The 71,397-nt window shown below is 43.1% G+C and overlaps 6 protein-coding genes and 1 pseudogene across 6 annotated transcripts; all 7 read left to right on the plus strand.

Annotated features, from left to right (window-relative positions):
- Positions 1-7,130: 7,130 nt before the first annotated feature.
- LOC115642261 (olfactory receptor 49-like) lies at positions 7,131-8,093 on the plus strand. The gene has a single exon (XM_030545715.1). It carries the CDS (start codon positions 7,131-7,133, stop codon positions 8,091-8,093), a length of 963 nt encoding a protein of 320 aa, XP_030401575.1.
- Positions 8,094-12,786: 4,693 nt separating this feature from the next.
- Positions 12,787-13,755, plus strand: LOC115642262 (olfactory receptor 6M1-like). The gene has a single exon (XM_030545716.1). The coding sequence runs from the start codon at positions 12,787-12,789 to the stop codon at positions 13,753-13,755; it is 969 nt and encodes a 322-aa protein (XP_030401576.1).
- A 6,756-nt stretch (positions 13,756-20,511) lies between these two features.
- LOC115642264 (olfactory receptor 6M1-like) lies at positions 20,512-21,465 on the plus strand. The gene has a single exon (XM_030545717.1). It carries the CDS (start codon positions 20,512-20,514, stop codon positions 21,463-21,465), a length of 954 nt encoding a protein of 317 aa, XP_030401577.1.
- Positions 21,466-28,603: 7,138 nt separating this feature from the next.
- LOC115642265 (olfactory receptor 49-like) lies at positions 28,604-29,557 on the plus strand. The gene has a single exon (XM_030545718.1). It carries the CDS (start codon positions 28,604-28,606, stop codon positions 29,555-29,557), a length of 954 nt encoding a protein of 317 aa, XP_030401578.1.
- Positions 29,558-37,077: 7,520 nt separating this feature from the next.
- On the plus strand, positions 37,078-38,031 carry LOC115642266 (olfactory receptor 49-like). The gene has a single exon (XM_030545719.1). The coding sequence runs from the start codon at positions 37,078-37,080 to the stop codon at positions 38,029-38,031; it is 954 nt and encodes a 317-aa protein (XP_030401579.1).
- Positions 38,032-41,533: 3,502 nt separating this feature from the next.
- Positions 41,534-45,758, plus strand: LOC115642267 (olfactory receptor 49-like). The gene is made up of 2 exons (XM_030545721.1): positions 41,534-41,557; positions 44,763-45,758. Exons 1-2 carry the CDS (start codon positions 41,534-41,536, stop codon positions 45,756-45,758), a joined length of 1,020 nt encoding a protein of 339 aa, XP_030401581.1.
- Positions 45,759-52,418: 6,660 nt separating this feature from the next.
- On the plus strand, positions 52,419-53,449 carry LOC115642268 (annotated as a pseudogene).
- Positions 53,450-71,397: the final 17,948 nt, after the last annotated feature.

Raw genomic sequence — 71,397 nt, forward strand, 5'->3', positions numbered from 1 at the left:
GGCCAAGGGAGAGACCCGGCTCCAAACATTGGTGGGGCTTGAATCTTCCTGGAGCCTGGGCACCCCAAGAGAATATAACTTGCTGCCCCTGTGGGGCCTAATCTGGTAGCCATTCTCAAAGGCACCGAACAGATAGCTGGGGGAAAATAGATTGGGAACCTTCTGGGCTAGGAAGTGTGTGCCCCATAATTCCCAATGCCTCAGTGTTTAGGGCTATTTACATCCCTTCTCCAAATTAGGCAGCATGGCAATTTGAAAACAGGTCTTTTACACCCCAGATGTGTGCCCTAACCACTGGGCTTTTGGGTAGAGTAGAGTAGGATCTAATGGTTAGTGTAATTTTTTCATGAGAAAGACCTGATCTGCCTTAGTTGCTTATCTCCAGGAGAGGGTTCATGGCTGTGAGTCCTGAGTGGAAATAGGTTTATCCTTCTAGTCCAATCCCCTGCACTGATGCAACACTATGTATTATCTAGACCATCCCTGACAGGTGTTTGTCCATCTTATTCTTAAAAATTTCCCGTGATGGAGATTCCACAACCTCCCTAGGTAAATCGTTCCAGTGCTTAACTAGCCTGACGGTTAGGAAGTATTTTGTAATATCTAATCTAAAATGTCCTTGCTAATAATTGACCCCATTACTTCTTGTCCAGTCCTCACTGGTAGAGGAGAGCAATTTATCACTCTCCTCTTTGTAACCTTTTATGTATTTGAAGACTATTGTCACGTCTACTCTTCTCCAGACTAAACATACCCAGTTTCTTGAACTCTTTCCTTGCAGGTCAGGTCTTCTAGACCTTTAATCATATTTGCTGCTCTTCTCTGGACTTTCTACAGTTTGTGCAGATCTTTTCTGAAACGTGTTGCCCAGCACTGGAGACAGCACTCGAGCTGAGACTTTTTCAGTGCTAAGCAGAGTTTGTCTCTTGTCTTAAACTTGGTTTGAAAGTTCTTAGGGCAGATCCCATCCTGTTGTTGGGCTTTTTAGAGTACCTAATGCAGTGTTCACCTGATTTATGATTGGGGTCGCTAGGCACTACCAAATATAAGTTCTTCTTCTGATCATTTCTTTATTAACATTGATAACCTAAGTGTTGCTTCTGTATTCATTCTGCCAAGCAGTAGTGGGTGTAATTGACTTAACATTGTAGCTCTCACCGAGCAAGGATGGTCCAGTAGTTAGGGTGGAAACCTGAGAGTCCTGGCTTTACATTTTTCCCACACCACTGGCCTCCTGCCTGAGTTTGGGCAAGTCCCTCCCGGCCAGATTTTTAAAGATATTTAGGATCCTAAAAATGGAGATCAGAACCTGGTGAGATTTTCAAAACTGGAAAGATTCCTAGCTCCTTAGGAAGGGACAACCCCGTCATCTAGCCTGGCCTCCTGTGTATCACAGACCATGACATTAAAGAAGGACGGAAGGGAGGGCTATCACAGGACAATTGAATGCAGCATGTGAGGTAGGTGTAGAGTGAGGGTTCAAGTGATTAAGGCACCAAATTCCCACAGACTCTTAGGATCAAGTTTTCAAAGGTATTTAGGTACCTAAAGATGCAGCTGGGCACCTACTGGGCTTACACAAAGCACTGCAATGGGGCAGGTGGCCCACTACGTGCACGTGGGAACAGCTGTCCTGTTGAGAGGGCTGGGCAGCACCTAGGCGGCAAAAAAGGTCAGATAGAAGGATAGCAGATGATTGCTGCCAGAGATGGGCAGACCCCGGCCACAGAGCCAGGGTCAGAGGGCTAAAGAGTGCTGAAAAAAGGGTAGCCACTGATGGGGTGACCCACTGATGTCTCCTGGCCAGACAGCTTAACCTCCAGGAACAATGAGAGGGCCAGGGAGAATGAGGGATACTCCTCTGGCAAAGATTGGCTGAGCCTTACTCAGTGAGTGGGGCTATCAACAAGGCCAGGGCTTTATAAAGCAGTGAGCAAGTGACCAGGAAGCTTTGTGACCAGGGGCTGCTAGCAGGGAGTTTTGCAAGGCAATTTGGAAGGGGAGTGGGAAGGGGGAAGGTTCACTTGCTGTTCTTTAAAACCTGTAAGCTAATCTATATTCAAAACTTCTTGATTTAAACAAAACCCTTCATTAACCTAGGTAGCTGCAGGAGACCATGCAGGCAGAAGCCCAGCAGCAGAGTGGAGGCTATCCAGTTTATTGTGCTGAGTGCAGCATGTATGATTCCCTTCCCTGTGGTTGGGTGGCGTATGTGTGCAGTCGATGCAAGGAGCTCCTGGCCCTCAAACCGCGTACGGGCTTTGGAGGCCAGGGTGGCAGAACTGGAGGAGCTAAGTGAGGCAGAGAGGTATGTTGATGAGGCTTTCCAGGACACTGTAGAATTGTCCCACCTCCGGTCAGACAGTCCCTGCGCTGTTGAGGAGGGATAAAGGCCCAGGGAAACAGAACAGTCAACGGGAGCAGACGGAAACCTTCCCATAGTTGGGACCCTCCTTCCAGATGGTGCTGGGGTTGCCTCTCGCACTGAGGTTACCTCTCCGGGGGAGGGAACTCCAGTTGCTAGGAAAAGGCAGGTGTTAGTAATGGGAGATTCGGTCTTTAGAAACATAGATAGCTGGGTTTGTGATGATCAGGAGAACCGTATGGTGACTTGCCTGCCTGGTGCGAAGGTTGCGGATCTCTCGAGGCATCTGGACAGACTTACATGTAGTGCTAGGGAGGAGCCGGTGGTCGTGGTACATGTAGGTACCAATGACATAGGAAAGAGTAGGAGAGATGTCCTGGAAGCCAAATTTAGGCTGCTAGGGAAGAGACTGAAATCCAGGACCTCTATGGTGGCAGTCTCAGAAATGCTCCCAGTTCCATGTGCAGGGCCAGGTACGCAGGCAGAGCGGACGATAGAGGGCAGACAACTTATGAATTTACCCTGTATAAGCTTTATACAGATAAAAATGGATTCATTTGGGGTTTGGATCCCACTGGGAGCTGGGTATCTGGGTGCTAGAGACAGAGGCACTTGCTAAGTCATTTTCAGTTAAGTCTGCAGCTTTGGGGTGTGAGTCAGACCCTGGGTCTGTGTTGCAGCATGTCTGGCTCAACGAGACAGAGTTCTGAAGGCCGAGACTGAACCCGAACATGTCACATTGGGGATGAGGGGCTTGGGGTGCAGGAGGGGACTAAGCGCTATGGCAGGGTGTTGGGGAATGCAGGGTGTGGACTTTGGGAGGAATTTTGGATGTGGAAGGGGACTCCAGGTTGGGATAGGGGCTTGGGGTGAGGGAGGGGTGTAGGAGGGGGTGCAGGGTCCCGGCAATGCTTACCACGGTGTGCCTTAGCCCTGGGACCCTCCTGTGCTGCCGACCAGACTTTTAACAGCCTGGTCACTGGTGCCAAAGGGAGCTGCCAGGGCCTCCTTTTGACCAGGTGTTCTGGTTAAAACCAGATATCTGGCAACACTACTGGAAGTGTTAGCTGCCTTTCAACTCTGTGTGGGCAGGAAGGGACAAGCTGCTTCCAGCCACACATGTGGGATGGGGAGAAAGAGATGAAATCTGCAATGATACGGGCCAGGTCATCTCTTCCCCTCCCGCTCCTCCCCTGTGGCTGGAAGCAGCTCCTGTCCCTTCCCTCCTGCACAGTGACAGAAGGCTGCTGCTGGCCACATTCTGGTATGAACCCTGGAAGAAATCGGGGGGCGGGGGGGTAATGTGACCCTGTATGCCCCCTCCCCTGTGTGATGCCTCAGGAAGACATGGTGCCAGGTACCGGGAGAGGCGGTTCTGTCCCGGGGGCCCAGCCTGGCATGCAGGGTGGAGAGTACTGGGCAGGGAGGGTTGGGTAGGCCGGTCACCACCCCCACTCCATGTGAGAGAGGTGTACAGAAGTGTGTGCACATCACCTCTCCCTGTGTGTGTGTGTGTGTGTGTGTGTTGGGTAGGGGTGTGTGTGTCATCCCTCCACATGTGAACCTTAAAGCCTTAAAGATAAGAAGGTAAGTACAAAGAAGTCAATTATGCAGTATTTCTTTTTAACAGGGTCTCAGGCAACTTGATGTTAATGTGAATATTTGTACTGCATAGTTCTGACTGATTGCCATTGAACTCACTTGAAGACAAGTAATTTTACCAGGTGTTCCATATTCAGCATAGGGAAATGGTCACTCTTGTCAGTGTCGACACTGCATTGCTTACGGCAACTGTTATTGGCTTTCAGGAGCCATCCCACAATGCCCCACAGTGACACAACAATGAATACAAGCACTCCTGATGATGACGTGCACCGCTGACACAAGAAGCAAAGTGTAGACATGCATAAGCGTTGTAATCGCTGTGGCAGCTGTATGTCAATGTAAATTAGGAAGTCTTAATTTTGTAGAGTGGACATGGCCTAGTTCTCCGTAACATCACTCTTGGCAAATTGTTTATAGTAATCTTGTGATCTACTGGCATAGGGTTATTCCTAGGTCACCCACTCACGTCAAGTGTTCTTAAACCTATGGCAGGGTTTCTCAAACAGGGGTCACCGCTTGTGCAGGGAAAGCCCAGTCTGCAGGTCCGGCCGATTGTGGGTCCCACTGGCCGCGGGTCACTGCTCCAGGCCAATGGGAGCTACTGGAAGCGGTGGCCAGTAAGTCACTCGGCCTGCGCCGTTTCCAGCAGCTCCCATTGGCCCGGAGCAGCGATCCACAACCAGTGGGAGCCGCGATCAGCCGGACCTGTGGACAGGGCAGATAAACACACCAGCCCAGCCCACCAGGGGCTTTCCCTACCCTGCTCTATTTCATTGTATATGGCACCTCTAAACACCAGGTAAGTGTTCAGAGGAACCATATACACTCTCTCACAGACACCCCTACGCACACCCCTCAGGGCTGAATTCCCATTCATTGATCTGGCAGGGTAAAGTGTTAATAAGAATTAATCCCGTTTTCCAAGCCATGTGACAAATTAGAAGCTGCCCATTTCTTTAAAGGTGACAAACTTCTGTATGTTCAGTTTGCACCAATTTGCACATATGAAACCCTCTGAGATTTCTTAGACATTCTTATTTCCCTTAGGTGGTGCCAGTGAAATGATAGCACTTCTCCGACATTGTTTATGAAATGAGTGAAGACAAGACATGTTTCTCCCTAAACAGAACAGAGAAGGAGACATGTGTGTTGTTTGTTTTCTTTTGTTGTAAGATCACGGCATTGAAGATTCAGCTGAATGAGAGAGGTAAATCTTTCAGGTGTAAATCATTAGACTTAATGTAGCAAACCATGACATTTCATTTTCTTTTGATTTATATTTTGATTACATTTTCTATGCTGGAAAAACATTCTATTAGGAAGAAAAATCTAGTAGGAAATATTACCGTTTCTTATCTGAAAGAAGGTAATTAAACCTATGTTACAACAATCTTATGTGCCTAATTCAGTGTGGAGGAATTGATTAAACCATGATAGATTCATGGTATGATTGCTCAGTGTTCTGATTTGGTGGCTAATTTATCTTTAATTTATGTATTTGGATGCCTCATTCCCATCCCATCCTCTAGGCAGCATTGGAAACTGTCACACTACGTGAGAAAGGGTCTTTTTCCTATGAGCTCTGTGAACTCATCCTCAAGTTCTTCTTACTCTCTTCACATTTAAATGACTTTGGAAGACCAATATGTGTCATTCCACCTACAGGGAATCTTGCCGATCTTAATTTCCTTTTGCCTTGCTGTTGCATGCAATGGCTGAAAAATGCAAAGCCACCTAGATGATACAGATGTCCTTTAAAATTCGTAGGAGTTAGGCAACAAGATCCCTTAGCTGAGCATGAAAATGCAGCACATTAGCTCTTCCATAATAGGGATCTTAATTTTTTTTAATGCTAGTTCTCCCTTCTCCATCCTGGAATCCTTCTCCCCTCTAGCTGGGATGTAGCCAGGAACCCTTCCTGTTTAGCAATATGGGAATGGCAGAGACGGGGGGAGTCTTAGTCCAGGGATAGGAAAGGTTGCTCAATAGATAAGAGTGTATCTTATGATTTGGGAGATGTGGAATTCAGCGCCTCCCTCAGACACAAACTCCCTGTGTGATCTTGGGACAGTCACTTCGTCTAAGCTGATCCCATCTGTAAAAGTCAGATAATACCTCACACGGGTGCTGAGAGAATCCACCAATATTCGCGAGGTTCTCCAATACGAGAGTGATAATGGTCCCATGTATCAGAGGGGGAGCCATGTTAGTCTGGATCTATAAAAAGCAACAAAGAGCCCTGTGGCACCTCATAGACTAACAGATGTATTGGAGCATGAGCTTTCATGGGTGAATACCGACATGTGTCTGATGAAGTGGGTATTCGTCCATGAAAGTTTATGCTCCAATGCATCTGTTAGTCTATACGGTGCCACAGAACTCTTTGTTGCTTTTTAAAGGCCCCATGTAGTTTGTGAGTACTTTGTAGAAACGGAGTAAGATCTCTTTAAAAAGTCGGTGAGCTCTCTCTGGTTGTGCTCACTGTGATCTAAGGCACCAGAAAGCACTGAGAGGGACTGTATGTGTATATCCAGGTGTTGCTTGTTTGTGAATATCAAGTAAAGACAATTATTTGGAAACCAGCTCTTTCCTCAAGTTTAATTTGTTATATAAAATACAATAGACATATCAACCTAGTTACCCTGGGAACCCATGTTCTCTGTCAAGCTCACTAATTCTCTGTCTCCTTCCTTAGTGTGTGATGTTGAGTGTACAGCTTTTCTGTCTCACAACCCTCCAGAACAGGGATCAGCAACCTTTGGCATGTGGCCCGCCAGGATCAGGCTGGTTTGTTTATCTGCCACATCGGCAAGTTCAGCCGATCGTGGCTCCCACTGGCCACAGTTCCCCACTCCAGGCCAATGGGGGCTGCAGGAAGTGGCGCGGGCCGAGGGATGTGCTGTCCGCCGCTTCCCTCATCCCTCATTGACCTGAAGCAGTGAACTGTGACCTGTGAGAGCTCCGATCGGCTGAACCTGCAGACACGACAGGTAAACAAACTGGCCCAGCCCACCAGCGTGCTTACTCTGCTGAGCTGCATGCCAAAGGTTGCTGATCCCTGCTCCAAAACATTGTGGTTGAATCCATAAATGTGATAGATAAAGGTTCATGCTCTTGTTTTGTATTGTTGCTCTTTCTACAGGGAAAACTGAAATTGGAAATGGAGGAAGCAAATGAAACCACAGTGGCTGAATTCATGCTCTTGGGATTTTCTGGAGTTTGTGACAAATTCCAGATGTTTCTTTTCTTTGTTCTTTTACTGACCTACTTGGTCACACTAACCGGGAACTCATTAATCATTCTGATAGTGTGGGTGGATCACCGACTCCACACCCCCATGTACTTTTTCATCAGCAATCTGTCCTTCTTGGAGATCTGGTTCACCTCGGTCACAAGCCCAAAGATGTTGAACTTTCTCTCAGACAACAAAACCATCTCATTCCTTGCCTGCATGGCCCAGTCCTACTTCTATTTTGCCCTGGGAGCTGCGGAGTTCATCCTTCTCGTGGTCATGTCCTTTGACCGCTATGTTGCTATCTGCCACCCATTGCGATATGCTGCCATCATGAAACAGAGACTCTGCATTCAACTAGTTTTTGTTTCTTGGGTGGGAGGTTTCCTGGTTATAGGTTTACGGATGGTCCTGGTGTGCAAGCTGAGATTCTGTGGACCGAATGTGATCAACCATTTCTTTTGTGACAGCATTCCGCTTTTCCAACTCTCCTGCACTGATACCCAAGTAATTAAGAGGGTGGATTCCATTTTGCTGTCAGCCATAGTGTTAACTTCATTATGTTTAACCATGATGTCGTACGCTTGCATCTTCTACTCTATACTGAGAATCCCATCTGCCACGGGGAGGCAGAAAGCCTTTGCCACCTGCGCTTCCCATCTTACTGTTGTAACGATGGCCTATGGAAGCTGCTTTGCTTTGTATGGCAGTCCCTCAGGATACTTATCTCTGGAAATCAACAAAGGGGTGGCTCTGCTGAACACCGTAGTGTACCCATTCCTCAACCCCTTCATCTACAGCCTCAGAAACAAGAGTGTTAAACTTGCCCTGAGCATTGCTTTCAGTCATGACAGGACAAAGTTGTTCCTCAAGTTGTGTTATGCTTCTTGATGGAGGCAAGATGTGTAATAATAATAATAATAATAATTAAAAAAGCATAGTTCAGTGTTGCAACATGTAGCCAAATTCTGTGCAATAGCCTCTTCTGCATCTGATTTATTTATTTATTTATTTCATTTTTTTTTTTAAATAAAGTTTCGTCAAGTCTATTGTCTGGGGGAATTAATTCAAATTCTTTATTTCATTCTTTTGAAAAGTGCTGGACTAGGAAACACTGGATGTCCATGTGTATTGCTCCACAGAACAGACACAACATTGAGAGAAGCAAGTTACACTTTGTTTATAACCACTAAGTGCCTCATAATCATTGATGGGTTTTACCTTCACAATCTCACCCCCCAGCTTCTATAGATGGGAAAGCAAGACACAGCCTAGACTAAGTGCCTTGCCCACATTTACATATGAAGTAGTTAATTTGGTCTGGAATTTTCAAACGAGTTTTTTTATTTTGGATTCATTGGAAGTGTGGTGCCTTCCTCAGGCTTCTTTGAAAATCTCAGCCTAGTTTCTTATCTCTCCATCTTACTTCTAGTTGGAAAGTTTTTAATTAAGGCCCAGATCCTTCTCAACAATTCTAACACTTACTGCTATGTTGTCCATTTTGTAGTTGTGCAATTGTTTTTTTCCCCTTCCTAAGTGTACTGACTTGTAATTGTCTTTCTTTAATTTCATCTTGTTGATTTCAGACCAATCCCCTAATTTGTCAAGGTTATTTTGAATTCTAATACTGTCCTCCAAAGTATTTGCAACCCCTCACAGCTTGGTGTCATCCATAAATTGTATAAGTACTCTGTTAATTATCCAAGTCATTAATTAAAATATTGAGTAGTACTGGACCAAGGACTGATGCCTGTGGGACCCCCACTAGATATGAACCATTCATATCTATTCTCTGCGTACGGTCTTTAAACGAATTTTGTACCCATCTGATAGTAATTTCATCTAGACCACATTTCCCTAGCTTGCATATGAGAGTGCTATTTGGGATTGTGTCAAGGGCATTACAATCTAGATACATCACCTCTAGAGCCTCCCCACATTCGTTAAGCCAGTAACCCTCTCAAAGAAGGCAATTAGGTTGGTTTGGCGCAATTTGTTCTTGACAATCCATGCTGGCCTCTGAGTGCGACCTGCCCACCCCCTTATACATTAAAAACACTTTTAAATATATTTAGCACCTTTATAAATGCTGGATGCAAAGCAGGGTTTGGGATGGAGGCTGACAGCTTGTGACCCCCCGTGTAATAAATTTTGACCCCCTGAGGGATCTCGACCCCCAGTTTGAGAACCTATGATATAAACCTTAATTACTACTGCAATAATACCAGTTGTCTTGACTTGGTGTTGCTTATCTTTGGATAGAAGTCTGTTCTCTCTTCTTCTTTAGTAGCGGCCTCCAAGATAATACTATTCGCAATCTTCTATTGGAACAATAGGACAAGCTTTCCATTTGATGTGGTAAAGAGAATGTCATTCCGACCCATCTCAATATCAAGAAATTCACACAAAACCACGGTATAACGCACATACAGATCCTCAATTCTTTCAATCTAAAACACTGATTTAGCAACACTGAAAGGTTTTGGAAATTTCATGTTGGTTTCACTGAATTGGGTCAACCACATTAAAAAAAAATCAAAATATTTCATTGCAGCATTTTCCGCATGAAATGTTTCAGGTTTTTTGAGCAAAACAATGTTGCCTTAAAATGTTCTCACTTTTATTTTTAAAAAATAGAAATATTTTTAAAGAGTCAAAATGGAAACAGTGCATTTTGGTTGTGTCATTTGACACAAAAGAAATTTTTTTTTTACTTTGGCATTCGCAAAAAAATATTAATTTTTGGTTCAATCTCAAACCATTTTTTTTCAATTGCAAGCTAACTGAAAGTCATTTTTCACTCAGCTACACTCACAAGCACACACTAATTTTCTATTCCACCTATAATCTGTTTGTTTAAGAATATAACCAATAGAAGTGCTTTCAAACTGGGTAAAAAAATTGTGAATATTTAAGAGAAATATGTTTCAGTTTGTTTTAATAGCAACATTCCAAATGTTGATGGAAAAAATCATAAAAAAAATCTAAATTTGGGAAATTCAAAAAACCTGAATTAATCACCCAGTTCTACTTTAAAATTTTATAGTAGGATTTTCAAAGATTCCTGAGGGAGTTAAGCACCTGAATCCCATGGGCACTCTGCACCTAACTTCCTTAAGCTTTTTTGAAAATTTGAGCCATAAAAAGATGACCATTTTTGTATTCAATTTGGGCACATATCTCATGATGTCCTTTGAGATTTCTTGCATCTGGTAATTTCCCACTGGTAATGCTGGAGCTCAGATGACATTGTAGCACTTTGAAACCCCTTATTTATAGAGTGGCTGAAGGCAAAGTTTATTTCCCAGATGGACAGAGGCAACATGCTGAGAAGAGCAACAGAGAGAGAGAACAATTCAGTGAAAGAGAGAGAGGTGTTTCTTCATTTCTAAATGGCAGCATCCATTCCTCAGCCAGTCTGAAAAGGTAAAGGTCTGTAACTGAGGTGCACTTATTCTTATTTTCTGATGTTCCACAGTTTAGAAATTCATAGATTAGTAGGGACCAGTTTGATCATCTTGTCTGAAATCCTGTGTAACACAGGCCAAGAACTTCACAGGAAAAACTCCTAGAGCAGATCTTTTGTAGGAAAAAAAAATCAATCTTGATTTAGAAAATGTCAGTTATGAAGAATCCACCACAACCTTTGGCAAATTTTTACATGGTTAATTATCCTCACTGTTAAAATTTATACCTTATTTCCAGTTTGAATTTGTCGTATTTCAACTTCCATCCAATGGCTCATGTTATGTGCTTCTCTGCTGCATAGACGAGTCCATTTGCTCCTCATGTCAGTACTTTGGACTCCAACCAAGTCACCAGGATGTTAAACTTCTCTTTGCTAAACTGAATAGATTGAGTTCCTTGAATTTATCACTAGAAGGCATATAGAAGTGGACCTTTAGGTACTGCATTCATGTCACTGCTCTACAAAAGGGGTGGTAAAGATTTGAGCAAGGAATGCAGAATGGTGGAGCAACAGAATATAGTAGTGAAATTCAGTCGATTTTTAGATTATTGAAGAAAAGCATCAGAGATGACTTTGTGGTGTACAAGTGCCTACATGGGGAAAAGATAGTAGAAGATTCCTTCATTTAGCAGAAAAAAATATCCCATGGTTGGAAGCTGAACTTAGACTTATTCAAACAAGAAGTAAGGTGCACATTTTTAAGGGTGAGAGCTATTAAGTATTGGGGCAATTTACCTAGAGATGTGGTGGATATTCCATCACACAAAGTCTTTAAATTGAGTTTGGATGTCTTCCTAGAAGATATCCTCTACTTCAACCACAAGTGGGCTAAATGGCAAAATTACTAGATACGATTGTATGTTTTGTGGGATGCTGAGGGCAGATTAGATCTTTCTTTGGCAACTGATGAGTTGTGTGCTCTGGGGTAGTGACATAAATGGCAATTGAGGGTAAATGTTAGGCACTGAGTTTTTATTATAATTCTGATGCAAAAAAAAATAAAATTTCCCAAGTAAATAAGGGGTAATTAAAAGCTTAAGTTTCTGAGCTCAAATGCAGCAGTTATATTGAATAGGCTTATCATTGTTATCATTGATAAATATTTTACTCTCTATAGTCAATATAATGGGGTTTATAATAAATATAATGGTGTTGTGAACATTTTTTATTTTAAGTGTTCAACTATGAAACATTGAAAAATATGACTCCAGAACAAGCATAAGTGCGGAGATGGGACTATATTAACTTGAAATTGCATTGTTTGAGATGTTATAGAGCAGGGCTTCTCAAACAGGAGTTGCCACTTGTGTAGGGAAAGCCCCTGGCTGGCCGGGCTGGTGTGTTTACCTGCCCAGTCCTCAGGTCCGGCCAGTCGTGGCTCCCACTGGCCGCAGATCGCTGCTCCGGGCCAATGGGAGCTGCTGGAAGTGGCAGTCAGTAAGTGCCTCTGTCTCCGCCACTTTCCGCAGCTCCCATTGGCCATTTTCTTCGGCAGCGACCGCGGCGGCCGGATCTTCGGCCACCTCAGTTGCTGCTGGCATTTAGGCGGAGGGAGCTGGGGCAGGGGAGTGTGGGGAGGCCTGCCTGCAGCAAGTAAGGGGGGGGAGCAGCACGCAGGGGAACTGCTTCACTTCTCCCGCCTGCCAGGCTTGCGGCACCAATCAGCTTAGGCAGCACAAGCCTGGGAGGCGGGAGAAGTGAAGTGACAGCGTGCTCGGGGTCCTTGTGCTCGTGTGCGGAGCACGGGTGAGCTGGGGCAGGGGGTGTGCCTCAGGGCAGAGAGTGAGGAGCTGCCGCAAGGAGGGACGCCTCAGGATGGAGGTGGGCAGCTGCCACAGGGAGGGCGCCTCAGAGCGGAGGGGGGGAGCTGCCGCGGGGGGGCACCTTAGGGCAGGGGCGGAGGGCGCAAGGTGGAAGTTTCGCCTAGGGCGCGAAACATCCTTGCACCGGCCCTGAGTAACAGAGTTACTAGGTAAAATCCCGTGTCATATGTTTTGTATAAAGTGGAGCTAGAAGATCGAAAGGGTTCATCTGGCTTAACATGTATGAATCTGTGAAAATGCCATTACCTTATTTTCACTGTTACTCTTTCTACAGCCCAGGCTGATGTCGGCCATGGAAGAAAGGAATGAAACGGCTGTGTCTGAGTTCATCCTTCTGGGATTTTCCAGTCTTGGTGAGAAACTGAAGATTTTCCTCTTCCTGATTCTTCTCCTTATCTACCTGATCACAGTGACGAGCAATGTGGTCATCATTTTCATAGTGTGGGTGGACCACCGACTCCACTCTCCCATGTACTTTTTCATCGTCAATTTGTCCTTCTTGGAAATCTGGTTCACCTCAGTCACAAGCCCTAAGCTGATGCTGAACTTTGTGTCAGTCAGCAGAACCATTTCATTCCGTGGCTGCATGGCCCAGTCCTTCTTCTATTTTGCCTTAGGTGCAACAGAGTTAGCTCTCCTAGTGGTCATGTCCTTTGATCGTTATGTTGCCATCTGCCACCCTTTGCAATACGCCACCATCATGAAGCAGAGACTCTGCATCCAGCTGGTCCTTGGTTCGTGGGTGGGAAGTTTCACAGTTATGAGTTTACAGATGCTCCTGATTTCAAAGCTGAGAGTCTGTGGGCCGAATGTGATCGACCATTTCTTCTGTGACAATTCTCCCCTCTTCCAACTCTCCTGCACTGACACCAGTGGGGTTAAGAGGGTGGACTCCATTTTGATCTCAGCTTTAGTACTGACTTCATTATGTTTAACAATGTTGTCTTACATGAGCATCTTTTTCTCTATTCTCCAAATGCCAACAGCCACAGGCAGACAGAAAACTTTTGCTACCTGTGGGTCCCATCTCACAGCTTTGACAATTGCTTATGGAAGCTGCATTGTTTTATATGCCAGGCCTTTGGGAAATTCCTCCTTGGACTTCAACAAAGGGGTGGTTCTGCTGAACACCATAGTGTACCCTTTCCTCAACCCCTTCATCTACAGCCTCAGAAACAAGACTGTGAAACTCGCCCTGAGAGAAACGTTTGGTCGTAGTACTGTAATGTTATTCCCCAATCTGTGCCATGCTTCTGGATAGATATAAGATAAGCAAAACAAACAAACTGACTCTTTCATTATGGTGAATCTGTTATGATTAGAAAATTATCTCTAATAGTCTTTTCCCAATCTGCATTTTTTAAAAATTAAAGTTTAGTCAATTCTACTCTTCAAGGAAATAATTAGATTTATTCAGTCTCTCTTGAAAATGCTGTTTTATCACATGCTTGATAATTATCCACTGATCAAACACTTCACAGATCGTAGCAAGGCAAGCTTCCTTTGGGCTGCACAAAAGATATAAGCTAGGCACACTTTTATTCTTTCTGTCTGTAGTTTGTGAGCAATCACAGCACCCTAGTGGAATAGGAAAGCGTTGTCCTGTTTTTCAGCAAATAGAGAACTGAGGCAAAGGATATAATAAATGAATTGCCCAACGTCTGACAAAAGGTCTGTGGACATGCTTGGATTCGGAGTCTGGCTCCTGAGTAAAGGTCTTACCCTTTCAGTGGACCAATAGCCCAGTCTGTACAGGCAAATACTCAGTACCCAAATACAGCTGAGGTCCGATTTCAGACTTTTGTGATTTTTATCAGTACATGTGGACTGTTAGTTGCATTATGGAGATTTCTAAAATACAGAATGAATTGGTAGAGAGAGGTTCTCCAATTATTGAGCCTGGTGGTTAGGCTATGTGTATGGGATATGGAAGACACCAGTTCAACTCCCAGCTTCAAATCAGACCATATAGTGATTGGAACCTGCATCTCCCATGTACCAGCCATGATCCAAGCCATGGGGCCGTAGGGACAGAGATGAGCTCTCCAGCGTGACCAGTAATACCTCCCTGGAAGAGAGGAACTGTTTCACACAAACTGTCACAAGGACTTGGTTTCATTCTGATGCAGGAGGAAATAGGGTGACCAGACAGCAGGTATGAAAAATCAGGACAGGGGGAGGAGGGTAATAGGAGCCTTTATAAGAAAAAGACCCCAAAATTGGGACTGTCCCTATAAAATCGGGACATCTAGTCACCCTAGAAGGAAAGTGCGCTTTGAAATCATAAAACTGAATTCAAGATTTCCGACTAGAATCTCTCTCTCCTTCCTCCTCCCTTTCATTGCCATAGTACAAGCTCAACGAAGATCAGACACACTAATTTTTACAGTGCTTTTCCATTTCACCTCTCATTATAAGTGTTGAAAAAAAATCACTGTGAAAGATGGAACACAAATAATTAACCTCAAGAAAGAATGTGCCAAAATAACATCAAGTGAGGCACAGATTTTGCTTTTACTATTTAAAATTAAATATTCCCTCAACCTCCCACTCCCACTGTGTATCAGAAAACAATTTAACCAATTAATCTTCCTGAAAACATTTTCTCTGGTGTGGCGAAAAGGCCGCTGCAGGCAGCCCACCACTTCCTAGCACTGCACCGGGGCAATGGCCTCAACCTTGACTCAAAGACAACAGCAGCCTATATTGAGTCAAGCACACGGCTGCCTGATGCACATTGTCCCATAGTGATGTTCGTGGGATCAGTGCTGACTCTGAGAGGAAATCCGCCCACCATTTCTTGCAGCACAGTGCAGCCCAGCACTTTGCCCTAACTTTCCTAGTATCCTAGAAAGGTAGGGCTGTTTAGCCTTTATTACCTTCAGCTGTAATGCACGGAGCCTACAGGCTTGTATGCTGTAAGACATTAGATTAAGTAGGTTAGCATAAGTATAGTGAAATATAATAGGCCTGTAACCTTTGGCATAGATAAGTGGTCTGAAAGTTACCCTCAGATCTGGGGGATTTGGGCTAGCTTGTTCAATGGCAGGAGCTGGAACTTAACGGTACACAGAAACGGCAGGAACATGGCAAGAACATGCAAGTAATAACCATAAATGGGCTTAAACAAGAAGTGACAGGTATCATAGTGAGCTGCAATGGCTTTAATATGTATTGCTGTGTTAACCTGTAGAATAAGTACATCTCCGTATGTGGCGGAGGAAGTTAGCTGAGCATTAGCATAAATATTCACAGTGGTGCACAGGCCTTATAATAGGGCAGACCACCATGCCGAGAGTTCATTTTCTGGGCTTAGCTACCTTTTGACCCTTTAGCTCTGTTGTTATCTGCCATCCGTCTTCGGCATTGAGGAACTTGGGACATTGGACTCATTGGGCAGACCAGGGCTGGTCTTCCGTCTCTCATCACCAGGTCCTCAACAAAGGCTGTAAGTAGGCAGGTTTAAGAGCTCATGTCAAGAATGATACCCCAATACTGTGCTACTCCTATCTTTTCTGTGGCTCAGAGTTTTTCTGGCTTTGTTCATTATTCTAATAAAGATCTATCATCTTTACCATACACCCCAAGGCTCCCAATAAGATATTGAACTCACTGGGTTTAATTCTCTATAGCCTGATTCTTGAGACAAGAGCCTTATGACCTTCTGATCAACCGCCAAATAGGATTAATCTTTAAAAGAGTCAAGCAACAGCTGCAAGGGGCCTAGAGAGCTCATTTAATTCAGCGCCCTGCACCGAGGCAGGCCGAAATAAACAGAGCCCAGCCCTCACAGGTGTTTGTCCAACCAGTTCTTAAAATCTCCAGTGAGGGGAGGGTTTCCACATCCTACCTTGGAAACTATTCTAGTTCTTAACTGTCCTTGCAGTTAGATTTGAAACTAGGGAAATCGTTCTCAATCTCCCTTGCTGCAGATGGAACCCATTACTTCTTGTCCTACCTTCCATGTACTGGAGAATGGGTCTTTATTCTCTTTATACCAGCCCTTAACACATGTGCAGACGTTAACAGGTGCCCCTTGGTCGTCTGTTCTTGAGACTAAACATGTCCCAATTTTAACCTTTTCTTATAGGTCAGGTTTTCTAAACTTATTTGTTTATTTTTGTTGCTTTCCTCTGGCCTCTATCCAATTTGTGCCCATCTTTTCTAAAGTGTGGCACCCAAAACTGGACGCAATACTCCAGCTGAGGCCTCACCAGTGCGAAAGAGAGCGGGACAATTACCTCCTGTGTCTTGTGTGCAACACTCCTGTTGTTCCTCCCCACCCCCTGCTGAATGATATTAAGCTTTTTAGCAACAGCCTCACACTGTTGGCTCTCCTTCAGATTGTGATCCACTCTAGCCCCCAGATTCCTTTCAGCAGTATTTTCACCTAGCCTGATAGTCCCCATTTTGTGGTTGTGCATTTGATTTGTCCTTCCTAAGTGTAGTACCTTGTAATTGTATTTCTTGAGTTTCATCTTGTCAGTTTCAGACCAATTCTCTCATTTGTCAAGGCTGTTCTGATTACTAATTCCATCCTCTGAAGTGTTTGCATATCCTCTCAGCTTGGTGTCATCTGCCAATTTTATAAGCTCTCCATTATCAAAGTTATTAATGAAAATATCGTATAGTCCCAGACCCAAAATTGACCCCTTCAGGACATGAGATAGACCCTCCTGGTTTGACAGAGAACCATTGGTAACTCTTCTTTGATTTATCGACTTTCACCAGTTGTGCACCCAACTTGTAATAATTTCACCTGGACTGCATCTCTTTTAGCTTGCTTATGAGAATGCCATATGGGGCAACGCCAACAGCCTTACTGTAATCTAGATATATCCTGTCTACTACTACTCCCATATCCGCAGGGCCCGTAAGCATAGAAGAGGACATTAGGTTGGTTTGGCAACATTTGTTCTTGATAAATCCATGGTGGCTATTCCATATATTCCAATTTTTTCTCAAGGTGATTACACATTGATTGTTCAACAGTTTGTTCCACTGTGTTTCCAGGCATTGAAGTTAGGCTTTCTTGTCTTCAATTCCCTGGCTCCTCTTTCTTTCCTTTTTAAAGATAGGTACTAGGATTGCTCTTCTCAATCGTCTGGGAGACTGGGGAATAGGTGCCCAAATATCTTAAGTAGCTTGGAAAAATCTAAGCCACAATGTGGACAGGGCCTAATAGCTGTACCTGGGATTTCATTACACAGAACAAAATTGTAGAACTCCATCATTTTCTTAGATTATTGCTCTATGTAAGTGATGAATGTTCAGGTAAGCCCGTCTCATACCAAAGCTCCTATACCACATCAAATAATTATTGCTACAATAAAATCACTAGTGTTGACTGGTGTTGCCTGTCTTTGGATGGAAGTCTAGTCTCTATTCTTCCTTAATCGCGGCCTCTAAAATGATACTGCTTACAGTCTTGTATTAGAAAAAAAGTCTAACTTTCCCATTTCATCTGTTAAGTGGAATGTTATTGTGGCACGTCTCAAAATCAAGGGCTTCATACCAAAACCTAATGGAACACACACAAATGTTCATAAGTAGAAATAGGTGAAATTTTTCTGTAGAAACTCTTTTTGGTCGAAAATGCTGAAAGGTTTTGCAAGTTTTTGTTGGTTTCACTGAGTTGTGTCAACCATTTTTTACAAAAAATCAGAACATTTTATTGCTTTGGGATTTTTTAGTGCAAAACAACTTTTTTGTCTGAAAATTTCCTTTGCTTTTGTTTGGAAAACCTTTAAAAATGGACCAAAGTGAAACAATTACATGTCAATGTTTTCATTTGACCCAACACAAATTTACTGTTTCTGTTTAACTTTTTCATTCACTGCAAATTCTTTAAAAAAATTATTTCAACCTGAAACAATGTTCAATTTTTTAAAAGGTCACCTTACTGAAATAGGTTTTATTCACACATTAATTTGCCAATCTGTCAATTTAAGATCATAATCTTTAGAAGTGTCTGGGAAAAAGAGTAAATAATTTTGTGACTGTTTGAGGAAGATGTTTCTTTTCAGAGCATGAATACAAATTCTAATTAAAAATAATATAAAACCCCCCAAATTTTGAGAAATCACAAAAAGATGAATTCATTTTCCTAGTCTGCTTTAAAATTGTGTGGTAGGATTTTTAAAGATTCCTAAATGTTTAAGCACCCGGATCCCATGGAAAGATAATGAGAGTGCTGCACCTAAGTACTGTAGATTTTCTGAAAATCTTAGCCTTAAAGAAGATGATAATTTTAGGGTTCAATTTGATCAGGTATCTCAGGATGTCCTATGAGAGTTCTTGCCTCTGGTAATCTCCTGTTGGTGTTGCCAACACTCAAATTAAATCATTGCACTTTCAAAACCTTATTTAATGCGTGGGTGAAAGCAAGACTTTTCCCCGGATGAACAGAGGAGAGATGGTGAGAGAGCAACGGCTACTGAGAGAGAGATTCAGAGAACAGATCTGGTTTTTGTTTCTTTTCTAAATGACAGCAGCCGTTCCATCACTAATCTGAAAAGGTAAATATATAACACTATAATATGACTATTCATATGCTTTGGTGTTCCATAGTTCATTTATTTGTAGAATAGGAGGGACTGTTGTGATAATGTAATATGATTTTCTGTGTAACACCGGCCAGAGAACATCTCAGGAAAAAGTTCCAAGAGTATAGACAAAAGTATAACAAGATCTAATGGCTGGGAGTTGAAGATAGACAATTTCAGATTGAATTTAGTGTCTATTTTTAATAGTAAAGACACATGCCCATTGAAATAACTTAGGAAGGATGTTGTAGCATATTCTCCATCCCTGTATCAGAGGGGTAGCTGTGTTAGTCTGGATCTGTTAAAGCAGCAAAGAGTCCTGTGGCACCTTGTAGACTAACAGACGTTTTGGAGCATGAGCTTTCGTGGGTGAATACCCATCCAACGAAGTGGGTATTCACCCACGAAAGCTCATGCTTCAAAATGTCTGTTAGTCTATAAGGTGCCACAGGACTCTTTGCTGCTTTTCCATCCCTGGTTGGTTTAAAATCAAGATTGAATGTTTTCCTAAAAGGCAGGCTCTAGTTCAAAAGAAATTATTTTGTGGAAGTTCTGTGTCTGGAGTTAGACAGGAAATCATACTAGATGATCACAGTGGTCCCTTCTCACCTTGGAATTTATGAATCTATTATGGTGGATGTTGTGGGACAAAAACCAAAAAGAACGTATGCTGCTGAGTGCTCAGAGACAGAGAAGTTTAGACTCCTGGAGGGGGGTTCCACCTAAATGGCTTATTCAGATTTTTTTTTCATTGAGAATGGTCATCGGTTTTCTCCAGAGTGGAGCAGGAGCAGCACCACAGAGAGGATGTGGGAGCTGGACCCTGAGCAGGAATGAAGAATGGTCATGCTTTGATAGATCAGGGTCTCTCTTGAGATGTAGGAAGTGGAAGGGTCACTAAATGCTATATTTATGTTTATGTTTAGCTTGGTTAAATAAAAATATAATGTTTTTTTAAAGCCAGAAATCAGAGGTTTAGTATCTATAGTTTGGAAGAGACCTTTAATGTCCTTGACATAGAAGAAGGAAAACAGCCTGGATCACTGAATATTTACGGCAAGTGTCCTGAGAGCAATATTAAAGGAGTATAAGGCTAGTAGTACCAAAGTTGAGACAGCGGCGTTGAATCAGGGAGGGGCAGCTCATGACAAGTGAGAGAATGAATGGTGGCATTACAAGGTAAAATGCTATGATATATGTTAGGCAAAAAAACCTGACTAGAAAATCCAAAGGGTCTCATTTGGCTTTAAAATGTCTGAATCTATGAAAAATGTCTGAATCTATGAAAATAGCATGTTCTTCTTTTCACTATTTGAGCATTAGCTTTCGTGGGCTATTACCCACTTCATTAGATGCATCTGATGAAGTGGGTTATAGCCCATGAAAGCTTTTTGTTGATACAGACTAATGCGGCTACCCTCTGAAACTTATTTTCACTGTAACTCTTTCCAGAGCCAAGGCTGACGTTGGACATGGAGGAAAGAAATGAAACGGCTGTGTCTGAGTTCATCCTACTGGGATTTTCCAGCCTTGGTGAGAAACTGAAGATTTTCCTCTTCTTGGTTCTTCTCCTCACCTACCTGTTCACAGTAACAGGGAACGTGGTCATCATTTTCATAGTGTGGGTGAATCACCGACTCCACTCTCCCATGTACTTTTTCATCGCCAATCTGTCCTTCCTGGAAACATGCTTCACCTCAGTCACAAGCCCTAAGATGATGCTAAACTTTCTCTCAATCAGCCGAACCATTTCTTTCCATGGCTGCATGGCTCAGACCTTCTTCTATTTCGCCTTAGGTGCAGCACAGTTAGCCTTCCTAGTGGTCATGTCCTTTGATCGTTATGTTGCCATCTGCCGCCCTTTGCAATACGCCGCCATCATGAAGCAGAGACTCTGCATCCAGTTAGTTCTTGGTACATGGGTGGGAAGTTTCACAGTTATGAGTTTACGGATGCTCCTCATTTCGAAGTTGAGTTTCTGTGGGCCAAATGTGGTCAACCATTTCTTCTGTGACAACACACCCCTTTTCCTACTGTCCTGCACTGACACCAGTGGGGTGAGAAGGGTGGATTCTATTTTGATCTCAACTTTAGTGCTGAGTTCATTATGCCTAACAATGTTGTCATATGTGAGCATCTTATTTTCTATTCTCCGAATCCCAACAGCCACAGGCAGACAGAAAACTTTTGCTACATGTGGGTCCCATCTCACATCTTTGGCAATTGCCTATGGGAGCTGCATTGTGTTGTATGCCACACCTTCAGGAAATTCCTCCTTGGATGTCAACAAAGGGGTGGCTCTGCTGAACACTGTCCTGTACCCTTTCCTCAACCCCTTTATCTACAGCCTCAGAAACAAGACTGTGAAACTCGCTCTGAGAGACACATTTAGGTTGAGCACTGCAAAGTTGCTCTCTGATCTGTGACATGCTTCCAAATAGATACAAGAAAAGCAACAGAAAGCTAATGGAAGGGCATGAATCAATCCACTAATCTGTAGGCCAATTTTGCATAATACTCTTTCCTTCACATGTATTTGTTATGAATAAATGTTCAGTCAATTCTACTATTAATAAAAATAATTAGAATAATTAAACCTTCCTTTAGAGTGCTGAACTGTCACCCACTTGAGATCAATGTGCAATTATCCAGAGAAGAAACACTGCATTGATAAAAAGCGACAACGAATCCTGTGGCACCTTATAGACTAACAGACGCATTGGAGCATGAGCTTTCGTGGGTGAATACCCACTTCCTCAGACTCATGTAGTGGAAGTTGCATCTGATGAAGTGGGTATTCACCCACGAAAGCTCATGCTCCAACAGGTCTGTTAGTCCAGGGTTTCTCAAACAGGGGTCGCCGCTTCTGAAGGGACAGCCCCTGGCGGGCCAGGCTGCTGTGTTTACCTGCCCCGTCTGCAAGTCTGGCCAATCGCGGCTCCCACTGGCCGTGGATCACTGCTCCGGGCCAATGGGAGCTGCTGGAAGTGGCGTTTCAGATGTGAAACAGCATGAAGGTATTTAAGAAGCCAACTTAAAGAGTTCCTTCTACACAAGCATTCAGGTCTTGAGCAGTCCCGGCAAACAATACATGTTACGACAAAGCTTAAACTTGTTCTTCATAATAATTTTAAAAACAACACTAGCTGCCTATTTAATTTTAAAAACAACAGAAAATACCCACCTTCCTTTCCATTTTTTACAAGGAGTCTTGAAATTTAAATCTCCTCAGTGTGATAGATAGGCTGGCTTTGATCTTCTTAGCTCTTGGAAGTCCAGGGTCTCCGGGCCGCTAGCCCTGTGCTGCCCGGGGTCCCTAGGGACAGCTCTGTCTGCCATTAGGGATTTTTTTTCCTCAAAAACCCACTGTAACATTTTGTGAACCCCAGGTGTTCACAAACCCCAGTTTGGGAACCACTGACCTAGACCATCCCTCACAGGTGTTTGTCCAACTGTTCTTTAAAACCTACAATGAAAGGGATTCCAGACCCACTCTTGGAAGCCAATTCTAGAATTTAACTACCATGGTAATTGGAATGTTTTTCCTAATATCTAACCTGTATCTCCCTGTCATAAACAGATAGTTAAGGGTTAATGTCTCTTTTACCTGTAAAGGGCTAACAAGCTCAGTGAACCTGGCTAACACCTGACCAAAGGACCAATGGGAGGACAAGATACTTTCAAATCTTGGTGGAAGGAAACCTTTGTTTTGTGCTTTTTGGGTTGTTCTTTGTTCTCTCTTGGGGCTAAGAGAGGCCAGACATGCAACGAGGTTCCTCCAATCTTTCTGAAACAGTCTTCCATGTTCAAAATAGTAAGTATTAGCTAGAAAAGGTGAATTAGATTTATGTTTGTTTTCTTTATTTGCAAATGTGTATTTTGCTGGAAGGATTTTACCTCTGTTTGCTGTAACTTGTATTTTATACTAGTGGGGAGTGAGTCCCTCTGGTGTATGTAAAGCTGAGACCCTGTAAACATTTTCCATCTTGATTTTACAGAGATAATTTTTACTTTTTCTTTCTCTAATTAAAAGCTTTTCTTTTTAAGAACCTGATTGATTTTGTCTTTGTGTAAGACCCAAGGGGACTGGGTCTGAACTCACCAGGGACTGGTGGGGGGAAAGCAGAAGGGGGAAGGTGAATTTCTCTCTGTTTTAAGATTCAAGGAGTTTGAATCACAGTAATCTCTCAGGGTAACCCAGGGAGGGGAAAGTCTGGGAGGGGAAAGGTAGGGGAATGGTTTATTTCCCCATGTTTTAAGACCCAAGGGGTTTGGGTCTTGGTCTCCCCAGGGAAGGTTTTGAGGGGACAAGGAGTGCACCAGACACTAAAATCTCTGGTTTGTGGCAACGCTATCAGATCTAAGCTAAGAATTAAGTTTAGAGGAGTACATGCAGGTCCCCACTTTCTGGACGCTAAAGTTCAAAGTGGGAAAAAGACCTTGACACTCCCTTTCTGAAAATTAGCCTATTACTACTTTTCCTACCTTTAGTAGACATAGAGAAGAATTCATCATGGTCCTTTTTCTAACAGCCCATAACAGATTGGAAGGCTGTTATAAGGTGCACCCAACTCTTCTTTTCTCAAGACAAAGGAAACCCTTTTTAAAATGTCTCCCCCCCATAAGTCAAGTGTTCTCAACTTTTTATCACTTTTGTTGCTCTCCTCTGGACTCTTTCCATTTTATCCACCTCTCTTGTGGTGAGTAAGAACTGGACCCAGTACCGAGCTGAGGCCTTACCAGTGCAAGTAGAGTGGGACAATTACCTCCAATTTCTTAGATATGACATTCCCATTATTACACCCCAGAGTGATGATACCTTTATAGCAACCGCATCACATTATTGACCCATATTCAGATTGTGATTCACTATTATACCCAGATACTTTCCAGCACTTCTACCCCTTAGCCAGCCACTCCCCATTTCGGAGTTCTGCATTTGATTTTTCCTTCCTAAATGAAGTACTTTGCACTAGTCTTCACTAAATTTCATCTAGTTGAATTCAGACCAATTTTCTCATTTGTCAAGGTGGCTTTGAATTCTAATCCGATCACCCAAAGTACTTGCAAAACATCAAAGCTTGGTGTTGTGACTGTATCTCCCATAAGGCTTTATGGAAATATGCTTAGAATGTGTTTGATGCTGCATATACCATGCAACATATCTCTGTAAAGGTTATGATCTACTGAATCTATTAATCCTATTCATCTGCATGTATCATTTTTGTATTCAAAGTTTTGAATGTTATCAATGTTGGTGGACTACTAGCTTGATTTCTAAATAACCTTAGTAGAGCATTTGGTCAGTTCCTGGAGAAAGGAATGTTGAAATTAAGTACCTAATCAAGAAACACTTAAAGGACAATGGATCTTGGAATGCTCCAATCCACATCAGAAGTCTACTTGCGGACGTTCAAGGTAGCATGTAAACAATGGCTGCTACCTGTAAAAACTGAGAGTTATGCATGGACATGTGACTTGCCCAGGTGACTCCTAAACTCCATCTTGTAGCTGGACTTTGTCGTGGAAAGGACCACCAACGAGTTGAGTTGATCAGACAGCCTGAGGCTCCTTTATTGATTAATTAGAGATTACAAGCATATATGCAGGGAGAGACGACAAAGTCCCCTAGCAAGGGGAAGTTGCTCTACCTTACAGCAGAGATACCTGTGTTTATAAAGCCTAAAACCGCAAATTATCACATGAGCTTGTACATCTGTTATTACCTTATTTGGGTGATACATGACATGTTCTCAAAACAATTATTACAAAAAAGAGCTAAAAATTGCTAAGCTGTTCTTTTGTACTTTCTTTTAGGAAGCTCCTTCTTTTGCCAAGACCTTGGCACCCCGGTTATTCTTCTTTTGCGGTTTGAGCAGCTGTTTTTTTAAGCAAATTTTGAGGAACTTGGGTCCAAAAATACATGTTTGTTCTTTTGGCCAAGTTATTAGGGGTTATCTTTTATGCTTGCATGAGCTACTTAATAAACTATAATGACCTAGCAGCTGTTAGTCTATTCCGGCGTGATGGATGGGTTATTTAAGGGAGTTTATGTTAGTTTTAACCCCTTATAGTAGCATTTTTATTGTTTAGCAGCATTTGGTGGTGATTGTAGTGTTAGCAACATTTAATAACATAATAGTGTTATAATAATGGTGTATAGTAAAATCAGTGAGTGAGCCTCAGGAGAGTTAATGGAAAATCAATGTTTTTACTTTACTATATGTTAGTATGATTGGGGCCTAAGGCCTTGATGTGATTACGACCCTGATTACGACCCGGCTTTTGGGCCGGGGGTTAGTTTTCTTTATTACATAGGATTGAGGAGGGGGTCTCCACCCACAAGAGAGAGTCTATTTAAACCCCTGTCTTCAGCTGGCTAAAGAAGAGGCCTCTCCACCTCCCATGATACTTGAAAGAAACTGGAATAAAGGACAGCAACTGCAGGGGGTTGAGTAATTGCTCAACCCAGGCTAATAGGAGATTAGTCTGTAAAAGGGAGCATTCTGGAACTGGTGAGAGTCTTATCTGCATTCAGTTTGATTAGACATAGATTTGTGCATTTAATTTATTTTTGCTTGGTGACTTACTTTGTTCTCTCTGTTACTACTTGAAGCTACTTAAATACTACTTTCTGTATTTAATAAAATCACTTTTTACTTATTAGTTAACTCAGAGTATGTATTAATACCTGGAGAAGCAAACAGCTGTGCATCTCTCTCAGTGTTACAGAGGGTGAACAGTTTATGAGTTTACCTTGTATAAGCTTTATATAGGGTAACATGGATTTATTTGGATTCAGACCCCATTGGGAGTTGGACATCTGAGTGTTAAAGACAGGAACACTTCTGTTAGCTGCTTTCAGGTAAACCTGCAGCTTTGGGGCAAGTAATTCAGACCCTGGGTCTTTGTTGGAGCAGAGCGGTGTATCTGGCTCACAAGACAGGGTGCTGGAGCCCTGAGATGGCAGGGAAAGCAGGAGCAGAGATAGTCTTGGCACATTGAATGGCAGATCCCAAGGGGAGTTCTGTGATCTAACTCATGACAAGTGTCATCTGCAAATTTTATAGACACACTTTCTACTCCATTATACAAGTCAGTGAAAATAATCCCAGCACATCCCTCATCCCGCGTCCCTTCCTGCAACCCGCATTGGCCTGGAGCAGTGAACCTGCAGATGTGTCAGGTAAACAAACCACCCAGCCCTCCAGGGTGCTTACCATGGCAGGCCATGTGCCAAAGGTTGCTGATCTCTGTTTTAGAATATGAGCAATAGAAAGGTTTTCAAAAAGGGCAAGGAACTTCATGCATGTTTAAGAATAATATTTTTCAGTTTCCTTTCACAGCATGATTCCAAGCTATGATGGAAATAATCATGAAAAAAAAGAAAAGTTGGGAAATTAAAAAAAGCTGAATTAATCACCCAATTATGCCTTAACAGTTTATGGTAGGATTTTCAAAGATCCCTGTGGGATGTGAGCACCTAAATCCCATTGAAAGATCATGGGAACTCTGCATCTAACAGACTGTCTTCTTAAAAATCTTAGAGTTAAAGTTGATCATTTTTGTGTTCAATTTGATCATGCATCTCAGGTTGTCCTAGGAGATTTCTTGTCTCTGGTAATTTCCCAGTGATGTTGCAAGACCTCAGATGAAAACATCACACTTTCAAAATGTTATTTATAGAGTGAATGAAGGCAAAGACTTTCTCCAGATGCACGGAGAAGGAGAAATTCTGAGAGAGCAACAGAGACAGAGAGATTTTCAGAGAAAGAGAGAGGAGTTTTCTTTTGTTTTTCTAAATGACAACATCCATTGCTCAGCCAGTCTGGAAAGGCAAAGATTTGAAACTATGGTATGGCTATTCCTTGCTTGTCCCATGGTTTGTAATTCATAGATTAAAAGGCTAGAACATTGTGATCATCTTGACTGGTCTCCTTTATAAGACAGGCCATAGAAATTCCTGGTAAAATTCCCTAGAGCAGATCTTTTATATAAAAATATTCGATCGTGATTTTAAAATGGTCAGCGATGGAGACTCCACCATAACCCTTGGCAAGTAGTTCCAATTGTTAATTATCTTCTCTTTAAAATGTCCACCTTATTTCCAGAGTGAATGTGTCTTGTTTCAACTTCCATCCAATGGATCGTGTTATGCCTTTCTCTGCCAGAGGGAAGAGCTCATGTGCTTCCCAACTTCATACTTTAGCTTTTAGACCCTAGACTCTAACCAAGTCACCCCTTACACTTCTCTTTCTTAAGCTAAATGGATTCAGCTCTTTGAGTCTATAAGGCTTATTCAAACAGGTTTTTAACTACTGCTTTAGTTATGTCACTGCCGTAGAAAAGGGGTACAAGGAACGTTTTTGAAAGGTAGCTGGAATGGTGGAGCAATAGAAGATAGCAGTGAAGTTCAGTCTATTTAGATTATTGTAGAAAAGATTAAGAGATGAGCCACAAGAATGATTAAAGATTAGGAAAGCATTTCTTAGAGCATTACACTTCAGGAGCACAAAATTCTCAGCTGAACAGAGAGAAACTTAAAGAGTAACTTGATCCTAGTGAGTAAGTATCTACATGGAGAACCAATATTTCAGTATAGCAGAAAAAGGTTTAACAAGGATAGATGACTGGAAGTCAAAGCTAGAGAAATTCAGTGTGGAACTGAGGTGCACATTTTTAACTGGTAAGGGGAATTAACCATCTGAAGAAGTGTGTTGGTGGATATTCCAGAGCTGTTCATTTTTAAATCAAGATTAGGTGTTTTTCTAATAGATGGGCTCTAATCCAAAAGGCATTATTTTGAGGAAGTTAAATGGCTGAAGTTATATAGGAGGTCAGACTAGATGACCATAGATTCCAGGGCCAAAAGATACCACTATGATGAGTATGTTGTAAAAAAAGCTCTCCAAAAGAATCTATTCCGCTGCATGCTTAGACTCAAAGGCTTGGGTTTCTGGATGACTGATTTGGATTTTTTTTAAATGTATTTAAAGGGTCATTGGTTGTCTCCAGAGGACAGAGGGAACTGGATTAAAGAGATTTTTCAGGGAGCTGGACCCTGATCAGGAAGGGAATTGCTGCCAGACTCTGATAAAATCTGGCTTTCCTAGTAGTGTGAAAATAGAAGGTGATGGAATTCTATGTCTATATTTATGATTGCTCAGGCTAAAGACAAGGTTACCAGTTTTTCAAACACAGAACTCAGAGACTCAGTTTGTCAGTGGGATTTAAAATGACCTGCATTTAGAATTATGAAAAAAAACCCACATCCTTTATTTACCTGAGAGGAACAGTAGAGGAGTAAAGGGGCTGTAGTACCAAATTTGGGATGCTGCTGTTGAAAAAGAGTGTGTTCCCAGGGAGGAGCAGCTTGTGGCAACAAGTTAGGAGATTAATAGAAGAGTTATTAGGTAAAAGCCTATGTCATATGCTATGGACAGAGTCAGAAGATTACAGGCTTCCATCTAATTCTAATATCCAAGAATCTGTGCAAATGGCGTGCTTCCTCAGATGCATGTATTTTCACTGTTACTTTTTCTACAGACAAGGCTGATGTTGGACATGAAGGAAAAAAATGGAACGGCTGTGTTTGAATTCATCCTACTGGGATTTTCCAGCCTTGGTGAGAAACTGAAGATTTTCCTCTTCCTGATTCTTCTCCTCACCTACCTGATCACAGTGACGGGCAATGTGGTCATCATTTTCATAGTGTGGGTGGATCGCCGACTCCACTCTCCCATGTACTTTTTCATCGCCAATTTGTCCTTCTTGGAAATCTGGTTCACCACAGTCACGAGCCCTAAGATGATGCTGAACTTTGTGTCAGTCAGTAGAACCATTTCACTGAATGGCTGCATGGCCCAGACCTTCTTCTATTTCGCCTTAGGTGCAACAGAGTTAGCTCTCCTAGTGGTCATGTCCTTTGATCGCTATGTTGCCATCTGTCGCCCTTTGCAATACGCCACCATCATGAAGCAGAGACTCTGCATCCAGCTGGTCCTTGGTTCGTGGGTGGGAAGTTTCACAGTTATGAGTTTACGGATGCTCCTGATTTCGAAGTTGAGATTCTGTGGACTAAATGTGATCAACCATTTCTTTTGTGACAATTCTCCCCTCTTCCAACTCTCCTGCACTGACACCAGTGGGGTGAGAAGGGTGGATTCCATTTTGAGCTCAACCATAGTCCTGAGCTCACTATGCCTGACAATGTTGTCATATGTGAGCATCTTATTCTCTGTTCTCCGAATCCCAACGGCCACAGGCAGACAGAAAGCTTTTGCTACCTGTGGCTCCCACCTCACATCTTTGGCAATTGGGTATGCAAGCTGCATTGTTTTGTATGTCAGGTCTTCAGGAAATGCTTCCTTAGATGTCAACAAAGGGGTGGCTCTGCTGAACACCATAGTGTACCCTTTCCTCAACCCCTTCATCTACAGCCTCAGAAACAAGACTGTGAAACTCGCCCTGAGAGAAACCTTTAGCTTGAGCACTGTAAAGTTGTTCCCCAATCTGTGACATGCTTCCAAACAGATAAAAGAAAAGCAATGGAGGGATAATAGAAAGGCATGAATCTAGCTGCTAATGTGTAGCCAAGTTATGTGTAATGATTCACATGGTGTTTTTTTTAATAAATAAAGGTTCATTGACTGCTAGTGTTCAAGGAAATGGTAAGAGTTATTAAGCTGTTATTGAAAGTGCTGAATTGTCAGACCCTGGAACTCAATGTGCAATGATCCACAGAACTCAAACTTCATTGAGAGTAGCAGAGTAAACTTCCTTTAATTACGCGACTTTCAGTAGCACTTGGCCCTAGGGATCTGTAAGCCACTCCTTTAGTTATCACTGCAGCTTCTGAAAATTTCATAACACTCTTGTGTGGTAGGACAACACTGTCTGAATTTTTTATATCTAAATAACTAAGGAAAGGGTAAAAGAACTGAATTGCCTAAGGTCTGACAAAAAATCTATGGCTGACCTAGGCTCTGAAGTCTGGATTTTTGAGTCCAAGGCTTGCTCATCAATCCAATGGATCAATATCCTAGTCTGTAGAGAGAAACATGCAATAGCCTACTGTCTCTGAGGTGAGAGTTCAGATTTCCACCCTGTCTGTCAGTAGCAGTAGAATGTTAGTCACGGTTTGGAAGTTTCTCAGATACAGAAAGTTTTGTTAGAGAGAGATTCTTCAACTGCAGATCCTGTGAAAGACACCTGTACAACTCCCAACTTCAAATCAGGCCAAATAGTGATTGGAACCTGAGCCTCTCCAGTTCCAAGCCATAATCCAAGACATTGGCCTCTAGGATCAGTGCTGTTTTTCTTTCGAGAATTGACCAACAACACTATCCTGAACAGCAGAACGGTTTCATAATAAATGACTCAAAGACTCATAGACTCTAGGACTGGAAGGGACCTCGAGAGGTCATCGAGTCCAGTCCCCTGCCCTCATGGCAGGACCAAATACTGTCTAGACCATCCCCGATAGACATTTATCTAACCTACTCTTAAATATCTCCAGCGATGGAGATTCCACAGCTTCCCTAGGCAATCTATTCCAGTGTTTAACTACCCTGACAGTTAGGAACTTTTTCCTAATGTCCAACCTAAATCTCCCTTGCTGCAGTTTAAGCCCATTGCTTCTTGTTCTATCATTGGAGGCTAAGGTGAACAAGTTTTCTCCCTCCTCCTGATGACACCCTTTTAGATACCTGAAAACTGCTATCATGTCCCCTCTCAGTCTTGTCTTTTCCAAACTAAACAAACCCAATTCCTTCAGCCTTCCTTCATAGGTCATGTTCTCAAGACCTTTAATCATTCTTGTTGCTTTTCTCTGGACCCTCTCCAATTTTTCCACATCTTTCTTGAAATGCGGTGCCCAGAACTGGACACAATACTCCAGTTGAGGCCTAACCAGCGCAGAGTAAAGCGGAAGAATGACTTCTTGTGTCTTGTTTACAACACACCTGTTAATGCATCCCAGAATCACGTTTGCTTTTTTTGCAACAGTATCACACTGTTGACTCATATTAAGCTTGTGGTCCAGTATGACCCCTAGATCTCTTTCTGCCATACTCCTTCCTAGACAGTCTCTTCCCATTCTGTATGTGTGAAACTGATTGTTCCTTCCTAAGTGGAGCACTTTGCATTTATCTTTATTGAACTTCATCCTGTTTACCTCAGACCATTTCTCCAATTTGTCCAGATCATTTTGAATTTTGACCCTGTCCTCCAGAGCAGTTGCAATCCCTCCCAAGACAAAAGGTCTTGGTTTCATTCTGATGCAGAAGAACACATTTTGGACCCATGAAATGTAATTCTAGATTTCCCATCAGCCCCCCCGTCTTCCATTCTCATTGTACCAGATTAACTAAGCATTTCAGATGCTCTAATTTTCACATTGCTTTTCTGTTTCACCCATAGTAATAAGTACTGTGAGGAAAAAATATTTTCACACTTACACTTGAAATCTGGAACATAAATAATTAATCCTCAAAAGAAGAAGGTGCTGAAATGAAAGCACCAATTCTCTCATGTATCAAGGTCACATTGAATTCTAATCCTGTCCTCCAAAGTACTTGCAACACCTCCTAACTTGGTGCCATCTACAAATTATATAGTCACACTTTCTACTGCATTATATCCACCCTTTGCTACCATGTGTTGGGTCAGAACTGGACACAGTATTCCAGCTGGGCCTCACCAGGCAAGTAGAGTGGGACAATTGCCCCCAGTTTCCTACGTACAGCTCTCCTGTTACTAGGCCCCAGAATGATATTATCCTATCTAACAACTATATCACACTACTGACTCATATCCAGTTTGTGATTCAGTATTAGCCCCAGATACTTTTCAGCACTTCTATCCCCTAGCCAGTCACTCTCCATTTTGGAATTCTGCATTTGATTTTTCCTTCCTAAATGAAGTATTTTGCATTTCTCTTTATTGAATTTCATCTTGTTGAATTCAGTTCAATTTTCTAATTTGTCAAGGTTGTTTTGAATTCTAACCCTGTCCTCCAAAGTACTTGCAACACATCATGGCTTGGTGTCATCTGCAAATGTTATAGACATACTTTCTACTCCATTATGCAAGTCATCAGCAAAAATAATGAACTTTACCAAAGCCAGGTTTGACCCCCTGGAAACCCCACTAGATACTCCCTCCGAGTTTGTCAGTGAACCACTGATTACCACCCTTTGGATATGGTCATTCAACCAGTTGTGCTCCCACCTTAGAGTAATTTCACCTAGACCCCATTTCCCTAGTTTGCTTATGAGAATGTCATGTGGGACCGTGTCAAATACCTCCCTATAATCTAGATACATCCTGTCTACTGCTTCTCCTCTATCTACAGCAAGGTTTCTCAAAGAGGGGTCACCGCTTGTGCAGGGAAAGCCCCTGGCAGGCTGAGCTGCTGTGTTTACCTGCCCCGCCCACAGGTCCGGCTGATCACAGCTCCCACTGGCCGCGGATCACTGCTCCGGGCCAATAGGAGCTGCTGGAAGTGATGCGGGCCCAGGGAGTTACTGGTCGCCACTTCCAGCAGCTCCCATTGGCCCAGACCAGCAATCCGCGGCCAGTGGGAGCTGCGATGGGCTGGATCTGTGAACAGGGCAGGTAAACACACTGGCTCAGCCCGCCAGGGGCTTTCCCTACACAAGCGGTGACCCCTCTTTGAAAAACGCTAGTCTACAGGGACACTAAACCTCTCAGAGAAGGAAATTAAGTTTGTTTGACAAGATTTGTTCTTGATAAATCCATGCCAGCCATTCCTTATCTCACTAGTGTCATCTCAGTGCTGGCACTTGGGTTGTTTAACCAGTTGTTCCAATATCTTTCCAGGTGTTGAAGTGAGGCTGACTGGTGTACAATACTCTGGGTTTGCTACATTCCCTTTTTTAAAAACGTAACAATATAGACAGTCGCCCTTGGACTATTCTCTGGGAGACTGCACCATTCTTCCTCAATCTTTCTGTACATCTTTGGATAAAAATCTATTCTCTGTTCTTGGCCTCTAAAATACACTGTGAGCAGTCTGCTATTAGAGCAATATTCTAACTTTAAATTTGATTTGCTAAAGGGAATGGCATTCTGTCCCATCTCAATATCAAGTGATTCACGTTGAAAAATGGCACAACAAACATACAGAAGCTCAGCCTTTTGTGGCTGAAACTATTTTTGGTCTCAAATGCACATTTAGCAACACATACAGGTTTTGCAAATTCATGTGGGTTTCACTGAAGTGTATTAGCCATTTGTTTAAAAAAAAAATCAAAACGTCTCTTTGCAGCATTTTCCACTGAAATGTTTCTGTTCTTCAGTGCAAAATTCCATTGCTTTGATTTAAAAAAAAATGGAAAACATTTTATGGGCTCAATAATTCAAAGCTATACACTTCAATTTTTTATTTGCCCCAAAAGAAATGTGCAGATTTTTTTTTAGCATTTGCATTCACCAAACTTTTTTTCCCATTAGTTTCAAATTGCAACAAAAATTATTTTTATTTTTTTCAGTTACCAGCTATCTGCAAAAAACATTATTCACACAGATATACTCTCAAATAAACATTACTCTGTTATTCTACCTACAATCTGTTTATTTTAGAACATAATCAACAGAAAGGTTTGCAAATGGGTAAAGAACTTCATGTATGTTTAAGAATAATATATTTCAGTTTCCTTTGACAGCATGATTCCAGTCTCTGACAGAAATAATCATGAAAAAAATGAAAAGTTGCGAAATTCAAAAAAGTTGAATTAATCATCCAGTTCTCTCTCAACAGTTTATGGTGGGATTATCAATGATTCATAAGGGATATGAGCACCTAAATCCCATGGAAAGATTATGGGAGCTCTGCACCTAACTGCCTTCGTCATCTTAAAAATCTTAGCCATAAAGATGACCATTTTTGTGTTCAATTTGATCATGCATCTCAGGTTGTCCTAGGAGATTTCTTGCCTCTGGTAATTTTCTGTTGGTGTTGCCAGTCCTCAGATGAAATCATCACACTTTCAAAACTTATTTATAGAGTGAGTGAAGGCAAAGATTTTCTCCAGATGCACAGAGAAGGAGAGATGCTGAGAGAGCAACAGAGACACAGAGAGAGGGAGAGATTTTCAGAGAAAGAGAAAGGTGTTTTCTGTTTCTTTTCTAAACGACAGCATCAATTGCTTGGTCGGTCTGGAAAGGTAAAGATATGAAACTATGGTATGGCTATGCCTAGGCTTTTCTGTGGTTCATAAATTCATAGATTAGAAGGCTAGAAGGGAGCTTTGTCCACATCCAGGCCAGTCTCCTTTTTAACACAGGCCATAGAAATTCCCAATAAAAATTCCCAGAGGAAAAAATGTCACTGATGGAGACTCCACTATAATCCTTGGTAAGTTGTTCCAGTTGTTAATTATTCGCCCTCTTAAACATGCACTTCTTTTTTCCGGAGTGAATTTGTCTTGTTCCAACTTCCATCCAGTGGATCCCGTTATGCATTGTTCTGCTACGTGGAAGAGCCCACCTGCATCCCAAATTGGTATGCTAGACTCTAACCAAGTTTACACTCCTTTTGGTTAAGCTAATTAGATTGAGCTTCTTCAGTCCATACGGCTTGTCAAGTGGGTCTTTAGCTACCGCATTAGTTATGTCACTGCTGTAGAAAAGGTGTACAAAGGTAAAAGTCAGGAAGATAGATGTAGCGCTGGAGCAATAGAATATAATAGTGAAGCTCAATCTATTTAAGCAGCAAAGGATCCTGTGGCACCTTATAGACTAACAGACGTTTTGGAGCATGAGCTTTCGTGGGTGAATCCCCACTTCGTCAGATGCATATCAGTGAGTATTCATCCACGAAAGCTCATGCTCCAAAACGTCTGTTAGTCTATAAGGTGCCACAGGATTCTTTGCTGCTTTTACAGATCCAGACTAACATGGCTACCCCTCTGATATCAATCTATTTAGATTATTTAAGAAAAATTACATATGTGATTTTTGCATAGCATGCAAGTATCTACTTCGGGAAAACAGTTCTGACAGTAGAAGACTCTTTGAACTATCAGAAAAAGGTATTCAGTGATTTGAAGCTGAGGATAGAGAAATTCAAGCAAGAAGAATGGTGCACATTTTTAAGGGTGAGAATTATTAACTATTGGGACAATTTACCTAGAGATGTGGTGGATATTCCATCACATAAAGACTTTAAATGGAGTTTGAATATCTTTTTAAAAGATATTCTCTACTTCAGCCGCAAGTTGTGGACTTAATTGAGAAATTACTAGATACAATTTTATGGTTTGTGATGCTGAAAGCAAATTAGATCTTTTTTTGACAACTAATTGGTTGTTTGCTCTGAGGGTGCTGACATGAAAAGCAGTTGGGGGATTTGTAAGGGAGTGACCTTTTTATTATAATCCTGATGCAAAGAAAATAAAATTTACAGACTATATCTGGGGTCATCAAAAGATTCAGCTTCTGTGCTCAAATGTGGTAGTTGTATTCAATAGGCTTATTGTTATCATTGATAAATATTTTACTCTTCCTAGGAAATATAATGTGGTTGTGAATATTTTTTACTTTTATTAAAGGTTCACCCACTTTGAAAGGTTGAAAAATGTTGCTTCAGGTCAAGCACAAGTGTGAAGATTGGACTATGTTAACTTGAAATTGCATTGTGTGAGATGTATTATAGAATAAATCTTAAGGAAAATTGACTGAGAAGAGTGAGAGGTCATGGTGAATAATCAGTTGAATATGAGCACCCAGATCGGTCCTGTGGCCAAACAGGTGAATGCCATCTTTGGGTATAAACACGGGGAGTCCTGAGAAGGAGAAGAGAGGCTGTTTTTCCTCTGTATCTGGCTCTGCTGCAACCACTGCTGGAATACTTGTGTCTAGTTTTGGAGTGCACAGTTGAAGAAGGATGTTAATAAAGTGAGGAGGTTCAGAGATGAGTCATAAGAATGATTAAAGATTTGGAAAACATTCCTTAGAGTGTTATATTCAAGGAGTACAATATACCCAGCTTATCAAAGAAGTAATTTGATTACAGTCTGTAAGTCCCTACATGAAGAATAAATATTTCAGTATAGCAGAAAAAGGTATAACAAGGTCAAATGACTGGAAGTCAAAGCTAGAAAAATTCAGACCACAAAAAAGATGCACAGTTTTGAAAAGTGAGGGGGAATTAACCGTCTGAACAATTTACAATTCTCCAAACACTAGTAGTTTTTAAATGAAGATTAAGTGTTTTTCTAACAGATAGGCTCTAATGTCCCAAAATAATACATTTTGAATTCAACAGCTAGAGTTATATATGTTGTCAGATTAGATGATCAGAGTGATCAGAGAGGTTCCCTCAGGCCCTGGAATCTATGATGGAGTACACTGTAAAAAAAAAAAAGTCCAAAAAGAATCTATGCTGCAGAATGCACAGACTCACAGAGGCTTGGGCTCCTGGATGGCTTATTTGTTTTCATTCATTTATTTAAAGGGTAACCGGTTGTCTCCAGAGGACAAGGGGAGCTGGATCAAAGAGGTCATTCAGAGGCCTGGACTCTGATCAGGAAGGGAATCGCTGCCAGACTCTGATAAAATCTGACGTCACTAGCAGCGTGAAACTAGAAGGTGACCAAATTCTTTGTCTATATTTACGTTTGGTCAGGTAAATACAAGATTACTGGTTTTTCAAACAGAACTCAGGGCACAGTCCATCGATGTTTTCTAAAATGACCTGCAGGGCTCTTGAAATAGAATTATGAAAAAATTGGCACCTTTTATTTAGCTGCAAGCATCAGTAGAGGAAGTTTAGAGGGGTCAAAGGGCTGCAGTACCAAATTTAGTGTTGAATAAAGGTGTTCCCAGGGAGGAGCAGGTCATGGCAACAAGTTTGGAGATTAACAGAGGAGTTACTAGGTAAAATCCTATGTCATATTAATATGAACATAGATTAGAAAATATCAAGGTTCCATCTGGCATTAATATCACTGTATCTGTGAAAATGCCTTTTATTTTCACTGTTATTCTTTCTACAGCCCAGTCTGATATCGGACATGGAGGATAGAAATGAAACGGCTGTGTCTGAGTTCATCCTTCTGGGATTTTCCAGCCTTGGTGAGAAACTGAAGATTTTCCTCTTCCTGGTTCTTCTCCTCACCTACCTGATCACAGTGACGAGCAACGTGGTCATCATTTTCATAGTGTGGGTGGATCCCCGACTCCACTCTCCCATGTACTTTTTCATCGCCAATTTGTCCTTCTTGGAAATCTGGTTCACCTCGGTCACAAGCCCTAAGATGATGCTGAACTTCATGTCAATTAACCAAACCATTTCATTCAATGGCTGCATGGCCCAGTCATACTTCTATTTCGCCTTGGGTGTTACAGAGTTCTGCCTCCTAGTGGTCATGTCCTTTGATCGCTATGTTGCCATCTGCCACCCTTTGCAATACTCCACCATCGTGAAGCAGAGACTCTGCATCCAATTGGTCCTTGGTTCGTGGGTGGGAAGTTTCACAGTTATAAGTTTACGGATGCTCCTGATTTCGAAGCTGAGATTCTGTGGGCCGAATGTGATCGACCATTTCTTCTGTGACAATTCTCCCCTCTTCCAACTCTCCTGCACTGACACCAGTGGGGTTAAGAGGGTGGACTCCATTTTGATCTCAAACATAGTCCTGAGTTCATTATGTTTAACCATGTTGTCTTATGGAAGCATCTTCTTCTCTATTCTGCGAATCCCAACAGCCACAGGCAGACAGAAAGCATTTTCAACCTGTGGCTCCCATCTCACAGCTTTGGCTGTTGTCTATGGAAGCTGCATTGTTTTGTATGCCAGGCCTTCAGGAAATTCCTTCTCGGATGTCAACAAAGGAGTCGCTCTGCTGAACACCGTACTGTACCCTTTCCTCAACCCCTTTATCTACAGCCTCAGAAACAAGACTGTGAAACTCGCCCTGGGAGAAACCTTTAGTCAGAGCACAACGAAGTTGTTCCCCAATCTATAATGTGTTTCTGGATAGACAGAAGCAAAGCAACCAAATGATAATGAATGGGCATGAGTCAATCTTCTTATGTTTAGCCCAATTATGTCTAATAATCCTTTCTCCATCTGTATGTTCTATGAATAAATGGTCAGTGCATTTTATTTTTCATGGAAATAATTAGAATAATGAAATCTTTCTTCAGAGTGCTAAACTGTCAGACAATTGCGATCAATGTGCAGTTATCCACAGAGCAAACACATCACAGATAGTAGCAGGGTGAGCTTCCTTCAGACCACACCACTTTCAACAGGACTCGGGTATCACATATGCAATACTTCAGCTGTGGCTGAGCAGAGTGAGGGCAATTAGCTGCTCGGTTTTACCTACAAGACTCCTATTGTTACACCTTAGAACAATATTAATGTTTTTTCTCAGCTGCCTTGCATTGCTGACTCGTACTGAATTTGTGAACTGCTGTTATCCCCAGACCTACCACCTAGCATTTTCTATTCCCCATTTTGTAGGTGTGCATTCAGTTTTTCTTTCCTAAGTATAGAATCTTGTAATTGTCTTTCTTGAATTTCATCTTGTTGATTTCAGACCAATCCTCTGCCAAAGTCATTTTGAACTCTTATCCTTTCCTCCAAAGTGCTCGGAACCCCTCACGGCTTGGCATCATCTGCAAATCTGATAAACATTCTGTGATCAAAGTTATTAATTAAAATAATGACTAGTACCAGACAGAGGACTGACACCTTCCCATTTCACAGTGAACTATTAAATGGTTTAAACACAACAAATCCTGCATCTTGGCAGGGGTTAGACTGGATGACCCTTGCAGTCCATTTTCACCCTGTGAGTCTGTGATTCATAACTACTCTTTTTGTATGGTTTTCCAACCAGTTGAGCACCCACCTGATAGTAATTTCATCTAAATCACATTTCTGTAGTTTTCTTCTGAGAATGTACTGTGGGACTGTGACAAATGCATTATTAAAATCTAATATAATAATGTCCCGCATTCATTAGGCCAGTAACCTCCTCAAAGATGGAAATTAGTTTGGTTTGGCCTGATTTGTTCTTGACAAATCTATTCTGGCCAGGCCTTCTAACTGTTATTCTCTAGGTGCTTACACATGAGTTGTTTAATATTTTTTTCCAGTACCTTTCCAGGTACTGAAATTAGGCTGTATGATTTATAATTCCTTGCTCCCATTTCTTCCTCTTTTTAAAGATGGTTTCTATGGCTACCCTTCTCCAATCCTCTGGGACACTGCAGAATCAAGTGTCCAGATCTCGAAAGTGGCTTGGAACGTCTTAGCAATAGTGTAGATGGGCAGGGTCAGTGCAACCATTTAGGTAACCTACGTGGTCGCCTAGGGCACTAGGATTTGGGGGGCGGCATTCTCTTTGGCAGCAACCTCGGCAGCCGGATCTTCGGCCACCCCGGTTGCCGCCGGCATTTAGGCGGAGGGAGCTGGGGCAGGGGAGAGCGGGAAGGGATGCCTGCAGCAAGTAAGGGGGGGCAGCGGCATGCAGTGGAACTCCCTGCCCCAGCTCACCCCTGCCCCACCTCCACCCCGAGCACGCCGTGGCTGCTTCACTTCTCCTGCCTCCCAGGCTTGCAGTGCCTAAGCTGATTGGCACTGCAAGCCTGGGAGGCAGGAGAAGGGAAGCAGCAACGGCGTGCTCGGGGTGGAGGCAGGGCAGGGGTGAGCTGGGGCCTGGCGGTGCCTCAGGGCAGAGGGTGGCAGGTGGGGAGCTGCTGCAGGGGAGGCACACCAGGGGGGAGGGGGGAGCTGCCATGGGGGGGGACCTCAGGGCGAGGGCTTGGGGACAGGGGAGGGTGCAAGGTGGAAGTTTCACCTAGGGAGCTAAACATCCTTGCACTGGCCCTGTACATGGGGCCTAATAGACATACCTGACATACCATACTCAGAGAAAAGCTATAGAATCTTCTTAGATTATAACTGTGTGTGTGTGCAGTGAATGTTCAGGTTAGCATGCCCCACAGTGAAACCCCAACACCCTATGAAACTCAAATCATTATTAGGACAATAACATCAGTTGTCTTGACTGCTGTTGCCTGTCTCTGGATGGATGTCTAGTCTCTTTTCTTCCTTGATCTTGACCTCTAAGATTATACTGGTAGCAGTTTCCTATTAGAAGAATATTCTAAATTTCCCATTTGATTCGGTAAAAGGAATTTCATTTTAGCCTATATCAATATCAAGAAATTCACTCACAAGCCTGGTGTAATATGTACAAATGCTCATAAATGGAGGGGGGTGAACTTTTTTGGCGGAAACACTCTCTGGTCTAAAATTCTGATTCAGCAGCACTGAAAGACTTTCCAAATTCATGTTAGTTTCACTGAACTGTGTCAACCACATTTAAAAAAAATCAAAATATTTCATTGCAACATTTTCCAAGAGTTGTGTTTCAGTTTTTCAGCGCAAGCAATGTTTGGTCTCAAAATTTCCTTTACTTTTAAAAAAAACATAGAAAATAATTGAATATGCCCAAGACTGAAACCATATATTTCAGTTTTGTCATTCGACCCAAAATAAATTTGTTTTATTTTTTCCCTTTTTAATTCACCAATTTATTTAAATGAATTTTTGGTTCAACCCAAATCAAGGTTTATTTTTTCAATTGCCAGCCACATATGAAGTTGTTAAACACAGAGCTACACTCACAAATGCACACTGATTTGCCATTCCACTTAAAATCTGTCTATTTTAGAACCTAAATCAGTCGAAGTGTTTGTGAAAGAAGTAAAGAATTCTGTGAATATTTAAGAGTAACGTTTTGTTTGTTACCTTTCACAAAATGATTCCATACTTTGATGGAAAAATCATGAAAAAAAATCAAAATTTGAGAAATTCACAAAAGCTGAATTAATCACTGAGTTGTGCCCTAACAGTTTATGATGGGATTTCAATGTTTCCTAAGGCATTTGAGCACTTGAGTGCAACGTAAGTAACGTGAGAGCACTGCATCTAACTCCCTTAGTCTTTTTAACAACCTTAGCCTTAAAGATGACCCTTTCTGTGTTCAGTATGATCATTCATTTCAGATTGTCCAAGGAGATTTCTTGCCTCGGTAATTTCCCATTGGTGTTGCCAGGTCTCAAAGGAAATCATAGCATTTTCAAAACCTTATTTACAGAGTGTGTAAAGGCAAAGGTTTTTTTCACCAGATGGACTCAGCAGGAAAGATGCTGAGAAAGCAACTGAGAGAGAATTTCAGAAAAAGAGATGTGGTTTCTGTTTCATTTCTAAACTACAGCATCCAATATTCGGCCAGTCTGAAAAGATGAAGATATAAAATTGTGGTGTCTACAGATATGCTTTGATGTTCCATGGCTCAGAAATTCATAGATCAGATTGCCAGAAGGGACCATTGTGATCATCTGGGCTGGCCTCCTCTCTAACACTGGCCCTGGAACTTCCCAGAAAAAAATTCCTAGAGCAGATCTTTTAGAAAAAAAAATCTAATCTTGATTTAAAAATGGTCAGTGATGGAGACTGCACCACAGCCCTCGGTAAGTAATTTCAATAGTTAATTATCCTCACTTTTAAAAAATTATACTTTTATTTCCAGTCCCGCATTCTTCTAGCTTCAACTTCTGGCCAATGGATCTTGTGACACCAGTCTCGGCTAGAGGGAAGGGCCCATTTGCTCCCCCTGTACCTTTGGCTGCAATCTTCCCCTTTTTAAACTAGAAAGAATGAGCTCCTTGCGTCTATCGTGAGTTGTGTTTCAGTGATCTTCAGCTGCTGCGTTTGCCTTGTCCCTGCTGTTGAAAGGGGAAAAAGGGAAGGATTGAGGGAAGGGAAGGTGGAGCTATAGAATACGGTGGTGAAGTTCAATCTATTTAGATTATTGAAGACAAGGTTCAGAGATGACTTGATGATGATTTAGAAGTGCCTACATGGGGAAGAGATTTCTGACAGTTAAGGACTCTTTAGCCTAGCAGAAAAAAGTAGCCAAAGATTTGCAGCTGAAGAAAAACAAATTCAAACAAGAAGTAAGGAGCACATTTTTAAGGGTGAGAGTCATTAAGTATTGGGACAATTTACCTAGGGATATAGTAGATATTCTGTTAATTGTAGTCTTTATGTTGAGTTTGGAGCTCTTTCTAAAAGATATCCCCTACTTCATCCACAAATTGTGGGATTAATGGAGAAATTACTAGACAAACTCCTATGATTTATGGGATGGCCAAGAGCAGATTAGATCTGTGTTTCTAAACAGATGGGTGTTGTTTCTGGGAGTCTTGGCATTAAAGGGAGGGGAGGCACTGAATTAAAGGGAGGGGAGGGGAGGCACTGAATTTTTTATTACAATCCTGACACAAAACAAATCAAATTTCCAGAATAAACTTGGGGTGGTAAAAACCTTCAAAGTTTCTGAGATCCAATGTAGTACTTGTATTCAGTAGGATTATCACTGTTAACATTGATAGCAGTTTTACTCTTTATAGTAAATGTAATGGCATTGTGAACACTTTTACTTTGATTAATGATTCACCAACATTAAAAGCCTGAAAAGCACTGCTACAGGTCAACCATGAGTCTGGAGAAGGGGCTATGTTCACTCAAAATTGCATTGCCTGAGATATTGTTATTAGATGTCTTAAGCAAACTTCACTCTGAAAAAGACTCAGGGGTCACAGTAAATAATCAGCCGAACATGAGCTCCCGGATCAGTGATGTGGCCAAATAAGTCTAATGCAATCCTTGGGTGTGAAAACAGGAATACTGAGGAGGAGAAGTGAGGTGTTTTTCCTTTCCATTTGGTGCTGGTGCAACTGCTGCTGGAATCCCGTATCCAGTCCTGGTGCCCACAGTTGGAGAAGGATGCTGATAAACTGCTGAGGGTTCAGAGATGAACCAGGGAAATGATTAAAGCTTTGGAAAACATTACTGATTGTGATAGACTGAAGGAGTTCAATATAATTATCTTAACAAAAAGAACTTTAAAAGGTAACTTGCTCGTAGTCAATAAGTACCTACATGGGGAACGAATATGGTCTAGCAGACAAAATGTAGAACAAGACCAAATGACTGAACATGAAGGCTAGAAAAAATTCAGATTGGAACTAAGGTGCCCCTTTTTTAACAGTCAGGGGAATTAACCATTTGAACAACTCACTAAGAGTGATCGTGGATTCTCCATCACTGGCAATATTTAAATCAAGATGGGATGTTTTCCTAAAAGCAAGTTTTCCTCATGCATCCGACGAAGTGGGTATTCACCCACGAAAGCTCATGCTCCAAAACATCTGTTAGTCTATAAGTTGCCACAGGATTCTTGGCTGCTTTTCCTAAAAGATAGGATCTCGTTAAAAGAAATTATGTTGAGGAAGATCAATGGCAGGAGTTATACAGGCAATGAGACTACATGAACTCATTGGTCTCTTCCAGCATAGGAATCTATAATGGAATTACATTGCAAAACAATGACATATGCTTCTGGGTGCTCAGAGACACAGAGGCTTAGAGGCCTGGATATCATGCTCTTCTTTTCACTGTTAGCTTTTTTGACTGCCGCTGCACAAAGATGGCAAAGTTCACAAACGAGTCAAGATTACATAAGATAGTTAAGTTGATTACATAAAATATTTACAAAAGGCTCTGACAAAACAGGGTGATTGGGAAATAAAATGGCAGATGAAATTCAGTGTAGACAAATGCAAAGTAATGTATATGAGAAAACATAATCACAACTTCACATGCAAAATTATAGAGTCTAAATTAGTTATCACTCAAGAAAGAGATCTTGGAGTCATTGTGGATAGTTCTCTGAAAACATCTACTCAATGTGCAGCGGCAGTCAAAAAAGTGAAGAGAATGTTGGGAATCACTACCAAAAGGATAGATAATAAGATTGCAAATAACATAATGCGACTATATAAATAGATCTTTTCTGCGATGGGGTAACCAGAACTGCCCATAGTGCTCTAGGAGTGGGCATATTATGTATTAGAAATGGAAAAGGTATAGAGAAAGGTAACAAAATAATCAGGGGTATGGAACAGCTTCCATATGAGGAGAGATTAAAAAGACTGAGACTCTTCAGCTTGGAAAAGAGATGACTATGGGGGGATATGAGAGAGGTCTAGAAAGTCATGAATGGTGTGGAAAAAGTGAATAAGGAAGTGCTATTTACCTGTTCATGGAATGCAAGAACCAGGGGTCACCTGATGAAATTAATAGGCATCCAGTTTAAAACAAAGAAAGGAAGTATTTCCTCACACAACACACAGTCATCCTGTGGAACTCATTGCCAGGGGATGTTGTGAAGGCCAAAAGTGTAACTGGGTTCAAAAATGTTTTAGATAAGTTCCTGGAGGATAGGTCCATCAAGGGCTATTAACCAAGATGGCCAGGGATGCAATCCCATGCTCTGCGTGTATGAACCTCTGATGACCAGATGCTGGGAGTGAATGACAGGGTATGGATCACCCAATAAGAGCCCCCTGTTTTGTTCATTCCCTATGAAGCACCTGGCTTTAGCCACTGTCAGAAGACAGTATACTGGGCTAGATGGACAATTGGTTTGACCCAGTATGGTTGTTCTTATGACAACAAATTACAGGATTAATGGAGGAGTTATTAGGTAAATTTATGTCATATATTATGTACAAAGTGGGGCTTGAAGATCACAATGGTTCCATCTGGCTTTAAAATCTATGAATACATGAAAATGCCATTCACTTATTTTCATATTTACTCTTTCTACAGACAACCCTGAAGTCAGACACGGAGGAAAGGAATGAAACGGCTGTGTCTGAGTTCATCCTTCTGGGATTTTCCAGCCTTGGTGAGAAACTGAAGATTTTCCTCTTCCTGGTTCTTCTCCTTGCCTACCTGATCACAGTGACGGGCAATGTGGTCATCATTTTCATAGTGTGGGTGGATCGCCGACTCCACTCTCCCATGTACTTTTTCATCGCCAATTTGTCCTTCTTGGAAATCTGGTTCACCTCAGTCACAAGCCCTAAGCTGATGCTGAACTTTCTCTCCGTCAGCAGAACCATTTCATTCCACGGCTGCATGGCCCAGACCTTCTTCTATTTCACTCTTGGGGCTACAGAGTTCACCCTTTTGGTGGTCATGTCCTTTGATCGCTATGTTGCCATCTGCCACCCTTTGCAATACGCCACCATCATGAATCAGAGACTCTGCATGCAGCTAGTCTTTGTTTCATGGGTGGGAAGTTTCATAGTTATAAGTGTACGGATGGTCCTGATTTCAAAGCTGAGATTCTGTGGGCCAAATGTGATCAACCATTTCTTCTGTGACAACACACCCCTTTCCCTACTGTCCTGCACTGACACCAGTGGGGTTAGAAGGGCAGACTCCATTTTGAGCACAACTATAGTGCTGAGTTCATTATGCTTGATAATGTTGTCATATGTGAGCATCTTCTTCTCTATTCTGCGAATCCCAACAGCCACAGGCAAACAGAAAGCTTTTGCTACCTGTGGCTCCCATCTCACAGCTTTGGCTCTTGTCTATGGAAGCTGCATTGTGTTGTATGCCAGGCCTTCAGGAAGTTTCTCCTTGGATGTCAACAAAGGGGTGGCTCTGCTGAACACGGTACTGTACCCTTTCCTCAACCCCTTTATCTACAGCCTCAGAAACAAGACTGTGAAGCTCTCTCTGAGAGAAGCCTTGGGTCGGGGAACAAAAAGTTGTTCCCCAATCTGTGAAATGCTTCTGGATAGCTACAAGTAAAGCAACAAAACGATAATGAGAAGCCATGAGTCAATCTGTTAATGTCTAGTACAGTTCTGTGTAATAGTCCTGTCTCCATCTGTATTCTTCATAAATAAACATTTAGTCAATCCCAATGTTCATGGAAACAATTTAAATAATTTTGCATTTCTTGAAAGTGCAGAACTGTCAAACATTTGAGATCAATGTACAATTATCCACAGAACAAATGCAGCATTGACAGTAGCAGAGCAAAGTCCAAGACTAGCACACCAATCCTCTAAAACCGATTTTCCTTCCTAACAAGATTCAGGATAGTAAGAACAAAAGCTGAGCTTTTCATATGAGCTAAGAGGTTTAGGTGCCCAAATTCCAATGAATCTTAATGTAGCTGTGTAACTTAAGACCAAATTTTCAAAAGAATTTAGGCACCAAAAAAACAAGTGTATATCTAGTGGAATTTTCAGAAGTGCCTAGGCACTGAACTACCATTGATTCCCAGTAGGCATCATAACTAATCAATTATTTTCCCACTGAACATCTCTATGGGATGGAAAATAGAATTTCACCCAGTAATTCTGTGCTGGGCACAATACTTGTGTTTGAGTTACAAAATATGTTCTTTCGAAAGTCATCCAGTCTTTTTTATACCCTCCAAGAGTTGGAGAATTTTTTACATTTTTATGCTAGCTTAAAGAGCCCTGTGGTGTCTGATCTAACTTCTCCTTGTTATGGTAGGTTCAGTTCTCTTTCTCCTTTCTGGGAACATAAGAGCAGCATCCAACAATTGATGAAAAAGCATGAATCAGTCTCCCAATGTTAAGTTAAATTCTTTGACATTACAATCTTTTCTCCACTCATATTCTTTCTAATGACTGTTCTGTAAAACATACCCAGGAAATGAACCAGAATCTGTCTATCTCTGTAATATTCTGTCAGTCTGGTAGTTTAAGTAGATTTCACGCTTTTCTAAATTCCTGTCTCTTAGTCCATAGTTTAGAGCAAGTCTTGCTCTGTTGTTAAGAAGTCTGAATTGCTCTCACACAAATCACCTTAGAGAATTGAAGCCTGTTTTACAGAAAGGTTGAACATTCTTCATGAGACTGAAGTTCTTCCCCATTTTATTTTGGAAAAATATAAATAGGCTTAATCATGAGTTGTGTTTAAATTGAGCAATGAATGTGAAAACTGCTACCAACTTTTCATATTTGTATATCAAGCTATGCTATTCATTTAGGGGAGATTTAAAACAACACCTAGGGGATTTAGAAGCACAAGTCCCATTGAAGGTCAATGGGAGATTTTTGCTCTTAAATCCCTTAGATGCTTTTGAACTACCAGCACCCTTAAGATGTCACTATACTGAATGCTCAAAGCGTGCCTATACTATGGATACACTTCTCCACTAACGTTCTCCGGTGTAAACTGGTGCAGCTCCTGTGAAGCAAATGAAGAGGTGCCAGTTTACACAGGTTGAGGATCTTGCCCATTCCTAGATCAAGATAAAGAGCAAGTAAGATATGATTCCACGTCTCATTGGATCAGATCATCATCTGGGGTGACTCAGTTCAGCTCCATTGACTTATGGTGAACTGTGGGCAATTTACACTGTCTGGAATCAGGCCCACTGACTTGGATCAACTCCAATTGACACTAGCTGGAGATATGATCCAGTAACTCTAGGGATGAAGGGTCAGATTCCTTCACAGTGTTGAGTAAGAACAAAGGGCCAGGGTTTTAAAGATACTTTAGCATCTAAAGATCCACATCAGTCTTTATTTGGATTTTCAAAAGTGCGTAATTCCCAATCGGACTTAGGTGCCTTGGTACTTCTGAAAATCCCTATAGGCAGCTATCTACAAATTTAGGCAGCTAAATACTTTCAAAATCTAACCCCAGATCAATCTCCAAAGGTCACTGGATCCTTTCATTTGTATATGAAATGATAATCTGGATCTGTGTGACTGAAATTGCTTTTGGTTCAATCTAGGACGTGTCTATTGATCTTAAGAACATGATGCAAAGATGTTGCTTCCCTGAGCTTTAGAGAAGTGCAGAAGATGGTGAAGTTTGGGCATTTGAGGGATGATAAAGTGTTTTTGTTTGCGTATGATAACCTTTGTCTGACCTACAACTGCCAAGCTATGGATATCCTTTTAAGAGTGGTATGTTTAATGCATGTAAACAGGTGCTTAGAACAAAGGTGAGTTTTAAAAAGTTATAAATCCAAAGAAATAAATATATAAAAGCAAAAATTATCTTGATTTTTATTTTTACATGAGAGCTCCAAGGAATAGAATTTGTACTTAAATATTTGGAAAGTTGGGTTTTTTTGTATGATTGCTGTTGTTTTTTTTAAACAACTCATTAGTTTTCTGTTCAGAAAGAAAGAAAGAGAAAGAACAAAGATTTTTTAATAGTAAAGTCTAAGGATTTGATGTAGTCATTAGAATGAGTGTGAGCTATACCTCCTCGGCCAGGATATTATTATAAAAGCTTGTTGAAAAATCAAGTTCAGTGACATGCAATGCTTAACACATAATGACACATGCTGTGAATATCCGACAGCATCTAAAATATGGAACATTAGCTCATTTGTCCTCTGAGAATTAACAGAGGAGTCCGTACAGACAAGATGTTGAGCAAATGCAAAATAACTTTTCTTCCTCAACAATAAATACTGCCAGCAAAGAAATTAGGCTTAAAATAGAACATTCTGTGGAGATGTAATAATTAGCTGGAACTAGTTGGATTCAAATCCACATTGCACATTACCTCCATGTCATTATATATTTTACTTGGTGTTGGCAACATCCTGAACTGGTTACTGTGAGCAGAGAAATGGTGTTAACATTGTTGAGTTCAGAGGGATGTTTTGCAGAGATTAAAATTTGCCGGAAGTAGTTTAGGAGCATTAGATCTGAAACAGGCTTTCTTTATATCAAGGAAAACACACGTCTTTGCAAAGGAAAAGCTGTATCCTGTAATATTTCAAATGGGCAGTTCCAGTGTTCTTCACCTTCTTCTCCTAGACGGAATTTTCTCTTAATCCTCCAGTCTGTCTATTTTTCTCTTTCTCTCTGACCTATCCATCAGTCTGTCTATCAAGCTACATATCTACCCACCTATATAGGCAGGTGAACCACAACCACTAGGAAGCTATATAAAAGCCGTACATATTCATAAACGGAGCACAGCACACTGTAGTCCCTTCTTTCCCTATTTTATGAGAGGTTGTCGTTTTCTTTGTTTTGCTTCTTAAATGTCTGATTTCAGTCGAGTTACCGACAGACTCAGGGCTGGCTCCAGCTTTTCTGCCACCCCAAGCGGACACAAAAAAAAAAGACCAGCAGTGGCACTTCGGCGGTAGCTCAACCGCGCTGCTTCTTTGGAGGCATTTCAGCAGCGGCTCAAAGAGGAAGAGAGGGAATGAGGGACCCGACGCCGAATCTCCGCAGAACACCAGGACGTGCTGCCCCTTTGAACTGGCCTCCCCAAGCACCTGCTTGGTAAGCTGGTGCCTGGAGCTGGCCCCGGACAGACTGCAGAAGTGGAGATTATATCTTTGGTAGGCTCTGAGCATCCCATCCAATTCCAGAGGCAAGTTCTCCAGCCATGGCCCAGTTCCTGAGAAAGCTGTCTCCCCGGCTCCCAGATATCTCATTCTGGAGGTTGAACGTTCTATCACTGATGTGAGTAATTCCTTTGTGCTCTTCCTGGAGATTGTGAGGATAGACTCATCGATAGTCTCTGGCTGGTTTGTGCCATTCTGGTGATACACAGCAGCCACAGGGTACAGTCTGGTCATTCACAACTGCCCCATATCACTGGAGCTCCGCTCTGTCTACACTGCAATCAGAGGTATGATTTCAGCATCAGTAGACATATTCACGCTAACTTTGATCTATCTAACTCAGGTACCAGCAGCAGTGTCCCGTGAGTCATTACTCAGCATCCCGGGTGGACTTGTAGGGCCCACGCTGAGGTCCATGCTGCCTGGGTTTCACTGCTATTGGTACCCAAGATTGGAACTCCTAGAGGTATGCCTACGCGTGTTGCCATCAGATCCCTCATTTGCAGAGCAAACTTACCCGAAGTAGCTAGAGGTTACCAGCGAATATAGCACACGATTCCTAACTTCTTGTTTTAGCTAAATAAGTTAGTCACCCCTTCCTCTGCAATTTAAACCCAGGGTCAGAGTCACTGGATACATCCCAGATGCTTTGTGCCTCTCTGATCAGATAGATCAAGAATGAACACAATTTAACAGGGCAGTGAAGCTGAGGATACAGCAGCTACTTTGTCTCTCTGAGACCGTGCAAAGAAGTGAGAGTGTACCCAATGCGGCGAAAGGCTGAGGGTCGGAGGCATTCCAGCTCATGCTTAAGCCAGTGGAAGTTTGGCTACTGGTATATAAAATGATACAGTGTTCAAAGGTTATAGAAATGCCAAGTTATTTATTAGTATTATTTAATCTCTTTTGAAGTAAACACCCAGATACTACACATAATTAACCCTATAGATCTAAGATCCCGCTTTATCAATCTAGATTCTCGTATCACTCTCAGTGCCATAGGATCTGAGTGCCACACAAGCATTAATTGTTACTCATCCCCCATTGACTGCAGTGATAGAAAATCTAGTCCTTAGTGCCGTGGTAGATAGAGCGATATGGTCAACAATTCATCAGCTTTGAGAGAGAGAGAGAGAGAGAGAGAGAGATGCACATAGAGTGATGGATAGATGGTGATTGGGAATTGCATATATATATTCATGAGAAAATGTTATAGCAGAAGCCCTAATCTCCTTTGCTAATTCCAGTATTTCTGAGACACCAGCTAATGTCTGGAGACCTGCTTGAAATATTTGAGACAAAATAGTTTATTCACCCTAAAATGCAATTTTGATCAACCTCGAAATAATTTGCCTCCTGGATATGCGTTTGCCAAATGGTTTCCCTGTAGTAGTAGTACTATTACTAATTATAACACATTAATAAATCATGCCAGATTCACAAAGGGATTTAGGCAACACACTCAAAATAGGGGAGGAGGAGATGGTGAGGGCCCTATTATAACCGTACAATCAGCAGGCCAAGAAGAGGCAGTCGAAAGTTGGCTTTGAACCTTCGTGGTAGGTGAGCGCTTAGGTTGTTGTAGACTTAAGTTCAAGTCCCTGCACCAGTGGCTGTTTAATTTGTTATACAAATTGGAACAGCATCAACAGGAAATATTAAGAACAGCCCTACCCCCCATCAGGCAGTGCCCCATTGTCCTGTGGTTACTCAGGAAGAGGAAGACTTAAGTTCAAATCTCTCTTCCAAAGCAGATTTTAACATGGGTCTGTTGCATCCCAGGTGAGTGCTTCTCCCCTGAGCTAAAGGACACTTAGGGAATCTTGCTCTGGTATTTATAACTTGGGTATCTCCTGGTCACCTCCTCTAGGCCAAGGTTTCCAAAGCAGCCTAAGAGATTTATGCACACTAACGCCTTTGAATTAAGGTGTATTACTCCCTTAGGCTTCTTTGAAAAATCCAGCCCTAGCAACTAGGTATTTTTCACCAGAGAAAAGCAGTCAAGCTTCAGAGAACCCCCTACTTTTTTTTTCTGCTCACTGCATTCCAGAAGGCTGCCTTCACCTTCTTGTTTCTTATTACGTAAATCAAAAGGTTCAACATGGGAGTCAAGACTGCATTTAGCCCGGACACCATATTGGTCAGAGGAACATCTTCCTTGAGTGTTGTGAATCTAGCCCAAAATGTTTTGCATCTAACAAAATACTGTAGTAAGATGAGATCCTGAGACATAAACCTTTGGTATCAGAGGCCTGGTATGAGGCCTGAGATCTGAACTAAAGTAATGGTCAAGACATTGCTAACATAAAGCAAAGGAGGCTGCGAGCCTGAGGCAGGCCCTGCTCACAGAAGTTGGCAAGAGGAAGACTGCTCAAAGAACATGTGCCAAGATGGCACCAGAACTGCCAGGTGCGAATACATCCCACACAGATAGCAAGGAACAGGCAGACCCAGTCTAAAGACAGTATAGAAGGACAATAGGATGGATAGATGATATGATGGATAAACAATATGAAAGAACAATATGATGAATAGACAGTATGATAGATAGACTTATTTGTACACCATGAGAAAGGCATAGAAGGGCTGTACCTCAGTGCGTTCAATTATGCAAAACCTGTTTGTACCTGTGTATAAGAATGCATCCCTGGGATGGTGTTTTTGTCTGGCCTACGGGGCAGTGGAGAGTCCCACCACTGACTGAGCCGGTCCATTGTCAGGGGCATATATTCGGAATATGTCCTGTAGAGTCTGCAGGGAACTATTACTGTGCTTTGTTTGACAATAAACCTGGCTGGTGCCTTCATACCTTATCGGAGTCTGTTGTCATTGGGGGTTCTCTCATGGTTTGCTGTGCCAGCGATCTGCAGAGCCGGGGCAGCACACAGGGGAACACACGCACGCAGCCGACTGTTATCAACATTGAACAGAGCAGAGCGCCACATCGGTAGTGTCTGATGACAAATATATTCTTTGACCCAAACAGAAATTTTTGATAACTTTTTTAATTCCCCACTAATTCCGAAAAGGGTCAGATTTGGTCAGATTTGGTCCAAACCAATTTTTGCTTCCCCTGACACACCACTGAACTGAACCCCCACCTCCAAATGACTGCATCTTTCACCGTCCCTGCGAGTCGTGGCTCGAAGGAGGAAGGAAACAGAGACCTGATGTGCAACACTGCAACAGTGAACGAGTTCATTCTCCAGAGTTTCCCCATTGGTCAGCTTTCACATTGTGTTCTTCTCATCATTTTACTCACATACATGCTGACCATCGTGATGACCTGTCATAAGCTGCACACCGCAATGTACTTTTTCCTGAGCAACCTCCCATTCCTTGAGATCTGGTACACCACCGCCATGGTGCCCAAAGTGCTAGAGACCTTTGTGGCAGTCGAGACAAAAATTTGCATGTACTGTTGACTCATTTAGGCTTTCTTCCATTTCTTCCTGGGCAGCACAGAATTCTTCATCCTGGCCCTGATGTCCTTTGACCACTATTTGGCCATATGCAAATCCTTGCTATATGCCACAATCATGACCAGCAAGGTCTGCCTCCAGCTGTCCATAGGGGCTTGGTTCAGGGGCTTCATGTCTATATTCTTCCAAACTATTCTGGTCTTCCAGCTGCCTTTATGCGACTCCAACATTATCAACTATTTCTATTGTGACATTGGGTCAATCTTAAAAATAGCTTGCACTGATATCCACCTCATGGAGTTTCTGGGATTCCTGGCTGTGATCACAGTTATTCTTAGTTCCTTGATGTTCACTGTGGTATCCTAAATCTGTATAATATCCACCATCCTCCACATCCCCTCCTCAACAGGGCACCAGAAGGTATTTTCTACCTGCGCTTCATATCTGACTGTAGTCTCGATACTCTAGGGGCTGTTCTGTTTATGCACCTGAGGCTGAGTGTGCATTCCTCATTCAGTCTCAACAAGGCAGTGTCAGTGCTAAATACCATCTTCATCCCCTTGCTGAACCCTTTGATTTACATGATAAGAAAGAAGGAGGTGAAAGCGGCCTTCTGGAATGCAGTGAGCAAAAACATGGGTTTCCTGAAGCCTGGCTGCTTTTCTCTGGTGGAAAAAAACCTAGTTGCTAGGGCTGGAATTTTCAAAGAAGACTAAGAGAATTAAGCACATTAATTCTAAGGTGTTAGTGTGCATAAATCTTTTAGGCTGCTTTGAAAATCCCAGCCTACCTGAAGTGACAAGAAATGCCCAAATTATAAATACCGGAATAAGATTCACTCGCTCTGCAGAGGGCCAGCAAACATTAATCAAACCAATGCATCCCCCTACGCAGCCAGCGCTGAGGATTTAAGTGAGACAAAGAACCCTACAGCTCAGAGGGGCAGCACAAGACATGTGTATGGGATAAACATTAGAGTTGGTCAGGGATTTTTCAATTAATTTTTTTCTTTGTGGAATGCCAATTCATCAAAACCAAACCATTCTGTGAAAATACATTTGTTCCAATGAAACTTTTCTGGGAAGGTTTCTGACATCAGAAGTTCTCCCAAGCTAATGGCTCATCCGGCTGACTCAGTTAAGGCACATCAGTTCTATAGCTACAGTACACAGAGGAGTGATGGGGCCAGCATCATGTCAACCTGCCTTTGAATGACCAAACTGAATGGATCAGGTACCCTTCTGCAGATGGGTAAACCAGACATGGCCTTTCACTATGAGATCAAGCAAGACTCAAGCCCATGACCTTCAGGAGTGCAGTCAAACAGACTGAATGCATGTCCAGGCTGGAATTTCTGAAAGCAAGCCTATACTTTCCAGCTAGGAAAAGAAACAAGGAAGGAGGGATATGATTCAGGTCTGTAAAATCATGACTGGTGTGGAGAATGTAAATAAGGAAGTGTTATTTACTCCTTCTCATAACATAACAACTAGAGGATCACCCAATGAAATTAATAGGCAACGGTGTAAAACAAACAAAAGGAAGTATTTCTTCACACAATGCACAGTCAACCTGTGGAACTCCTTGCCAGAGGATGTTGGATCATTTGATGATTCCCTGTTCTGTTCCTTCCCTCTGGGGCACCTGGCATTGGCCACTGTCATACTGGGTTAGAGAGACCTTTGGTCAGACCCAGTATAGCCAGTCTTATGTTGTAATGTTCTTACAGAATAGCAATTAGCAGGGTGATAAGTGTACTTACCAGTGATATGGAAGATCCTGATTCAGATCACGGACTTGAAGCTGGTGCTCCCAAATTCCAGGTGATTGCCAAAACCTCCAGACTATAGAGTAGACCTTGTGCTGGCCCTGTACATCAAGGGGAATTTCTCCCTTGGAACACTCTTTAGATTGGTAACTTGGATGTATTTTTCAGTGAAATCACCAGTGTTCCTGTGAGGAAGCTACAGAAACCTTCCTGGTGGCTCCATTACATTGCTCAGTCAAGATTTTTATTTGCTTATTTGTTTTTAATTGGGGGATAGGGGTAGACTCAAGTCCTAGGTTTGCTCGCGGTTTGCTAGACTCATAAGCCCATTGTGTATCTCCTGGTAACTGCCCAGCACCCAGCTACGCCTCTGGAGGTAGAAGTTGCACTTTCATGGTAAAACCCCTCTAGGATGGTCACTGAGGTTTGAAACAAGGACTATCATCAGCTCTAAACCCAGGTACCTAGTGTCTACACTTAGGGCAGCATGTGGGGTACAGGCACTGTATGTATAGCCATCTGCCACAGTAAAAGGCAGGCTGAGTTTAGATTTGCCACACCACAGTGACAGGCTCCAGCACAGGGGGGGCAACAGGACACGACACTGCTACCAACAGCGGACGGCACTGCCTGGGTGTGTTTAGAGCCCACGTAGGGTATATGCCCTGGGGGTGAAGGTATGTGGGGAACTTTCTTCTTCTCTGCCCGCCAAAGCTGGGCCTCACCATCTACACTGCTGCTAAACCTGAGTTAGCTGGGCATGCATGTCTGTATGCTGCATGATGTCATAAGTGGAGAAGTACAGATAGGCTGAGATTTTCAAAGCTGCTAAAGGGGATTTGGACACCCAATTTCTAATAAATTACTTAAATTGAATCTATCTATCTATCTAGCCCATACATCCTGTCTGTCTGTCTATCTATCCCCATCCATCCCATACACCTATCTATCTATCTATCCCCATCCACCCCATCTAATCTATCTATCTATCCCCATCCACCTCCTCTATCTATCTATCTAGCTATCTATCTATCTATCCCCATACACCCCATCTAATCTATCTATCTATCCCCATCCACCTCCTCTATCTATCTATCTATCTATCTATCTATCTATCTATCTATCTATCTATCTATCTATTTCCACATACACACCCTCTCTTTCTCTCTGTTGTATCTGAATTCTTCCCACATGACTTTACACAAAATTCTCTCTCTCTTCTCTAATTCCTGGAATAGCTTGAGATTGTTCACATTTTCTCTTTTCTCCAAAGCTGTCTCTCCTGTACATAGCCATTCATAGAATCCAGAACCATAGTTCTTATTACTGTTTGTTAGTCATTCAATACATGCATAATTGCCTTGTTGGTATTCCCTTGCAATGCTTCGAATCCTAAATTTCTTAATCATGATTAAAAAACAATCAAACTGTGGGACAAGTCCCTGAATTAATATAAACCCAACTAAAATGTATCTGTGTCTATGGGATGAGTCTACACTGAACCCTAGTGGGGATGGAATAGACATAATCCAACTAGATTTTCATAAGTCAGAAGTATATGAATTAGTGCTGTCCTCACACTGAGCGTTTTCGCATGGTTAGAACTAGGTTTCTTTTCACTGTGTCTCTTGCACAGTAATACACAGCCGTCTCTTCCACTCTCAGGCTGCGGAGTTGCAGATACACGGTGCTGATGGAGTTATCTGTCGAGATGGTGACTCTGTTATTCACGGAGTCGTCATAGCTAGTAGCATAAACACTCATCACCATCAGAAACAGAGGGGAATAAAAGCAGCACAACACCTGGGCCCAGATTCTGACCCATCTGCTCATGTGGGGGAGTCGCTCATCCCTCCAGTGGAGCCTCTGAGGACAATGAATTAGGCTTCTATTTTAGACAGAACCCTGAAAGGATCTGCTCAAACCCAGGGCTAACCCTGGCAGGCGTTGTGCCTCAGCTCTTCCTTTGCTCCCTTCGCCTTCCCAGGGTGTAATCCAATTCCTCCTAGGCCAGTTATGGATGGATTCTCATTTATTTCAGTGGGTTTGGATCAGGCCTTAACTGCTGGAAATTACCAGCACTAAATAACTCCCTGTCCCTAACATCAGCTACAATGACCTTTGAGCAGGGGAGTGGAGCCAAGACTCTGCCAATCCTCAGTCCTGCTTTTCCACCTCCTCCCGGGGGAAGGAGTAAGCAGCTGATTAGCCCTGCCTCATACCTCTGCACCCAGATCGGGCCACTTGAGATGTATTTTCTGTTGCCTAGATTCATCGTTTCCAGGGCCAGGCTGGACCACTGGGATCGTCTAGCCTGACCTCCTGAGTAACACAGGCTGGAGAATTTCCTCCATTTGCTCCTGCATTCAGCCCAGTTCCTTGTCTTTGATTAAAACACATCTTCCAGAAAGGCATCCAGGTGTAACTTGACTTTCAACAGAGGGCTGAGATTTCCAAAACTCCCTTAAGGATTTGGATCCCCAACTCCTCTGAATGGGAGCAGATCCCATAGGAATTTTCAATATATCAGTTGTGGATTCTGTTCATGAAAATCATGACAGTTGAGAGAGTCTATAATTTAAAGCAATATAAGCTAGCAACAGCTGTCTTTATGTAAGCAGAGTCCGAACAAGCTCTCCCCTGACATCTGGCGGTGAGCTGCTGAAAAGGACTTCAGGGGCTGATCTCGTTTGCATAGGCACTCCCAGCCCGCCTAGCATGATGGGATTGCCTGCCCAAATGGTCACTTTGGCTGCTATGGGATCCCCACTCTCTTTGTTATTGAGGCAAGAGTAATAAAGGGTTGTTATTCTGCTTATGTGAAACAAGGACTGTAGAAAAGTACTTGGCATTTTATGATGGAAGGACTTGCCCTCAACATTGTAGCACTCGCTAGGCAAGGGACATGGGTTTCAAAACCCAATGAAGTCAGGCAGTGTGGGGTCAAATATTTGGACTTAGTAATATGGGCTGTTTTCCAAAGCCCCCAAACACCATTTTTTACTTTTCTTCTCTCTACTGTGTAATAACAAAACTAATTTTGACTTTTTTAGGAGTCTTGTTACATACTACAGAGCTGAAATTGTTGATGCCTCGGTCTAAGCATTAGATCTACTTTGAGCAAGTGGTGCAACTGTGCTGAGGCTCCCCAACTACCAGATAAACTTACTGAGAGCTGAGATCACTGACAGCTGTATTAAGTGGGTGGGGGCGCTGCAGGCAAGTTGGTGAGTGGCTAGCGGAATGGCTAGTGGAGAGAAGTGGATAGCAGGGCAGCTGTTAGGCAAGACTGCAGCAGAGCCCCATGAAGAGGCATGGCAATCAGCTCTCAACCTGAGCAGCAGCGGAGCATGCAAGTTATCCCCCATGCCTCCCCCCACTTCCACCCAGGCTGGGAGGTAAACTCTGCAGAGGAACTTCTGAACTCTGGGGAAGGTATGTAATTGTCACTGGTTGGGGGCTCAAGCTGGTTTTTCATTGTGTTATTGAAACGGAACCTCTAGATACTGAACCCGACCCTTGTGGCTGCCAAGTCTGATGGGCAGAAAGGTTACATTTATTGACACTAATTTTTGTGATTCTGTGGCCTGCATTGTGCAGGAGGTCAGACTAGATGATCATAATGGTCCCTTCTGACCTTAAAATCTATGAGTCTATGAGTCTAATTTTCTTTGATGATGGACCGACTTTAAGTAAAATGTTTTCCTCACATAAAAGAACTTTGTGGGAAAACTTTAAAAGTATGTTAATCTTTCTGTACATTCCCTCAGTTTCATACTGATGTATCTTTCCTTAGGTCTTTTTCAGTGCACTCAAGGAAAAAAGTCTTACTTCGGAGATGTTTTAAAGGTGGAATGATCTTCCACGGAAAGTGATGGATTCCCCATGATTACAAAGGAAAGGACAGATAAGAACAGAATAGACTAGACTAGAACGATGTAGAGTGGAGAACCCTCCACTGGCTTACAGGGGAAAAGCAGTAGATATGACTTAGCAAGGCTGTGCACATGTTCAGTCTACAATACAGCGTTTCCTGTCTACTGAGAGTTTTTGCATGGCTTTAAATAAGCTTCTCCTCACTGTGTGTCTAGCGCAGTAATACACAGCCGTGTCTTCTGTTCTGAGGCTGTTGAGTTGCAGATATGTGGTGCTGATGGAATTATCCGTGGTGATGGTGAACCTCCCTTTAAAGGACTCGGAATATTTTGTTTCACTATTTTCAGGGTCAATTCTTCCTACCCAAACCAGACCTTTCCCAGGGGCTTGCCTGATCCAGTGCATGTACACAGAAGTGAAGGTGAAGCCTGAGGTTTTGCAGGATATTTTCACAGACTCGCCGGGCTTCTTAATTTCTGCCCCAGATTGGACCAGCTGAACCTCTGACTGGACACCTGTGGAAAAGAATATCATAAATATTAACATTCCAGATTCACCTCTAATACCCTAGAATCACACGAATCCCCTGTGTTTGCCATTTACCTGGACAAGCTGCCATCAAGCAAAGATAAATTAAAATATGCCTCATATTTACTGTCCTCTGCAGCCAAGCCAAATGCTAATATTCGGAGCAGTAAAAGCAGGTGGCAGCCCCACTATTTTGACGGGATTATTCCAGCTGGGGAAAGAGGTTGGCTTTTAAACAGGAAGTGCCCCACAGACTTTGCATAAACACTCACTGCAATCAGAAGCAGAGGGGAATAAAAGGCAGCAAGACACTTAGGCCCAGATTCTCATCTGCTTGCTCACGTGGCACAGTCTCTGACCCTCCAGCCATACCTTCAGGGCAAAGGGCTGCAGGGGTTCTTATTCAAGGAATGACAAGCAGCAAGACTGGCCTGATTCAGGAATATACATGGAAGGTTTTGTGTCTCAGACATAGGCCTCTTTCATAGAATCATAGAATATCAGGGTTGGAAGGGACCTCAGGAGGTATCTAGTCCAACTCCCTGCTCAAAGCAGGACCAATCCCCAACTAAATCATTTATCCACATCCTTCCACTTTTTCCTTCTTCCCATGGTGAGGCATAAAGGTTTTGATTCATTTCCCATTCAGATCAATGGAGGGAATCCACTGACTAGAATGGAATTTGGATTGGGTTTTAACAGATTAAATAACCTAGCGGAAAGCAGCATATTTTCAAAGGCATTTAGGTGCCGGTAAATTGCATGTAGGCAGCTGGGGGGGGGGTTTCCAAAGGGCCTAGGGCCATGATCCTCCAAGGTATTTAGGGGCCTAACTCCCATTGACACTTAGGGACTTAGGTACCTAGGCCTAGATTTTTTAAGGTATTTAGGCATTTCTGTGCTCAGCGTCGCAACACCTAACGGATTGAGGGGTCTAAATCTCACTTTCAAAAGGGATTTAAGCATTTAGGAATCTAACTCCCTAAATCCCTTTTGAAAATGAGATTTAGGCTCCTCAATCAGTTGGACGTTGAGATGCTGAGTGCAGAAACACCTAAATATGTTTTAAAACCTGGCCTTAACTTGCTACTTACCCCAATCTGTTCTGGCTCAACTACTCTGACCATTGACTCAGAAGAGGAAAAAGCCAAAGTGATGCCTATTCTATAACCCACCATCCCAATCTACTCCTGGCCTAGTGTATGAGGAAGTAAATGGTCCCATTTACTCTGATACACCCAAATCTAACATATATTCAAGATCCCCTAGGGCTGGCTAGGAAGTAGATTCAGACACCTAGTGGAATTTTCAAAAACTTCTAAGTGCCCAACACCCATTGATATCCATGAGTTTTAGGATCCCAGGAACTTTTAAAAATTCCACTGGGTGCCTAAATACCTTCCAAAAATCTGGCCCTTTAGTGATTTGGATGCCAGTTCCTACTAAAGAGACATGAAAATCCTTTTGGTCCCTGTGAAAATGTCAGTCATGGATTCTCATTATGAGATGAAGATAAGCCATTACATAATTCAAACCAAGTGTTTAACCCAGCACCATGCTTTGAATTGCAGCAATTTTCATTTCTTTGATGACAGCCAGACTTTAATTTAAATGCTTTTCTGGCAAAAAGGAAGGAGGTGGAAAACTTTAAAAAAATATTTCTCAGTCTATGACATTCCTTCAAGTTTTTGCTGTTGTTAAATATGATGAAGGGAATTCTGCTTATGAAAAGCTTTTAGAGCTTAAGCTTCCAAGGGAAGGGGTGGATGCTCCTAAATTAAAGAGCCATAAAGTGGGAAAGTTCTGGATCTATCAGAATCTGACTAATTAGAATAGAACTGAATTTGTATAAGCGACAATCCTACATTGCCCCCAAGTGGATATAGTGTAGACATTGTCTGACAGGTCTATTGCATGCAGCAGGGTTTCTCAAACAGGAGTCACCGCTTGTGTAGGGAAAGCCTCTGGCGGGCCGGGCCGGTGTGTTTACCTGCTGCATTCACAGGTCTGGCCGATCGCGGCTCCCACTGGCCGCAGTTTGCTGCTCCGGGCCAATAGGAGCTGCTGGAAGCAGAAATCAGTAAGTGCCTTGGCCCACAACACTTTCAGCAGCTCCCATTGGCCCGGAGCAGCAAACTGCAGCCAGTGGGAGCCGCGATCGGCTGGACCTGTGGATGGGGCAGGTAAACACACCGGCCTGGCCCGCCAGGGGCTTTCCCTGCACAAGCGGTGACCCCTGTTTGAGAAACCCTGGCATACAGCCTATGCTACTATGCTGCCTTCCCACTGAGCGTTTTCACATGGTTAGAACTAGGTTTCTTTTCACTGTGTCTCTTGCACAGTAATACACAGCCGTCTCTTCCACTCTCAGGCTGAGGAGTTGCAGATACACGGTGCTGATGGAGTTATCTGTCGAGATGGTGACTCTGTTTTTCAAGGAGTCGTCATAGCTAGTAGCATCATCTTCAGGGTCAATCCCTCCAAGCCAAACCAATCCTTTCCCAGGAGTCTGCCTGATCCAATCCATATAGTAGTCAGCGAGAGTGAAGCCTGAGGTTTTACAGGATATTTTCACAGACTCGCCGGGCTTCTTAATTTCTGCCCCAGATTGGACCAGCTGAACGTCTGATTGGACACCTGTTGGGAAGGCACATTATGAATATTGGAACAGCAGATTTATCCCCGTTATCCGAGCATCCTGTGAATTCCCCATGTTCTCAAATTACCTGGATAAGCTGCCATCAAGCAAAGATAAATTAAAATATGCCTCATATTTATTATCCTCTGCCCTGATATTCTGAACTGGAAAAGGAGGTGACAGCTTTGTTGTTTCGATGTGGTTATTCTAGAGGGGAAAAGAGGCTGGCTTTTTAAACAGGAAGCTCCCCACAAACTTTGCATAAACACTCATCACCATCAGAAACAGAGGGGAATAAAAGCAGCATAACACTTGGGCCCAGATTCTGATCCATCTGCTCACGTGGGGGAGTCGCTCACCCCTCCAGTGGAGCCTCTGAGGACAATGAATTAGGCTTCTATTTTAGGCAGAACCCTGAAAGGAACTGCTCGAACCCAGGGCTAACCCTGGGAGGCGTTGTGCCTCAGCTCAGAGATACGGTTCTGAGTCACACCTCTTCCTTTGCTCCCTTCGCCTTCCCAGGGCATAGTGACACAGGGTCTAATCCAGTTCCTCTTCTTACAATTCCAGAAGGATTCTCACTGACTTTAGTGGGTTTGGATCAGGACTTTATGGTTGGAAATTACCAGCACTAAATAACTCCCTGTCCATAATTTCAGCTACAGTGACCTTTGAGCAGGGGAATGGAGGCAGGACTCTGCCAATTCCCAGTCCTGCTTTTCCACCTTCTCCCAGGGGAAGGAGTGAGCAGCTGATTAGCCCTGCCCCCAGATCGGCACACAGGAGATATATTTTCCATTTCATAGATTCACTATGTCCAAGGCCACGACAGACCACTCTGATCGGCTCATCTCACCTCCTGTGTGACTAGGTAAATGTCAACAAATGTCAATTTGACCCCACTCAGGGAAACCAACCAAAAACATTTCCCTCAATAAAAACTGAAAATTGCAGACAGGCAAAGTAAGAAAAACACCACTCAAGAACTCTTGGAGTTTATTTTAAAGACATTTCCTGTGCATACATTGACAATTCGTGTATTAACAGTTATAAAGGTTTACGTTTTTGAATCTCGACATCTACTGTCATTCACACCTTCTCGTTAGCTGACGACTTATAATTTCTCACAACTGTGAAAATATAAATAGATGAAAATCATAAAAAATATTTAAAATCCAAATTTTTTTCAGCTGAAAGTTTAAAACTATCTGTGAGGAACTGGGAATGTTCTTAATGTTTTCTCTGAATACTGTGTTGGTGCCTCAGTGTCCCCATGGCAGTTCTTAAGTATCTGGCAGAGCAATGGCCAGTGCACCTAAATGCCTGACACTCTGTCTCCTAGCAACTGATGGCCTGGGCCCCTCCCCTGCAAAGGTGCCAGCTGAAGGTGTTGGAGACAAAGAGATCAGGTGAGCTCCTGGCCCAGGAAAGGGGCTGAGGAGAGAGGAGGGGCTGGGAGGGGTTGTTAGTCTGGAGCTGGCTGGGGTCGAGGGTGGAGGGCAGACCTGGGGGTCTGGCTCACTGCCCCCCAGAATGGACCCAGCCGAGGGGGCCGGTTCGCTGTATCTACAAGCTCTGTTTTAGACCCTGTTCCTGTCATTGAATAAACCTCTGTGTTACTGGCTGGCTGAGAGTCACGTCTGACTGCAAAGTGGGGGTGCAGAACCCGGTGGCTTCCCCAGGACCCCGCTGGGGTGGACTCTCTGTGGGAAGCGCACGGAGGGGCAGAGGATGCTGAATGCTCCAAGGAGAGACCCAGGAGGTGAAGCCGTGTGAGCTTCTTGCCCTGAACAAGTCTGCTCCAAGGGAGAGCAGGCTCCCCGAAGTCCTGACTGGCTTGGTGGGGAGCAGTTCCAGAGCATCGCCCGGTGACTCCGTGACACTATCACTATATTTTAAAATGCTTAAAAATAAATATTGATATCCACCATCAATATGATCAAAAAGTAAAAATTGAATTCAGCCAGGCCTATGTATTATACGGGCCACAGAATTTCATCCTGCATTGAGCCCAGTGACCTGAGTCTGATTAAAACAGAGGGGCAGGCAGTCTTCTCTTGACTTTCACAGGTGTGCTGAGTTTTCCAGAACTCATGTGGTCAGCGGATGGCCAACTCCTAAGAAAGTAGGGGGGGGGGGGGGATCCTTTAGGGAATTTTCAGTTTATCTGTTGTGGATTCTGTTTGAGACTCATGACGTGAGTTGATACATAATTTTATATGGGGTAAATCATCCCCTGTCTGCTGCACTGGGGCAGTCTTTGTCTCCTCCCTTCAGTGTTGCTTGGGCTGTATTTTCTGGGTAGCCTCAGGGGAGGTCTAAGGGCTGATCCTCCAACACACAGAGGAACTATTTCACTAGAGACCAGTACAAAGGGAGATCCCTTCCCCGCCTCCTCGCTGGAGTGGGGCATCGTCCTGCGGTTTGCCCAGGGGAGTCAGTTCTTCCTCTAGCGGGGGCTCAGATTGTCTGTTTCCTCTCTGGGAAGGAGCACGGCCTCTCCTCCTGGAGACTCTTATTTCCCTGCTGCCAATAGCCTAGAGACAGCTTGTCTCCCGCTCTCTGTCCTCGGGAGAGGGGCTTTAAAAGGTCTCAGGCAGCCTTTAATTGGATTCAAGTGTTCCTAACTGAAGATCTGGACTTTGCAGATGATGTTGCTCTCCTATCACATACCCAACACCATATACAAGAAAAAAACAACTCGACTCAAAGCATTCAGCCAGCAACTTGGACTGAAAATCAACCACAATAAGACAGATCTCATGACCTTTAATATTGCCTCCCCATCACCAGTACAGCTAGAGGATCATGTTCTCACCAGTGTAGAAACATTCACATACTTGGGCAGCACCATCAGCCAGGACGGTGGAACAAGCCAGGACATCCAGAACAAAATCTGTAAAGCCAGGAACACCTTCAGGAGTTAAATACAGTCTGGAAATCATCAAAATACAACACAAAAACCAAATTCAAGATTTATCAGAGCTGTATACTTTCAACCCGACGTTATAGTGCAGAATGCTGGGGAATGAGAAAGTATGACATATCCAAACAGTCTTCATTCCACATAACCCAGAATAATCCCAAACAAAGATCTATTGACACAGAGCAGCCAAGAGGATCTGAGTGCCATCATTGCCAGGAGGCACTGGAGATGGATCGGCCATGTGCTTTGGATGCAAACTGATTCCATCACCAGAGTAGCAATAAGATGGACACCTGAAAGCAAGAGAAAATGAGGCTGCCCGAAAACAACCTGGTGAAGAGCTTTGGAAGCCATGCCGAAAAACCTGGGGCACAGCTGGGGAGCCATTGAAAGACTTGCCAGAGACAGACAGAAGTGGAAGAGTTTCTCACTGCCCTAAAGACCAAAGGCGTAATAGGAACATGATTATATATATATAAACCCTCTCACCCCTATGGGTGGTATGTGTCTTCCTCAAACTCAGGTCCTCTACCAGAGGCCTGGGAGTTTGAGGGTTCTGCGCAGTATCTTAGCTGTTCCTAGCACTGCACTCTTCTGGACAGAGAGCTCTGATGTTGTTCCTGGGATCTGTTGGAGCCACTCACCCAGCTTAGAAGTCACAGCCCCGAGTGCTCCTACCACCACTGGGACTACTTTAGCCTTCACTTTCCACATCCTCTCTAGTTCCTCTTTCAGGCCCTGGTACTTCTCCAACTTCTCATATTCCTTCTTCCTGATGTTGCTGTCACTTGGCACTGCTATATCTATCACCATCACTGTCTTCTGGTCCTTATCTATTACCACGATGTCTGGTTGATTGGCCAGTACCTGCTTGTCCGTCTGGATCTGGAAGTCCCACAGAATCTTAGCCCTGCTATTCTCCACAACCTTCTGTGGAATCTCCCATCTGGTCTTGGGAGGATCTAGCCCATACGCTGTACAGATGTTCCTGTACACAATGCCAGCCACTTGGTTGTGCCGTTCAGTGTATGCTGTTCCTGCCTGTGTCTTATGTCCTGCCACTGTCCTGTCTCTGAGGCCTCTCTGCACAGTCTGCACCTTGGGTCTCTCTAGTGTGGTAGACCACTGCTTCAATGGATCTGGTGCTCAGTTCCTATTCCTGTGCTGCTATGATCAGTGCCTCAGTGCTGTCTTTTAGAGTCCAGCCCTTTCCAGCCACTGGTAGGATTTCCCAATGTCAGCCACCTCAGCTATCTGTCGATAGTACATCCCATGCAGGATCTTGTCTTGCCATGGCACTTCTTCTTCTTGGTCTTCCTCCCATGTCTGCTGCTGCCTCAGGCATTCTCTCAGCAGCTCATCTTTGGGGGCCATCTTACTGATGTACTCCTGGATGCTTTGGGTTTCGTCCAGGACAGTGGCTTTGATGCTCACCAAGCCCTGCCCGCCTTCTTTCCTGCTGGTATACAGTCTCTGGGTGTTGGACTTGGGGTGGAAACCTCCGTGCATTGTGAGGAGCTTCCGGGTCTTCACATCGGCAGCCTCCATGTCCTCCTTTGGCCAGCTCACTATACCGGCAGGGTATCTGATAACCGGCAAGGTGTATCTGTTAATGGCGTGGATCTTGTTTTTCCCACTGAGCTGGCTCATCAGGATCTGTCTTATCCTTTGATGATACTTGGATGTTGCTGTCTTCCTTGCCTCCTCATCGTGGTTTCCATGTGACTGTGGGACGCCAAGGTACTTGTAGCTGGTCTGTATGTCTGCTATGTGGCCCGCTGGTAGTTCCACCCCATCAGTCTTGACTACCTTCCCTCTCTTCGCTACCATTTGGCCACACTTCTCCAGTCCGAATGATATCCCGATATCCTCACTGTAAATCCGCATCAGGTGGTTTAGCGAGTCGATGTCTCGTTCATTCTTAGCATACAGCTTGATGTCATCCACGTAGAGGAGGTGGCTGATGGTAGTTCCACTCCTAAACCCATACCCTTATCCAGTCCTTGTAATTATCTGGCTGAGGGGGTTTAGGCCTATGCAGAACAGCAGTGGAGACAGTGCATCACCTTGGTATATGCCGCACTTGATGGCCACTTGTGCAAGCTGCCTTGAGTTGATTTCCAGTGTCGTCTTCCATAGTCCCATTGAGTTCTTGAGGAAGGTCCTTAGTATCCTATTGACTATGTATAGCAGCAGACATTCATAGATCCACGTGTGCGGCATTGAGTCGTAGGCTTTCCTGTAGTCAATCCAGGCTGTGCTCAGATTGGTCTGTCTAGACCTTGAGTCTTGGGTGACTGCTCTATCTATGAGCAACTGGTGTTTTGAGCCTCTGGTGTTATTCTCAATGCCCTTCTGAACTGTGCTCATGTACTGGCCCATATGGTCCTGTAGCTTGGCGGCTATGATACCTGATAGGATTTTCCATGTTGTGGGGAGGCAAGTTATTGGCTGGTAGTTGGATGGTTCTATTCCCTTGCAGGGGTCTTTCATGATCAGCACTGTCCTTCCTTGTGTTAGCCAGTTTGGGTAGGAGCTTGCTGCCAGCAGCTGGTTCATCTGTGCTGCTAGGTGTTCATGCACTGCTGTTAGTTTCTTTAGGCAGTGAGGTGTGGATCATGTCTGGTCCAGCTCTTCATGTTCTTGACCCGCTGCTGGATGTCTTCTACTGTGATGGTAACTGATTTCTGTGCTCTGTTCTCAGGTCCTGCAGCCACTTTGCACTGGTGTTATGAGTCTTCTCTTTCTCCCATATGTTCTTCCAGTACTGTTCAGTTTCTGCTGCTGGTGGCTCTGCTGTTATTGTGTTGTTGCACTGTAATTGGGAGTACACCTTAGATGGTTCTTTAGAGAACAGGGCATTTACTGTTTTGGCCTCTGCTTCTCTAGTGTATCTCCTTAACCTGGTAGCCAGTGCTGTGAGCCTTTGTTTAGCAGTCTCTAGGGCTTCAGATGGAGTCAGGCCCTTGTATTTTTTCAGTAGCCGAGTCTTATCCTTAATCTCTACACCCTTCTGTAGTTCCACCAGCTGACTAACTTCTCTCCGAGTCACCTTGGTCTTATCCTTCAACCTCATTTTCCAGGGTGGGTATATACTGTTGTTCTTCTTGATCGTACCAGCCGAGCATCTCCAGGATTACAGAGGCTGTAGCGTATACCAGTTCATTGGTTTGAGTTATGGTGGTAGTAGGGATCATCATGAGGGCCCTACTGGCATCTTCTAACATACTATCTGATGGTACTTCTCCACTGAGCCTTGGTAATTGGTCTCAAGGATTGACTGTAGCTAGTTTCTCCATGATTTTATGCCTCATATCAGCTGCTGTGCTCTGCAATGGAGGGGGTGGCAGTGAAGTTTCAGCTTCAGGAGTGGGCTGCACATCCACTTGCTCTTCCAGGCCTTCTTGAGTCTGGGATGTAATGTGGAGTTGGTCTATCTCAAGCTGTGAGAGCAGCTTCCTCTTTACTATGTTGAAGCGTTGGGTAACTAGCTGTTTCTCAGTAAGTGTGGATGTAGGTCTTTTGTCTATCCATAGTCCCCTCATACATTTCATATATCCCCTCTCCTTAGGTCTACTGTTATGGTAGCATTCCATCAATTCCAGGTTCTCTTGTCTCATCCATGAATGGTTTGTTCCAGTAGCCCACTTATCGTCAGATTATCCTGGTTCCTCGACATCTGGCACGGACCTTGTTAATCCGGGCAACGTCCGAGCCGGTATGGCTCTCCTAATTCGTATTGCTCTCATATTTGAGGTAGGCAGGTGACGCATTAGGGGTACCAACCGGGATTTGAACCCCGGTCTCCCATATCAAAGGGCGGCGCTCTTAAGCGCTACACTATGTCACCTGCATATATATATGTATATATATAATCATGTTCCTATTATGTAAACAAATAAACTGCTTATAAACCTCTTTAATGAATAATTTTTCTTTCTTTCCTTCTTTCTTTTGATAACAGGCAGACTCTGATTGAGCCAGCATGCTAAAAATGAATGTAGTCACGGCAAAGCAAGGAGCAGGAGGGACTAGCTGCCTCAGATATTTGCCTAGCATTTTGGATAGGTACGGACTCAGCGCGGTTAGTGCATCCCATGACTTGTCTCACACCATGGCTACATTCTATGTTTAGCACAAGAGCTCAATCAGCACTAGCAAGGATACATCCCCTCTGGCTTGGAATGCACACGTACAGTTCAAAATGAGACATTCATACCTTAAATATTCTTTCTTTCTTTCTTTCTTTCTCTCTTTCTCTCTTTTTGTGGTGTTCAGTAGATTTTTGTAATATTTTCTTCCTGGTGAGATGTTTCTCTTTGTGCAATGATATGTTGGTATGTTTCTCGAGTGCAAGGACATTTCAGGGGAAGTGGTGCATACTACATAATTAGGAACAAGTAACATTTTGAGATACGAAGTCTTGAACACATACGAAAGTGACTAGAACAGAACAGAATAGAAATGTGTACAGCAGATATCCCTACAGCAGATTCCCTGCAATGGAAATCGAGCGGACCTGGCCTGGAAGGGCTGCATCATATGTACAGTCTGTGATCCAGCCCTGCCCTCGCGCTGAGAGTTTTTGCGTGGCTATGAATTGGATTCCACTCACTGTGTGTCTAGCTCAGTAATACACAGCCGTGTCTTCTGTTTTCAGGCTGCTGAGTTGCAGATACTCAGTGCTGATGGAATTATCTGTGGTGATGGAGATTCTGTCTTTAAATGACTGAGAATAGCCGGTAGAGCCATCTTCAGGGTCAATTCTTCCTACCCAAAGCAGGCCTTTCCTGGGGGACTGCCTGATCCAGTGCACATACACAGAAGTGAAATGAAGCCTGAGGTTTTACAGGATAGCTTCACAGACTTGCCGGGCTTCTTCATTTCTGCTCCAGACTGGACCAGCTGAACCTCCAACTGGACACCTGTAGGAAAGGTAGATCATAAATATTGACATTCCAGATTTATCCCCATTAACCCAGTTTCCTATAAATTCCCCATGTTTTCAATTTACCGGCATAGGCCGCCATCAAACAAAGGTAAATTAAAAAATGCCTCATAATTATCCTCTGCCTTGAAGCCAAGTGCTAATATTCTCCACTGTACAAGGAGGTAACAGGGCTGGTTTTTCAATGTGGTTATCACTGAGTGGACAAGAAGTTGGCTTTTTAAACAGGAAACTTCCTGCTGACTTTGCATAAGCACCCCAGACCTTCAGAAGCAGGTGGGGATAAAAAGTAGCACGACTGGCCTGGATTCTGTTCAGCTTGCTCATAGTGTGGACTCCCTCATCCCCTCAGCATCACCTTTTAGGGCAAAGGGCAGGATCCCTAATTTAGGCAGAGCTTGAAATGAAACATCTACCACAAAGGAATAGCCCCAGAGGTCATTGTGTCTCAGAGATAGATGTCACAGAGTGTGCGGGAGTCCAGGCCCTGCAACCCCCACTTCCTGTGATTCACCGTGACTCTCAGCCAGCCAGTAACACAGAAGGTTTATTAGACGACAGGAACACAGTCCCCAACTAGAGCTTGTAGGTACAACCAGGACCCCTCAGTCAGGTCCCTCTGAGGGCAAGGAGCTTAGACTCCAGACTTGGGGCTCCCTGCCTCTTCCCAGCCAGCCCAAAATCAAAACTAAAACCCTCTCCAGCAGGCTCTCTTCCTTTGGCCAACTTCTTGGGCAAAGGTATTGACTCCCCCCACTCCCCTACCTGGCTCAGGTTATAGGCTCAGGTCCTGTCCCTCACCTAAAGTCATCCCTTGCTCTCCCATCCCCCATGCAGACAGTCCCTACTGCATCACAATAGGCTTCTTGATCAACATTTTTCACATTTATCCTTCCAGGGTTGTGGCATAAAAAGACTGATCAAACTCCCAGCGGGGTCAGTGGAAAGACTCCCTTTGACTTTACTGGGGGGGTGGAGTGGGTTTTTTTCTGCTGAAATATTAGAGCAGTAAACATTCCCTCCCCCTGGCCTGAGCTGACTCAAACTGTGTTCAAGGGATATGGAATTAAGATTCGTGGATGCAAGATCTTGGAAGCAGAAATGAAGTCGTAAGTGAGTTCTCACTCCCTCTTACTAAGTGACGTGCCTGGGGGAGGGGTTAAGTTACAATCTAGCACAATAGGACAAGTTATAGGGCAAGATACACTTCTCAGCGTCATAGATTATAGGCTAGAAGTGATCATCTTGTGACTGCCTATATAACACAGGTAGAAGAACCTCACACAGTAATCTCAGCAGGAAGCCCATAATTTCTTTTTGGTTCAGAGCTGTGTCATTTAGAAAACATCCACTGCTGACTTCAAGGGATGGAAAATTTACCCCAGGCCTTTATAGGTTGTTCCAATGGTTAAGTACACTCACTGTTACAACTTTGCACCATAATTCTAATCAGAATTTGTCTAGTTTCACCTGCCACTCACGCCTCTAGTTAGGCCTTTTTCTATTAGATTAAAAACGCTATTGATACCAGAAATAGCTTCCCTGTGTTGGCAGTTGTAGCCCGTGATGAATGCACCTCTTAACCTTCTCCTGGATAAACTAAATCCATGGAACTGCTTGAGTCTCTTAATATAAGGCACGTTTTCCAGACACCAGCTCATTCTCGTGGCTCTTTTCTGAAGCCGTTCCATTTTTCAATGTACTCGTTGAGGCGCAGACACCAGCAAAGGGCACAGTATTGTAGCTGGGAGTCTCAAGAACTTTCACAGTAATGGTGGCAGAATCAACCAGTTAGAAAATAATAGACAGAGGCATATGTGCCGCCCTGATGGACCAATCATTCCTCACATTGGGAGGTGTCATAAGTATAAAGGGAAGGGAACCGCCCTCGTGTGAACAACACTATAAAATCCCTCATGGCCAGAGACACCAAAATCGTTTCACCTGTAAAGGGTTAAGAAGCTAAGGTAACCTGGCTGA

Source organism: Gopherus evgoodei, unplaced genomic scaffold (genome assembly GCF_007399415.2).
Source record: "Gopherus evgoodei ecotype Sinaloan lineage unplaced genomic scaffold, rGopEvg1_v1.p scaffold_39_arrow_ctg1, whole genome shotgun sequence".
Classification (NCBI taxonomy): domain Eukaryota; kingdom Metazoa; phylum Chordata; order Testudines; family Testudinidae; genus Gopherus; species Gopherus evgoodei.

Coding starts and splice junctions, on each gene's coding strand:
- LOC115642265 (XM_030545718.1), top strand. CDS start 28,604: ATGAAGGAAAAAAATGGAACGGCTGTGTTTGAATTCATCCTACTGGGA.
- LOC115642266 (XM_030545719.1), top strand. CDS start 37,078: ATGGAGGATAGAAATGAAACGGCTGTGTCTGAGTTCATCCTTCTGGGA.
- LOC115642261 (XM_030545715.1), top strand. CDS start 7,131: ATGGAGGAAGCAAATGAAACCACAGTGGCTGAATTCATGCTCTTGGGA.
- LOC115642262 (XM_030545716.1), top strand. CDS start 12,787: ATGGAAGAAAGGAATGAAACGGCTGTGTCTGAGTTCATCCTTCTGGGA.
- LOC115642267 (XM_030545721.1), top strand. CDS start 41,534: ATGGAGACTGCACCACAGCCCTCG. Junction 41,558..44,762: donor AGACTGCACCACAGCCCTCG/GTAAGTAATTTC, acceptor CTCTTTCTACAG/ACAACCCTGAAGTCAGACAC.
- LOC115642264 (XM_030545717.1), top strand. CDS start 20,512: ATGGAGGAAAGAAATGAAACGGCTGTGTCTGAGTTCATCCTACTGGGA.